The 72089-nt window shown below is 35.5% G+C and overlaps 2 protein-coding genes across 2 annotated transcripts; both read right to left on the bottom strand.

The window, feature by feature from the left end:
* Positions 1–744: 744 nt before the first annotated feature.
* On the bottom strand, positions 745–14705 carry LOC128233899 (uncharacterized). The gene is made up of 5 exons (XM_052947770.1): positions 14684–14705; positions 9263–9428; positions 8816–8926; positions 4680–4763; positions 745–971 (listed from the first exon to the last, which is right to left on the bottom strand). The coding sequence occupies exons 2-4, from the start codon at positions 9421–9423 to the stop codon at positions 4694–4696; spliced, it is 342 nt and encodes a 113-aa protein (XP_052803730.1). The 5' UTR covers positions 9424–9428; positions 14684–14705; the 3' UTR covers positions 745–971; positions 4680–4693.
* Positions 14706–34746: 20041 nt separating this feature from the next.
* LOC128234509 (uncharacterized) lies at positions 34747–37594 on the bottom strand. Its single transcript, XM_052948766.1, has 5 exons — positions 37437–37594; positions 36167–36256; positions 35724–35865; positions 35284–35303; positions 34747–34931 (listed from the first exon to the last, which is right to left on the bottom strand). The coding sequence occupies exons 1-5, from the start codon at positions 37585–37587 to the stop codon at positions 34747–34749; spliced, it is 588 nt and encodes a 195-aa protein (XP_052804726.1). The 5' UTR covers positions 37588–37594.
* Between the last annotated feature and the right edge of the window lie 34495 nt (positions 37595–72089).

Genomic DNA, 72089 nt, shown 5'->3' on the forward strand with positions numbered 1-72089 from the left:
ATAGTTCAGTGAACACCATGGCCGCATAAGCATAATTTGTTAGTCATTATGCATCTTGTCTACACGGCCTTTACTTGCATTGACCTTCCTCATCATTGTGCATTGTTATTGTTCAGTGGGCATTATGGACAATTGGCGCTTCCTTGCTTTGACCTTGCTCAACTTTTAAAAGGTTATTGTTCAGTAAACACAATGGCAGCAAGGCGCTTCTTTGAATTGACCTTTCTCAACATTGCTCTGTTCAGGGGACAAATTGGCCAGAAGGCGTTCCCGTGCATTGAACTTTTTCAATACTGTTCATATGGTTATTGTCTAGTGAACAACATTGCCACAAGGCCTTTCTGTGCAATGACCTTTCTCAATATCTTTCAAAGTATTATTGTTTAGTGAACACTATGGCCACAAAGCACTTCCATGGGTTGTTTTTATATGGTTTAACGTCAACGAAACCATCACCAAAAGGCAAGAAATTTACTACAAAAAGTTTTATTTAACTAGGACGTCAAACTTGTTAGGGGTTATTGCAATATAAGACATCGGCTGTTCAAAACTAATCCCCTTGAGTAAGGATTGGACATCAAGATTAAAAATAAGATATTGTTTTCTTATTACTTTTTTTTATTGCAGTTGCATTGATTTCAGTAAGGTAAAACAACTATAGGCATGAACATAGAAATACGGTTTTTCTGTTTATTTTTATTAAAACAAAATCAAAACAAAAACATATGGTACTGTAAAGAAAAACAACATCAGTTGAACTGGGTTCAATATTGGTTTACAAACTGTTAAGAATACATCCATCATACAAAACCATAAAACAATTATTCCCCTTCATGTATGACTTCACTCTGCTTTGATGCCAGGCTTATCAAATGCACTTGTATTAGCTAATCACGCCGTATTTTTATGTTTCACTTCATATGAAAGTGGATGACGCATTTACGTTTGCTTGAAGAAGAGAAAGCGACCCCCTGAAATTGTGAAGGTAAGGAATCATACAGGAAATCTTATATAATATGGCTGACAATAACATATCATAAGTATAAAGGTACAATAAATCCATTTACAGACATTCATCTGGCCCACTCGGCTTAATAAAGGTTCAATATCGTGCAATCATATAGACTTATTAAAATGAAATCGCTACACTTAAAAAAGGGGGCAAAACTAAGTGAGAGAGAAAAAACAACGTATCATTATTGTTTGTGCTGTCAAAATGACTTTCAAAATTGAAATGAGAAATTAATATTTGACAACAATCCTATGACGAATCTAGACTGATAACCATACAGGCTGTGATTTGAAACACCGTGGCATCATTATGAACATGGTAATCTTAACCAACAAATTTCTAAGAAGCATAAGCATGCGCTAGTAAGGCTCCAACGATATCTACCATCAAGTAAATTAATCACAGTTTATCCTGTCGAACATCAATTCATTTTGTGCCATTTATGAAGATCACTGTCAGTCTCCGTAGTTTCAGCTGCATAAATTGATGAATGAAAGCGAAATAGTTTACTTTTATTTAATGTCACTTATAACCTGAGTATGTCACCATTCGATGTGTGGATGTTAAACTGTTGAATAAACAAGCTTTAAATGCATTTACTTTGTGTACATAGACTATTATCACTAGATATAAAAACTGAATAATCACATTTTGATGCTCTAACTGTACGTTTATTATAATGTGGATCGGAGATCTGGGGAGTACATAGTGATTTAGATTTATTTGATCTAAGATTTTAAAAACATGTTCTTGGTGTTAAAAAACAGACATCAAATGCTGTGTTTTGGATGAGCTCAAAAAATTCCACTTATCGGTAGGTTACACAGATAGTTAAGATATATTTGATTACAAAAAGATACGAATCCAACCTCAATAATGCACCTTATGTTAACAAGGCAATACACTTTTTACCATAATGCTAATAAAAGCCGATCAAGCTGGAGTACGGGTTTAAGTGTTTTGTCCAAATTGTTTAACAGTCTGGATTAAGGAAATTGATTTTTGTTATCTCAAAAAGTAAGTGACATATATATTCATACCTGGTAGGATAACATCTCAACCGTAAAGGGGAATACTTATGTCCGACCATCTTAAGAAATTATCCAGATAAATGCTATCATCTCGTTCATTTCTGATTAAGCTGATTGCTAATGGGTTTACCATTTGGTATTCGTGTTTTATCTGAATTATTAAAAAGGGGGATAAAAAGTTCACTAGCAAATTGACAAAAAAAATATTCATTTTCAAAACCTGTAGGCCTAACATTTATATCTATATCCGAGTATGATTAGATTTGATTGGCTCAATATATTAAGATTTTGGCTACCTTTAATATAGCAAATTGTTCTATATTTAATTAGCAAAAAGTATAAAGTTTTCTTTTTATTTGTTTATGCAATATTTACTGTACATCATACAATTAATCAGTACTAGAATCTAGAATAAATCAATGCTTCTCAATTGTCCTATCCTGAACCACGCTAATGAAGTAAGGCGTTGTTAAGAGAGGTAGGTTCTTCATCATGATATACAAATGTAATTATTATTGACGGTTCAATCAAGAGAACATCTATATTTTTCCTACATTTCATACAAAATAGAATTAGGTGCTACACGTGAGTCTCTGTTTCCTCAACTTCGGGGATCTTAAACTAATTTTATAATCATTGTACGGATACGTCGTGTACAGAGAGAGAAATCAAGTATAAAACAAAATGGTTAAGGGTTAATTTGTGGCTTGTGCTTCAACTAGTTTAAACTCTAAATGAACCCTTCTTTTGCTGATCGTTCTAAGGCAGTTACCCAAACATCAATAAAAAAAGCTGTTTTAATGTACGTGTTGATGCTTGTGTGTCTGTGTTGTACGTTTTGAAACTTTCATTCAATGTCGTTTGGACCCAAGTCCTGTACGTTCAAAAAAAGGTTTACTTAAATGTTTGACTACTGGGCATGTCCCTGTAGTTTTCAATAGTTTATAATACCTCAAAATCAAAAAGGGGCTATGAAGGGAAGGGAAAATTATTTGACAGATGTGACCACGAAAGCATGAGGATGTGTGACTGGACAGTATTTTTACTGATAATATTTATTAGTACGTCCATATTTTTCTCATTCATGGTCGGAAATTGGCAGAAGTACCCACCATAGTATGAGGATGTGTCGCCCTTAAGACAGGCGTCCCTTCTTTCGATGTCAATTTCACAACAACCTTCTGGACTAAGTATGTTTTGCTTTATAAGCTTTACTGATAGTAGTTCGTGTCCGGTCAATATTGTTGCCATACAATGTCGAATTCTTAGAATTATTTGGCAGACGTGACCACCACAGCAAGAGGACATCTTGCTATCAGCTTTACTGATGATATTATACGTCCGGTTCATATCGTTGTCATACAAGATCAGATTTTTTTTATTATTTGGCAGGTGTGACCACAAAAGCATGAGGACGTGTCGCGCAAAATGTCCATACACTCGAGTTCAAGTTCACAGCAGCCTTCTTAACTTAAAATGGTTTGCTATATAAGCCTTACTAATGATACTCTGTGACCGGTCCTTTCCTTGGTCATACATAGTTGGATTTTAAAACCAATAGGTAGAAGTGACCATCATGATGTGAGGACGTGTTGCGCTCAAGACCCGTGTCCCTAACTTCGAGGTTAATGTAACAGCAACCTCCTGAACTTAGTATGTTTTGCTTAATAAAGCTTATTGATAATGGTTTGTGTCCGGTCCATATCTTTGTCATTTGCAAATTTTCCTTTAAGTTTATGTGCTACATTCAGTAAGTAAAACATTACCGTGACAATTCTTTCTAATCTTCCTTATGTCTCGACAGTGTTGATAATTCTGTGGCACCTTTACTTTCACGTTCCACATAATTTCTTTAATTGTTCTATTCGGCACTTGGGTTTGCGGGGGTATTTATAGAATGATGTAATAGATCTACTTCAGTTACTCTGAAGATTGCAAACATGAACAATAAATCCAGCATACATAAAAAAACTAAGAACACTTTCGTCGGTTATTATATCAGTAACCCCCAATAGTTATCAATATGTCACTGTCCACATGGAGTTCATTAAGGTCAAACTGATGTTAATCTTTAAGAAATTAAATCCAAAAACAAGTGAATCAGCAAACAACTTAACAATGTATACTGTCTTTTTTTTTAAATGGAGCTAAAAACTATCATCGATGCACTTTTGTATATAGTCTAATTTAAATTGCATTGCAAACCATGGCATGCAAAACACCATTCATAGACTGTTTGGCATTTTTCCTTATCTATCTTCCTAATTTACGAGAACTACTTAAAAATAATACCATGATAATTGATCTCCTTTTAGAAAGGCAATTAGTATTGCATTTCGTGTAAACCTTAAATGGCTTGGTTTACGTTTAATTTTTTTCCTTCGGCTCATATTTCTGCCATGATATCTCATGAGCAAGTAGATAATAAGTCATAGTACCGTTAAGTTTATATCTTCGGGTTGAAGGGGAAATGGTGAGTTTCTGTAAACAATAAATGGCTATGTTTGCTTGTATAGTCTACTCCTTCGGCTCATATCTCTGCCCTGCCATCTCATGAGCAGGTAGTTAATAAGTTATACTACCGTAATGTTTGTATATTCGGGTTGAAGGGCAAATAGTGCTGTGTGTGTATGTACCTATTTTGGGCTCGTTACTTGTATACTCTCCTCCTTCGGCTCATATCTCGACCAAGCCATCTCAAGAACAAATAGTCATCAAATCTGAAATAAAAAACCCTTTTAAAACCAATTTATTTTAGCGGGATTATAAAGACAGCTTTGTGTCATATCCTCAAGCTCTTCGCCAAGTTGTTGCACAACCTTAAATCTATACTTTATTGTTGGTTCAAACTCTATTATGTACTGAGCTTTTCTCCACGCGCAGTCATAAGATTTGTTATTATCGCTTGAATCGTTTTTTTTTTATGATTTCAATTCCTTCCGGAAACATAAAATTTAATGACACAAAAACTTCAAGCTTCAGCGTTGCGGCAGTCCAAGACTTGCGCAAATGAGAGAAGACTTCATTTTTTTCAAAAATCGTTTTCGCTTTCATTCAATACCACACGTGACACTTTTCTACAAACTCCAACAGTTTAAACTACAGAATAATGTTATTTTAAAATTATAGAAGGATTTAGCTTATTGTACCAAAAAAAATTGAATTTGTTTAGTTTTTGAAGTCGCCATAGCATATTCATTGAGTATACACTTGATATAACTCTGGTTTCCGTAGACTCCATGTCCATGTCCTCACGTCACCAGATTTTCATGACGTGTCCTCAACAGATACTTTACTGGCTCATTATCAACAAGGCCATCGATCTTTATTTAAGTATCAGGCGGCATTTATGATATGAAAACTACTTTAAAGCATATCTTTTCTCCAGAAATAGCATGAGCTTAATTTGGGTTTTGACTCCCTAAATGGAACGAGTATGGAAGAACGGCTGCTATCTGTTCAACCAATGTGTTTGTCGATAGTCATCGCGCGGAGGTCGATAATAACAAGCACAATATAAACCATTTTCTTTTTTAACAATAAGATTGTCCACTGCAACAAGCCGACGGAACCAAATCACTTACGCCGACTTCCATCCTAATTAAGTCGCTTCATCGAAACTAGTCTGGTGTGTATAATAACTTGCTGCAAACATCTTTATCGATGTGAATTAACACGTGATTATTAAAATACCCTGCATATTTAAATTTAGATAGCATATTATGTTTGCCTACCACTATGTTAATAGTAGTTTGTATGAAATAGTATTGCTTTAAGAGTTATTGTAATGTTAATCTTTGTTATATCAACACAACCAGATCTAAATTAATTTTGGAAATATTCAGTTATCACTTTGTCGTATGCAAATAACCGAAAAAAAAATCTTAAGCATATTAACCAGGAAATAAACAGTAATTTCTCACGTACATATAAAAATATATTTCAAATATTTTATTTTAGCTTTGTTTTCGAATAATTTCAGAGCACGCCTTTCTGTTCCAACAAGAGAATTCCATGAACGTCGTTATTACTGATCATTAGTGGACCTATTTGAATGCATTTTCGACATATCAGTATAGAAAACGATTGTTTTATGAGGAACGAAAATTAACATATGAACGAAATAGACATTTCAATCATCTAATGTTGGCTCCTTATCTGATTGTTTCCTAATCCTTCCCTTAAATGTATTGTCTGGTATTAGAAATGTTTATTAATAATGATTTTCATCGTCCATTGGCAAATTAATCTACAACGTTTCAAATGAGTCTGTTCTGTAATTGCTGTTAGTTGGCACATCATATTGTCAATTACATGTGAACATTTGCTTCTTTCTGTCATCTAAAACGCTTTTCGCTACCTATTTGTTTGTTTGGGAACTTAAGGCCAAGATATATTTGTTTGTTTGGAAGCCTATGGCCAAGGTCTATTTGTTTTTTTGGAGCCTATGGTCAGGACCTATTGGTTTATTTGGGAACTTATGGTCAAGATATATTTCTTTGTTTGGGAACATTTGGCCAATACTTATGTTTCAACTACAGAAACAAGCTCGGTAGCAAAAAGTCTAAACATAAACCCGGTTTAATGGCACTGGGTAACGCCAAAGTCATAGAACACAAAAACAAAAAAATCATAAACAAGAAACATGGGAGACTTTTTTTGTCTGAGTTCCTATGGCATTGACATTTTCTTTAAACATATGGCTCATACTATTTGTTTGTTTGGGAAGTCCCAATGCCAAGACATATTTGTTTGCTTGAAATATATGGCTTAGAAAGGGATACAGGACATATTATTTGAGTGTTCATTCGATACGAAAATGGTTAAATCATGTTTAGCAACTTTATTCAAAGAGTAAATTGTGCATTGTTTGACCGCAAATGTGATATTCTGTTTAAATCAGAAATACTTATTGATGTAAAGCGCAAATTACTTAAAACGTCGCTAAATAGCGCGCACTTTTCCAACACTATTTATTTATTTATTTATTTATTACGTCACATCAAAAGCTAAAACAAAAGTTAAATAGCAAAGATTTTAAGTCCAAAGTAACAGTTGTATTTGTCAGTTCAATTATAGTTTACAGCATTTTGCAAGCCAAACGTTGTTTAAAACAATTTGTATCGCTGCAATAGCATTGTCATAGGACTAAAATATTTTGTCCAAATATAGCTAGTCGCTCATTGGTTAATAAATTATACAAAGATAGTAAATTTTATATGAAGTGACATAACATGACATAAAGCATGTTAACATATGTATGATATGCTTACCGGTGATGTAATTAGAGGATATCATTGTAGAACGCATTTCTGGTGAGCTGTATCACGTCGAGTACGGTTTGTAAACACGTATCCGTCGAGACCGCTCTATTTTATTTTATTTTTTAAATTCAGTTTTAATTTGATTTAAATTTACCGGTATCTGTTAAACTTCCATAAATAGAACTATTTGCGCGTATGAATATGTTATGAACTTTTGTGTATCGAAGTTAAGGGAGTTTTTTTTAATGACACAGCACAAATACATAAAAATATAAACTGTACTATTTTATACGATTATAAACAAACTGTTTCTTTTTAGGTCAGACGTAAAACGACAATTTAGTAACATAGTCGAAAGTGAATATTGGTAGGATTTTTTACGATCGTTATGGGCAGATCCGTGAGTAGTTCGTGAGTTAATCGCTATTACTACCGATGACGACAATTCGCATTATTTTTTATTTGGCGAGCTGCTCATGTTCATGATATTGTGACAATTCATTATCTTCGAATTAATAAATAGTTGACTTCATGGATCAGAAGTGGTCTCATCTGAGAAAACGTTTTTCGTGCTCATCCTCATGTTTCTTTAAATATCATGTTCATGGATATTTCCATGCTGCTGGTGGTGTGAGTAAAATTTGGTCATGTCATTTATCTAAAATTAAACAGTGGCTCCCAGTTATTTTTATTTTGGAAATTATATGATAAAGTGATTTATCAGTGCAATAAAAAAGTTCTAAGTACTGCATATTGATACGGGTGGTTGTAATCGACTCGTGTAGATATTTTGAGAGGCGCTAGAAATCCACGGGAGTCGAAAGTGATATTCCGGAAAAAAGGCAATACTAATATCTTTTTATCATTTGTATTGCTAGATTAGATCTTTTAAAAGACATATAATTTGATAATAAATGTCATTTTTATGCAGTACTAGTTAGTTTTATGACTTATGTTTAGACAGTTGCTGTTGTTGTTAAAAAGTATATGCTTTTAACGTCACAAATGATTTCTTATTATAACGTGACGTCAGGAGAGTAGAAAACGGACGACCGTATTAACCGTTATGTTTTGCTTGCTGATTTATTATGGGTAAATAAAAACAAAGAAATTAATAATCTGTTTCAAACAATGAAATAACAAGTAGATATTTACACTGTTTTGAAATTTAAGCCAGTTCTCACTTCAAAATTTAACATCAGCCTACGTACAACGCCATTTTCAGAAATTACGTTACGTTCGGAAACATTTCGTCGTGTTTTCGGAAAAACTACATTTAACTGTCTTTTTTCTATTCGTTTTAGGCATAAACTAAAAGGTATTATTGTTTGTGTCATTGTGAGATTGCAATATATTTCAACTCAAATTGAAGAGTCATTCTCATTTTTCGGAATCTATATAACTTGTTTGCTAACTCCTTAAGCGACACCTCATGACTAGTCAAAACTACGTTTACATGTTGGGTATGAAATATTAACATTTTAAGAGTAACTTCAACAGCAGCTTACGTAAGGCCGTCTATTCCCCGTGACGCTCTCTTGTCGTATGACGGGATATCATCGCTGCTAACCAGGGGTTGAAATATCGCCATTTGACATTCGTTCGGACAATTCGCTGATCTTCAGGATAAGAGAGGCATATTTAAATGTACAGACATACCACGTTGACATTACATTCTATCTTATTGTTTCTTGCACATTTCCTAATTCGATATAACCATTACTTAATCATTGAAACTTTCTTCATTATACTAATCATTTTAACCATTACTTAATAATACAACTTTCGAAAAGACTCGTTACATTGTTAACTGACATATTTTTCATGAATTGATCGCTTTCCTATATCTCCAGCTACAACTGACACATAGACGGTTAAGCTATATGATTTAATTAAACCAAACTTAGCTAAAAGGTGAGACCCCCCCCCCCCCCCTCCTTTTGCTTTCTACTTACTCTTCAAAACACAACTGCTCACACACTTTTCGTAAGGCGATCTTTGTGTTTTCTTTTAAAACAGTTGAAGATTGCCCGTTCTGGTCCGCGGCACCTAATTGAATCAGACATAATACAACAAGGTACACCAAAGTCAGGACACCAAGCTTTAGTTCTTGCATTTTTCCTGAAATAAAAAATATATCATTGCATGGAGTCATACTTATAACTGATCAATGACTATAAAAATGTTAGCTATTCGTATGTAAAACCATAATTAAATATTAAGGTTACTAGAATCCTCAGAATCTACTAGTGAAAGGTATAATGATTTGAATAAAACCAATAATACAATAGAAAACTACAGAGACGATCCCAGTAGCATAATTAAACATCGTTATTTCGCAGCATATTTAAACCCACTTCTGTGAAATAGATATTTTGGTGTGTTAAATGACGACTTCGGAGGCTTTAAAAGCAGACTATACGAGTATTTTATGTCGTTCTTTTAATCTTGCATTTCCCACATGAAAACCATTTATTGTTATTTAAAAATATGCCCTAAATCCTTTGGAAGATACATAAAGTGGCTCTTGATTAAAACAGTTCTTTCCATATATATATAAGTATATCTCAGAAGCCCTAAAGGTGATTCTTCAAGATTAACACTTAACACCAAACTATAAATGCCATATTTAATAGTCCCTTGTAGACCCATTTGATCAAGCTCATGGTAATGCATATGCGCGACATGCAGTAATTCCTTTCAACATTCGAATTGGAGAAACATGCATAGTATGACGAAACTATGTAAGCAATAATTGAATAATTGCATAAACTCATAAGTGTCACGTTGTCTGCGAAAATGAGTCATGTCGAGGTATTTATATTGTCAGCAATTACATACTTTAAACAAAAAGATATAATTACAAAACAAACGTATTACAAAATGAAAATCAAATAAGAACCTTTCAAATATATTTAAATTAGCTATGATTGCATGTACATCCAACCTGGCAAATATGAAAGAGTCACATTTACCAACGCATGACTCATTTTTCGCAGATGAAGTCACATATGTATGTTTATGTTGATAGGCAAAATCCAAATCAAAAGGAGTCTCTAAAAACAGTATTTTCCTAGGGTGTATTTATGAAGTCATTTAATTTCATTGATATACCATTTTGTATATCACTATTTTAAATCTTTATGATCAGATATAATCAGACATTGTATTAGTTTCGAAATCTATTGAACGAAATAATCAATTTGGTTGTTAAAGTCATATTTACAGCACAACATGTTCAGTTATATTTCAAGACATTAGAATGTGATGCAAATCAATTACGAATCATCCAAAACTTGTTTCTGTAGTTTTGAATATAAATATTAGTACCAGTAATAATTTGGTAATAACATGAATTTCTTTAGTTGATGAATCAATTTTATTCTTCAAATATTTTCCGCATTTTTTTTTCTTCCTTTTCTCTAGAATTATTCTGTGTTTACTACTTCATCGTCATAGGTTAATGAATACATTGATAACATTTGTTATTTAAGTTTTTACTTTGTTCGGGATTGTTGGGAAAAGATTGAGTTTGTGCACACAAACTAGTTTAAACCCCCAGTAAAACTATATTTTACCTACCGTTCAAAAGCTGTACTTAACAATCATTGATAGTTGTATATAGTATATATGTACTGTGTTCTTTGTGGAGTTTTGGAGGCTTAAGATACACATTTCATGCCGTCCTTTTAATCTAGCATTTCCTTAAATGCCTTATATGACATAACTATACTGGCAATATTTGAATAATTTCATAAACTCATAAATATCACGTTGTCTGCGAATATTGGTCACTTCGGGGTATTTACACAAATATAAATAACATACTTTAACCAAAACATAGAATTAAAAACAAACGTATTAAAAAAATGAAAAATAATAATTTAAGAACCATTATGGATGTGTGTAAAACTAGCTATGATTGCATGTTTATAAAACCTAAAATGCTAAAATGAAAGAGTCACGTTTACCAACGCATGGCTCCTTTAAGCAGATGCTGTCACCTATGTGTGTCTATGTTGATAGACAAAATCCAAATAAAAAGGAGCTTTTTAAAAACGGTCTTTTTCCATTCCAGGGCATATTCATAAAGTCATGTCATTGCTTTGGTGGACCAAAAATCACCATTTTCAAAATCTCATATTGTATCAGTTGCGAAATCTAAAAATTCCTTCAAATCATTTAGCAAACTATTGAAAGAAATAATCAATTTGATTGTTAAATTCATATTTTCATCGCGAGGAAGTTCAGTTACATTTTAAGACATCAGAATGAGTTTCAAACTAATAACCAATTTACCAAAACTTAATTTCTTTATGCCATTTCAGAGAGATACACAAAATACATCACCATTTGAAAAAAGAAATACATGAACAAGCCAAGTATCCAACCATTTAACCAAGACCCTGTTTAAACCTAACAGACACAGATTTAGAGGCACATAGTGTGGATATAATACAGACAGACTATACTGTAGGGGTCACCATCTGTATGCCAAACATTTGAGTGCATAATTGTATTCAATTACATGTTTGAACAAGCCTTATCAAGTTCAATATGAAACTATCGCATTAGTTATGTCAGCCTGAATCATATAATGAATCATAAAACATACAATATGTTTTGACAGTAGGCAAGATCACTCGGCTATGGAGGCTGCTGACATTACATGGTTATTGGTGATTATTTAATTGTAACAAATTTATTAACAGAGTTGTCTCCACTGAAAGATGCATATTCATTTAAACGAGATTTTGTCGGTCAATTGTCCCAAGGTATATATGAAGTATAACAGAGTTAATTACCATGGTTGTCGACGATGAATTATTCATGAGCAATCCAAGCATAGCTTAAACGGTATCGAAAAGTGTTCCCTTAATATGGGTTGCCCAGGAACGACTTACTAAACTATCGAGGATTTTTTATTCTAATATATGAGTTTCTTGGAAGTGTGTCTTCAGGCGTTTACAATTGTTTCAATAAATACTCAATACTTGGATTGTACATGTAAATCTGTTTGTCTCAATATAATGTTTGTATACGCTGATGCATAAAATATGTATAAATTGATTGGTGTATGCCCAGTTACAGATACATTAATACTCTCCTCCTGAATTTAAATGTAATAAATAAGTATGTACTACTTTTCATCACTATGCGGGATTATTGCATTTATCTGAATGCTTAAGTAATTATCACTGTATACGAAACATGTGATATATAAATTGCTGAACAAATTACAGAGGTATCAACAAAGTGAATGCCAATCACAAACATTGTTTTCCATTTCGAAATCAAACCAACAATGAGCTTGAACCTAATAATTTGATCAGTGAATGGCAGCCAGCCATCCTCCTACATCTTATTACAGGTATAACCGATGTAAACAACCTAACAGATCTCTTTACCTTCCGTCAACTCCCCACCCCCCTTCTTAACCCGCTCACTTTTCACTTCCGCCATCATTCAATGGTTGAATTCATTATTATGGTGGCACAAAGGTGACATCCGCAAAGCCTTATTTATAGTGTTGCCCCAATCAAGCATTGTAGACGCAATCATGTTTACAAAACCATATGTCAACGAGTTTTGTCGAATTGATTTAGCGTACGGACACAAGATTTGGCCACCATTTTTCGTATATGCAACCCGCAGCGCCGTAGCCACACTGAGGCACACCGAGGCATCTGCCTCGGTTAAAATTTGCAGAGCAAAAACATTAACTGAATAAGTTGAAAAAAAAGCAATGAAAACACAAGAAAATCGACATCTGAATTCAAGAAACGACTACAATGCTTCATTAAATTATTCAAAAATACCGTAGCAACAGACACGGAGGCAAACCGAGGCACAATCCTCTGACATAAGCATTGTCTGGAGTCCGTAGCTGCTTTGTTTGCGCCCTGACGGCACGCCCTATGTATGGAATGGATCTCCGTAGTGTTCAAATGATTGCGCACGAATGTTTCCTACTCAAGTCAATAAAGTTTGTACAGCAAATACAGAATCAATAAATGTTTTCAGCTTACTCCGATAAAATAAGCGAAAAACCAACACAGCGAGGACAGCAATTTTAACTTCTCATGACCAGATAAGCGCATATGATGAAAGTCATTTTAAACATCTGAAAAGTAGTCCAAAGAATGCGAAGTATACATCGCCGCAATATTTTAATGAAATACTTACACGTATTGATGACTTTATACATATAAGTGATGTTTCTAATTCCCCAATTGTTGTAGCATTATGACAGACGGAATGAATGATATAAGTGTTACAGAATAGATAAGTTTTTGTGTACGGTATATTGTGGATTAAAGAAATCCGTGAATAGTCCATTGGTTTTGCAGAACTGCCACGGACTTATGCAGAAAGTCTGTTAAGCTTATTGGATGCCTAAAACAATGGATCCTAGACCTAACGAAGTAGCTATATTAAGGATTTGAAGGTGCATCGCCAATGAGTGGCGAGGTAAGTTGCGTTCAGGCCAGGTTAACTGACCTTAATCAACATGCTAATTTATTTACGCATTGTAAGAGCCATTGTTTAAGCCGTAGTTCTTTTATCATGCACACAGGTTCCACCAATTAGCAATCTTATAAACACAATTCAGCAACTATCTTTTTATAGCTAATGGTAATGGTATTCTAAATAGATACATGTCAGGTCAAAACGCAATGTCCGTATTTAAGTCGATGCACCAGAGTGTAAGAAGGAAAACAAATATGTCATATTTCAGTGTGGTGCAAAACGACAACTCTCTCTATAATCTCATTTATGAGACTGTTATCAAGAAAATATTTCATTTCAGCACCCTATGAAAGTATATATATGACGCACTGAGTGATATTAATGACGAATTATCTGGTCAGTCAACTTCTGATGCGTCAAGTTATTTGACGTCAATGAAAAGCTTCAAGTTAGTTGTTGTGGCATGTTTGACACAAAAATATATTGGTATTTATAAGATCACTGTCTGTGGTTTGAGCCAAATCCAAGTACTTTGAAGAAAAAAAGGTCAGTGAAAATAGCTGTACAAATAAATATACTGCGACGGATCGTTGGTAGATAATATCAAAGGGCAAATGTGGGTGAAAGTATATCAGTCATGAACCATCATAAGCTTCATCACTTCTTTTCATTTTTAGACCATGAAATACAGCACCTTACTTATCGTTTTCCTGCGTTTGTAACCTGGAAATCATTGTCACTTTACGTGTAGCATTGAAGACGCACTCCTTCTGATAAGCCAAAAAGAAACCGAAAGTTATAAGATGGTAACAACATGCGTGTCTCAAAGAAGGATTGAAATGTTTGACGAAAACTACGAACAAGAGAAGTCATAGAAAATAATATTCCAGAAAGTGTGCCCTTACCCTTAGACTGCCTCGGTTTAAATTTGTCTCTGGCTACGGCACTGAACCCTAAAGGTAGGTAAAACTGTCAATGGTGTCGACTTTGGGTTTAATTCTAAAAATTACATATTGTGCTACACAAGGGAATATATCCTATCATTTAAAGATTTCAAAAGTGTTTACTCTTATAATAAAGTTGCAATTATACTATAAGATGGCCTCATTATTGAAATTGGTTTCGAAAATCGCGGTGATCATCCTTCGCCGTGATAAACCGTTGTTTTTTGTGTTTTGATATGGAGTGTGCTAACCTGGTTTTTAAGGTTATATTACGGTATTACGGTTACCCCCAGATATTTCCAACGGCAGTCATTGGTGTGTACCAGAAATGACACTGTGTTACGTAGGCAGAAGTTTCAAGGAGGAGCGCCTGTTGTCATGGATATCAGTAAGACACCATACTGGCATTGTTTGTCATGCAAACGATTTCTACAGCATATTTCCGGACAGCTCTTTTAATGACCCCTTTTTGTGCATTATTGACCATCTATTTTGTGACTGTGTGACTGTCTTTAATACTCTACGGGTGTTCAGCATCGGACTGCCAGACGCTTTACAAGACGGTCTTACTTCTTATCTGGACCAAATCATTTATGGCATATCGATGAATATGATAAAATCAAACCGTTTGGACGGACAGTGCATACACGGCTGTATTTATGGTTTCAGCAGGAAGATGTTGTGGTTAAAATACCAATTCCCGTGGTATTGCTAGCTTTTTCATTGAAACCGTAGAAAAAAAAACGGTAGCACTGCATATATGTTCATGGTGATTTCGGAACTGAAAATGTTATGGTTCAAGAAATGCAACGAACTTTCAGAAAGAACGACAAGGCTTACATTTCTGACACAATCGCCCTAAATCAACGAAATTCTTATGTCAAAATATTTATTATTTCTAAATATTTGTGTGTTATGTTTAGCTACAAGGCGTATTATAAATATATGAAAAGGATAATTTAAAAAAGAAATTAATAGAAAGCGTTTTCTTGTAACCAATTTGCGTTTCGGAAATTGTCTTCGTATTTCGGAAATTAATCGTATTTCAGTAAAACAAGTCTCCCTGTTATTGCCATAAAGCTGCAAAGATAAAACGGCCGTTTTGATTGGCTAGACTAAGTCGTGGCCTCAATTTTCACTTTTTTATTTTGTGGCCAAAACTATGTATCTTGAGGCCACAATTAACGAGCCGCAACTTACTTTGTTGTGGCCACAACATAAATAGAGTGTTGCTGATGTTTTAATGTATTTGAACATACATAAAAATTATATAGAAAAAATACACGAAATCCACCATTAACTGAGACACCTCTCGTATCCACATATCCACTTTCAATATAGTTTGAACAGTTTTCTAAACTTATATGACCTTTCATTTTAAATACATTCATAAAATATTATGTGTAGAAATAAAATGATAATAATTGTTTCATGGAAACGTTATGTTTAAAATGGATTTGTTTCAAACACAATGCTATATAACTCGCAAAGAAGATAAACAACGCCTTTTTCCGTTTTATCGGAACATTTTTAAGTGGTCATTGTTCAGCAACGATTTCTCTGATTGTGACTGTAATCTTCCGACCGATATGTTCTTAAGCCTTTCAAACAATAAAAGACACAAGCAATGTCATTAATCAATAACGGAATTTTCCACTTGTACAAAATAAATTATCAGTCAAAGTAAAAGTGTTACCATACTTGTTCTGCACTTTGCATTGTTTGAAAATGATAAGGAACTATGATGAGTTAGAAGATCAATTTGAGAAATGAAGGAAAGAAAGAAAGAAAGGAAATAGGAAAATAAAATAGCAGATAAATCAATCCAATAAATTGTATGATTAATCGACAAATTCGTAAAGCTTATTTAAAAACAAAATGATAAGGCAGCTGGCTGTATGAATACCCAAACAAAATATACTCACCTAACTCCTTATCCTAGGCTGTATTCACGTCTTTAGTACAATACGCTCTGAGTTAAGCGTGCGCTTGCAAGTGTTCAAATACCACGCGCTCGTTGGAGGAAAAACCGATACAGTCTAACTACAACTGGCTTGAAATTATCCAGAGCCAGATTAATCTCCCTCTCGTTAAAGGACTTTATTAATTGGCACACCTCTTCGCTAGTACTTGTTCTATATAAAGGTATTGAAGGGCGTTATTAATTGGCACATTTGCGCTCGTACGTCTTCTCTATAAAGGTATTACAATACTCGTGTTGAAGTACTAACACTGTTGTTGTGTGTAAGATTATCAAATAGCAAACACATTTAAGAATATGACAGAACAAATATTTACTTCGTGTTCGTCATCACTATAATTACATTATAATATATAAAAACGCATTGGTGATAACACAGTATTACAAAAATATATAATAGAATACAAATACTAATCAGATGGACATAATCAAATTAGGTGAGGATGAACGAAACGCTTTTATATTTCAACATTGAAAATTGTTCGTCTAACTCACAAAGATTCTTTTGATATATAAAGGTACTTTTGTGTAAGTTCTTGTTTATTTTGAAGTTATATCTCGAAATTTAATCACAGGCAGACGAATATAATAAAAATCGTTTATATTATTTTTAGAATAATGTCACAAAATGGACAAAACATATAAAATGGAATTCGTCTTCTATATCTCTTGCGTTGAAACATTTACATAATCTTCTCCACTATGGATACACAGTAGTTTAATAGGAATAAACTCATGGTTACATATGACCTGTAAACATAGTGGCATTTAACCAAAATATTAAAAAAAATCTTATTAGATTAATTAAAAGGCGTCTCTCTTACCAAAGATCTTGCATAACATAACTATGAACTACTGCAGTTTAACAATGTCAGAACATATCGGAATGCTTAAATATTTGAAAGTAAGTCAACTTTAATTTTGTCGAAAAGTGTTGGGTACAGCAAATATTTCAATAAAACAGAATTCTCACCTGAACATTCGTCTAGTTGAGGAAATGTGTTCAAATTTCCGAAAGTATCCAAACAAAATCCAAGCACAGCGATCCGGTTCACTAATCAACACTACGATCATTTGAAAGGAATGTACTCCCAATCAGGAGTACAGTCCCTTTTAAATGTTCATAGTTTTGATCAGTTAATGAGTAACATGTGGTTCACTTTCACTTAGTTTTAATATATATTTAAATAAAATGCAATGGAAATACCAAAAAATGCACAATGTGCATATATATAAGTAATGTATCAAATTTATCTGAATGAACCGGAAGACAAGCATTTTTAATGCTTATATAAGTGTTTCCATGTTAGAGTTTGCCTGTTTTAGTTTGCAAAAAAAGTTCGGTAATATAGCTTTTAAGGGTAAGGACTTGATTTCGTTGAGAACATACTTATTAAGACTAAGTAGATAAAACGTATTTAATTGATAAACTAATGTCAAGGCTATGCGTTTTTGTGGGTGCATCTATTATGCTAAACTGAGAGAATACAATAGACGTCGAAAAAAGAGGAAGTAGTGTCACAAATATTGGCCGCAAGCCTGTTAACAAGGCTAATTCTGTACAACACTACAAGTCAAAGAGTTTAGTTGCAGCAAGTTCTGGACACGTGTGAAGAGAAGATTGTTTTCTTGAGAAGAAAGATGCTCCTTGCCGTACATCAGATTGTTTTTTTTGTTTTTTTTTTGCATAGTGCAGGTCAGAAAAGTGAAGTTGTCGTTTAAAAACATCGCGTATGGGAGCAGTTCGTACGCTAAGAAGTTTTTTTTTTCCAATTCCGAATGGTAAGCGGTAAGAAGGAGGAACAAAAGAAATGAGTACGAGTATGAATTGTTGGAACATTGTTAGAAGAACGCAACAGGTAAGCTTGTTTCTTATGAGCTGGAACAAGATCGGAGAGCTATGATGGGGTAAGTCCATTTTTCATCTTGCAGAATAGTAGAAGCCAATGTTTGCGCCTTCTGTTAGTCATAGAAACCCAGTTTTTTTAGAATCGAAAACAAAATTTAGTGGGTCCTGTGACTATTCCTGCAGCTTCGTTTTGGATGGATTCTATGTCATTATTGAGGTCATTGGGGGAAATCCCATGTCACATCACTGTATTCAAGAAGTGTTTGTTGAATGTTATGCATATGCGGTCAATACTTATATGCAAGCTCAGTAGCCAAAAGTTTAAACATAAACCCCGTTTAATGGCGCAGGGTAAACGCAAAAGACGTAGAAACACGGACAAAACAGCACAAAACTTCGCAAACAACACACTGCATATATACAAACTAGGTGTGTTTATCACGAATTGTTAGGTACCACCTTGGATTGGTCAGTAAAATAAATTTACTGGGGGTTTAAACCAGTTTGCGTGCACATCCTGAATAAAATAAAAACGTAAAAGGTAAAACTTATCGAAGTATGCATTCACTTGAAGAGACTTTGGCGAGATAAAGTTAATGTCTAAGAACTTAGTATTCCGATTTGCTGCCAAGCTTTTGTTTCTGTATATGATAAATGTGATGCCCATTTTACGCCGTCCGATAGGGTGAGACCAAGGTGTTTGTGTGTTTTGACTTGATTCACTGGTACTTGATCCATAACGATTCCCTTCTATTGGATCATCCACTATTATTTATAAACTTGTGCCATCAGCAAAGAGGTGAACATTTCACTTGGATATCGTCGAAAATATCGTTAATGTAGATTAGAAAAAGGAGGGGGCCAAGAATGGAGCCCTGTGGTACGCCAGCGTTGATAGATTTCCAGCTCGATGAAGAGTTTAAAATAACAACTCGTTGCTTTCGATCAAAGTAGTTGTACATATATCTGCGTTCCAGCTCTCATTTGAGAGGTCGTGTGTTCAAGTCTGTTGAAACATGAACACTTTTTCCTAGCCTCGTTTGTATAAACAAACATTAGTATAACCTTAACTAAACTATGATGTTCCTTTACCTGTTCTTGGGTGTCTACAGTTAAATAAAACTTGACCAGAAATATGGTTAATACACCACAGAGAAATCTTGTCTAGTTTTATTGAACGTAGCGGTAACCCTAACAGTTACCAATTATTGTTTTTATTAATGTTGTCTTGTACGTAGCGTTGTTAATGTGTTATGATGTTTGTTTGTTCTCAATTCACGAGCCGTTAAGCAGAATCTTGATTACATTTGAGGCTTCTGGGCTTGTTACTGTAGTTTCCGTTCTTTCATTATTCTTGATATTTGTCTAATTTAGGTTTGAACAGTTACGTATTTATAGCCCAAAAAATAGAGAATAATTAACAAAATTTGTTTTCGTTCTTTCACGAACATTTATCACACCATGTTGTTAACGAGTAAAAGTAATTCCATAGAACAACGTACTAGGGGCAATGTTTGGAGATGTATTTTCTATTAGCTTTAATGATCACCAGACGGAACATTTTCTCGTTTAATCATTCTGTTTACCCCGTAGGCATGATTAGAAGAACAATAAGAAATTATGTATTTTTCGTGAATTTTTGATATTGCTAGAAGGTTTAAATATAAATCAACCGAAAACAACCGACGTCACAAAATTCCCTAATTGAATATTAGCCAGAATACTGACACGCAGTATCTATCCAAACTCCAATACGTTCGTTGCGTACACACACATAAAGAAGACTATGGAGTGAATATTCATGAAATAAACCTTAATAAACCAACATAACATAAATCGAATCGAAGTTTGTGTTCTTTTTACCGCAAGTTGGCGTTTTGGTTCGTTAATGTCTATATTCCCCTATAAATGTAGATAGATAGTAGATACCCCTCCTGCTATAGTTCTCAATCCGAGCGTACTGAGATTTAACTAAGGATAGATTTTCAAACATCGATAGCTCGTATATTTTAGTGCATTTTGTTGTTTATTAAAAAAAAGTGGGATCAACGCCAAATATGTTTTAAGAAAGATTTTGTTTATTAACAATGTTACCACAAAAGGGATGGGAGAGAACAACTAGGAAATAGGGACAAACGGGGTTAAAATAGTTATTATAAATGCAGACAAGCATAATAAAACCTCTGAGTTCGACACATGATGCACTCTTCATATATAACGAAAATTAAAAATATATCCATTTGATTATGCTAATTTAAAGTTTTAACTGAGCTGATCATGATACCAGTGCATACTCATAGATAACCATAACAACGTAATGGAAAATACTACTAGCAACCTTGTACGGTAACATACTTCCCATATTGTGTAAATAAGCAAATTCATGTTTTGTTTGCAACCTTTACCGTTGTCGAGAACAATTCAACAGTGTGTCAAATTCGTGCACAATTCAACTTGTAGGCTACTGACTCAGTCATCATTTGTAATTGAATTAAGCGGAAAAGGGAAAAGTTTGGCTTACACTCATAACACTTTTTGTTCCGTTTAAATATAACAAAATAATAATTCATTTCAAAAATAACATTTTCATGATTTTAATATCTAATGATGACGAAAAGAAAATAATAGACTGTCGCTTCGATTTTAAAGAAATAGGTTGAAGTTTCAAAGGTTCCTTGCTGTCAGGATTACCGAAGCTAAGCACCAAATGTAAGTGTTCAAACCAATATGTTACCCTATTTAAAATTTATTATTCAATCGTTGAAAGTTATAGCGTCTAGGTAAATTTGAATGTTCGTTGAGGAAAAGATATAATACGGCGAAACGGATAAGCACTAAAATCACGTGTATAGATTCTGCATATATATGAATATAATTATATAAGTTAGAATATCTTGCCGATGTATTGGGATGTGGAATAATTCGGATAAATTATATAATTTCATTTAGAAACTCAGGAATAAGGTCGTAGCTAAACGATCATTTGATGGCCAGAGCATTTAGCCAGAATGGTCATGATACATACGCCCCAGACATAATTGTATTTAAGAGTCCGTAGATGCGTATTCAAGCATACACCAGAACATAATACATGTCTCACCCTATGTCTGGAAGTTGGCGGAAACATAAATGACTTCATTGGACTAACAATAGGTCATGTAAAGGCCAACAATGGCAGAGCACGGTGATCACTTTAAGGTTTCTATTTATTTTTCTTTTATTGATCATCTTAATATAGTTTTATTCAGAAATACATGTAGACATACTGTCCATGTATATATATATAAAAGTTGTCAAGAGATCAATGCAATATTTATGATATACAGAATATATAAAACATCGCACAGAATTCTTAACTAATAACTATTGTATACATGTAGAGTAAAATCAACACATGACAATATATGACGGCGAGAGATCAGTGTGAAATAACGTTTATATAGGCTATCACTAATAATGATACTTGTTTCTTAATCTAAATACATCATTTACATGCATGGCTAAATTTCTATTCACTTGAACATTTTCGAATTGCATTAATTCAACCAATTTAGGTACGCTTGGTCTATTTCGAATATTATTAGGTACATGTGACTTTCGTAATAAAACAATGGCTTTTGAAAACTTCTAATATTATGATTTAGAATTTGCTACATTTCCCGTATCATTTTTCATAAGCCTTTGAATATTTTAGCCTTTTTGGTTAATTGATATAGGGATGGGCATGGTCATAGGCAACACGCCCTGCCCCTTTGATCAGGTATTTCTACAATTATTTCACGTACAAAGTTTGAGTTTAAATCTTTAAATTCTTTCTGGAGTAATGCCTGTATAAAAGAGTTCAATACTTATTTGGTAAGTGAATTGATTGCGATTGCCAAGTGGTTTGCTTATCAGGCTCTTAATCAGGGGTTCCTGGTTTCGATCCCCACTCGGAGCTTTGTCGATTACAGTACTGGTTATAAACAGGAATGCTAAATGGTTCTTAATGACATGGTAAATTCAAATTTTAAAACTGCACATACGTTCATCGCTAAAAATCACAGTTACCAGGCATTTGGACTGCAGTTTTAGTTATTTTAGATATCTCAAATATCCTATTCGAGCAATATACATGAAAGGGATTGTGCATCATAGAATACAAGAACACATTTTGATGTTTCTCAGACCAAGAGATCAACCAAGGGAGCGAATCACTAGAATCGGGTAGTAATAATTGGGATACATTTAGCTCGTCTGGCCAAAACAACAGTCCAAATACCAGGTAACTGTACTAAAAACTCTCAACATAGCTTATGTTACGCGCTTTTTGACAGTGTCTGATCTTTGCTACATAAAATAAATATGTATAACTGAAGACGGTAAACTTAGTGCAGTTCATCTACATACGAGAGGAATCATATGGAACCATATAGAAATGTCTAGAGTTGTTATGCACCATTTACTGAGTTCTTATCACAACTGAGGACAAAATACCACAGGAAGGTTTAATGTGCTGTTTCTTGCATTTCAGGATTTTGGAAAATATTCTGCTGCATTTACTGAAGTCAACTCTCTTTTCAAAACAGATCTTTTCTGAACTGCAAGCCTTACTGAAAAAACAACACATAACAATACTGATTTTTTGTGTGTGTATGTTTCTCAATTCAACAGGATTGTTCAATTTGAGATTATTTTTGCACTAGTTATTTGCACTAGTTCTGCACATAAAATAAACAAGAAACGCCGCAATGCGACGAAACAAGGTTTTTAATGATTGACAGAAGACTTTCAGCCTGTGTCTGTTTTACTATTTTAGTAACAGTGACCTTGACCCTAGGGACCCCAAATGCAATCCATTGAAAGGTATCCATAAACTCTTCCTTTATACTAAGGTGGGTCAGGATATGTCAACCCTAACTTAAGTTATTCAGTTTCAAACATTTTTCTATTTTAAGTAACACAGTGACCTTGACCTTGAATCTAGGGAGTCCAAACGCAATCCCATAAAAGGTATCCATAAACTCTTCCTTTATACCTTGTTTGGTCAAGATATATGGACCCTGACTAAAGTTATTCAGTTTCAACTATTATTCTATTTTTAGTAACAGTGACCTTGACCTTGACCCTAGGCACCCCAAACACAATCCCATGAAAGTACCCATAAACTCTTCCTATAGACCAAGTTTGGTCAAGATATGTCAACCCTAACTAAAGTTATTCAGTTTCAACCGTTTTTCTATTTTTAGTAACAGTGACCTTAACCCTATGGACCCCAAACGCAATCCCATGAAAGGTATCCATAAACTCTACCTATAGACCAAGTTTGGTCTAGATATGTCAACCCTAACTAAAGTTATTCAGTTTCAACCGTTTTTCTATTTTTAGTAACAGTGACCATGACCTTGACCCTAAGGACCCCAAACACAATCCAATGAAAGGTATCCATAAACTCTTCCTATATACCGAGTTTAGTCAAGATATGTCAACCCGAACTAAAGTAATTCATTTTCAACTGTTTTTATATTTTTAGAAACAGTGACCTTGACCTTGAACCCAGGGACACCAAACGTAATTCCATTAAAGGTCTCCATAAACTCTTCCTATAGACCAAGATTAGTCAAGATATGTCATCCCTAACTAAAGTTATTCTGTTTCAACCGTTTTTATATTTTTAGAAACAGTGACCTTGACCTTGACTCTTGGGACCCCAAACGCAATCCCATAAAAGGTACCCATAAACTCTTCCTATAGATCAAGTTTGGTCAAGATATGTCAACCCTAACTAAAATTGTTCCGTTTCAACCGTTTTTCTATTTTTAGTAACAGTGACCTTGACCTTGACCCTAGGGACCCCAAACGCAATCCCATGAAAGGTCTCCATAAACTCTTCCTATAGACCAAGTTTAGTCAAGTTATGTTATCACTAACTAAAGTTATTCAGTTTCAACCGTTTTTCTATTTTTAGTAACAGTAACCTTGACCTTGACCCTAGGGACCCCAAACACAATCCCATAAAAGGTACCCATAAACTCTTCCTATAGATCAAGTTTGTCAAGATATGTCAACCCTAACTAAAGTTGTTCCGTTTCAACCGTTTTTATATTTTAAGTAATATTGACCTTGACCTTGACCCTAGGGACCCCAAACTCAATCCTATGAAAGGTCTCCATAAACTCTTCCTATATACCAAGTTTAGTCAAGATATGTCAACCCTAACTAAATACATTATGTTTCAACAGTTTTTCTATTTTTAGTAACAGTAACCTTGACGCTAGGGACCCCAAACACAATCCTTTGAAAGGTCTCCATAAAATCTTCCTTTAGATCAAGTTTGGTCAAGATATGTCAACCCTTACTAAATTTATTAAGTTTCAACTGTTTTTCTATTTTTAGTAACAGTGACCTTGACCTTGACTCTAGGGACCCCAAACGCAATCCAATGAAAGGTCTCCATAAAGTCTTCCTATAGACCAAGTTAAGTCAAGATATGTCATCCCTAACTAAAGTTATTCAGTTTCAACCGTTTTTTCTATTTTTAGTATCAGTGACCTTGACCCTAGAGACCCCAAACGCAATCCAATGAAAGGTCTCCATAAACTCTTCCTATAGACCAAGTTTAGTCAAGATTTGTCTTCCCTAACTAAAGTTATCCAGTTTCAACTATTTTTCTAATTTTAGTAACAGTGATCTTGACCTTGACCTTGACCCTAGGCACCCCAAACACAATCCCATGAAAGTATCCATAAACTCTTCCTTTAGACCAAGTTTGGTCAAGATATGTCAACCCTAACTAAAGATATTAAGTTTCAACAGTTTTTCTATTTTTAGTAACAGTGGCCTTGACCCTAGGGACCCCAAACGCAATCCCATAAAAGGTATCCATAATCTCTTCCTATAGACCAAGTTTGGTCAAGATATGTCAACCCCAACTAAAGTTGTTCCGTTTCAACTGTTTTTTTTCTATTTTAAGTAACATTGACCTTGACCTTGACCCTATGGACCCCAAACACAATCCCATGAAAGGTATCCATAAACTCTTCCTATATACCAAGTTTAGTCAAGATATGTCAACCCTAACTAAAGACATTAAGTTTCAACAGTTTTTCTATTTTTAGTAACAGTGACCTTGACGCTAGGGACCCCAAACACAATCCCATGAAAGGTCTCCATAAAATCTTCCTATAGATCAAGTTTGGTCAAGATATGTCAACCCTTACTAAAGTTATTAAGTTTCAACTGTTTTTCTTTTTTTAGTAACAGTGACCTTGACCTTGACTCTAGGGACCCCAAACGTAATCCCATGAAAGGTATCCATAAACTCTTCCTATATACCAAGTTTAGTCAAGATATGTCAACCCTAACTAAAGACATTAAGTTTCAACAGTTTTTCTATTTTTAGTAACAGTGACCTTGACGCTAGGGACCCCAAACACAATCCCATGAAAGGTATCCATAATCTCTTCCTATAGACCAAGTTTGGTCAAGATATGTCAACCCCAACTAAAGTTGTTCCGTTTCAACCGTTTTTCAATTTTAAGTAACATTGACCTTGACCTTGACCCTAGGGACCCCAAACAAAATCCCATGAAAGGTCTCCATAAACTCTTCCTATATACCAAGTTAAGTCAAGATATGTCAACCCTAACTAAAGACATTAAGTTTCAACAGTTTTTCTATTTTTAGTAACAGTGACCTTGACGCTAGGGACCCCAAACACAATCCTATGAAAGGTCTCCATAAAATCTTCCTATATATCAAGCTTGGTCAAGATATGTCAACCCTTACTAAAGGTATTAAGTTTCAACTGTTTTTCTATTTTTAGTAACAGTGACCTTGACCTTGACTCTAGGGACCCCAAACGCAATCCCATGAAAGGTATCCATAAATTCTTCCTATATACCAAGTTTAGTCAAGATATGTCAACCCTAACTAAAGACATTAAGTTTCAACCGTTTTTCTATTTTTAGTAACAGTGGTCTTGACGCTAGGGACGCCAAACACAATCCTATGAAAGGTCTCCATAAAGTCTTCCTATAGACCAAGTTAAGTCAAGATATGTCATCCCTAACTAAAGTTGTCCAATTTCAACAGTTTTTCTATTTTAAGTAACAGTGACCTTGACCCTAGGGACCCCAAACGCAATCCCATGAAAGGTATCCATAAACTCTGCCTATAGACCAAGTTTGGTCAAGATATGTCAACCCCAACTAAAGTTGTTCCGTTTCAACCGTTTTTTTCTATTTTAAGTAACATTGACCTTGACCTTGACCCTATGGACCCCAAACACAAACCCATGAAAGATCTCAATAAACTCTTCCTACAGACCAAGTTAAGTCAAGATATGTCATCCCTAACTAAAGGTATTCAGTTTCAACAGTTTTTTTTTATTTTTGTAACAAAGACCGTGATCTGACCCTTGGGACCCCAAACGTAATCCCATGAAAGGTCTCCATAAACTCTCCCTATATACCAAGTTTAGTCAAGATATGTTATCCCTAACTAAGGTTATTCAGTTTCAACCGTTTCTATTTTTAGTAACAGTGACCTCGACCCTAGGGACCCCAAACGCAATCCCATGAAAGGTCTCCATAAACTCATTGTATAGACCTAGTTTAGTCAAGATATGTAATCCCTTACTAAAGTTATCCAGTTTAAACCGTTTTTCAATTTTTAGTAACAGTGACCTTGACCTTGACCCTAGGGACCCCAAACGCAATTCCATGAAAGGTCTCCATAAACTCTTCCTATAAACCAAATTTAGTCAAGATATGTCCTCCCTAACTTAAGTTATTCAGTTTCAACCGTTTTTTTCTATTTTTAGTAACAGTGACCTAGGGACCCCAAACGCAATCCCATGAAAGGTACCCATAAACTCTTTCTATAGACCAAGTTTGGACAAGATATGTATACCCTTACTAAAGTTATTTAGTTTCATAGATGAGTTTGACGCCGCCCGGCCGCTATGTGAAAACCTGGTTAATAAATATGGAGAAATTGGATCTCCCTGTCTACATTCTCTGCCTATCTTAAAAAAATCTGACAAGTATCCATTTAATTGAACAGCCACCTCAGTAGTATATAAAAACATTCTAATCCACCCTTTAAACGTATCACCAAACTTAAATAATGCTAATGTTTTCTCAATAAAATTAAAATATATAGAATCAAACGCCTTTTCAAAATCAATCAGCATAATGAGACTAGGAATTTTCTTATAATCACACAATTTCATTACATCATACAATAAGTGTTTTCACTAATATTCCGACCTTTGACAAATCCAGTTTGATCTTTAGAATATAACATCTTTGGTATACACACAATCGTACCCAATTTTATATTTCTAGAAAACAAATTACACTTAAAGGCATGGTTTATTGCTCTAACAACAAAATTGCCAATATTTTTTCAAAAACATTTTGTAAATATTTACTGTGAATCCATCACATCCTGGACTTTTATCAGTGTTCATATGTTTTAAAGTACATGATACTTCATCATATGTCAGAAGGCCTTCTAAGGAGCTTATTTGATGTTTGTTTAATAATTATAAGTACAATTATCTAGTTCTTCTTGTATATCAAGATCAACAGATCTGATTTGTAACAAATATCTGTTTCACATTTCCTCACAATATTTATCATATTATTTGATATAAAAAAAGTCAAGTCTACCCTGCTGAAAAGGGTTCCGCCTTCTCCAAGTGTAGGTTCTTTTCTCTCCGTGTAATTCTCTATATGGATCTAGTATTTGTTCTACAGAAATAATATTTAACAATCTTTTCCTGGCTTTTACATTATTGTTTATTGTTTAATAGTTTTTATAGTCTAAATCTGGATTTGGCACTAAGTTATAGTCTCCACAAAAAATGAATCTATCAATATTTCTCAATGTATCTATTTTATTGAAAATCATTCCGGAGCCCTCTTTATAAATGTTCCATATTTAAATTGCGGGAATAGGAGAACCAGACTGCCACACTCAGTTCTGATTTCTGAAATCAAGATATTTAAAAGTTTACTATTTCAAGACTTAGATTTGGAGTTTATTGAATAAAAACAAAGGGCTAACGATACATTCAAAACGTTCTAGTATGCACAGCAATTAACCATTCACCCGCATAAACATGACCGATAAAGTAGCATATGTATGCATAACATGTAGGTGTAACTTTACTGTGTTTGATCTTGTGATCTTCATAACATTTGTACATTCAATGTGATATCTCGAATTATTGTAAGAGCAAAGAGCACCATAGTATCATGGTATCATAGTATGGCCCATAATGAACAGTTGGTAAAACATGCCCCTCCAGGACATTTAACGTTCTAGCCTTACATCCCTCTCCAGAGCATAATTCCAGACAATGTTTGAGATCCATCCATGACGAGGGAGAAATTTCAAGGTCACGTTTCTGTTCACTAACGTTGGCTTAATAATGGAAAGTGTTCCACAGGAAGTGGGAAGAAAATGAGCATTTCCGGCAATACATAGAATGATACCAATACAGCATTAGACATATGGTACAACAATAGTTTGCAGATAATTTGAAGAACGATAGTGCGATATGAAGATGGCGTTTCTGTTGGATGTCCCACACTAAATCGAGTGACGTCATTGAGGAATATGAAGAGACAGAAAAACGAAATATTTTTAAAGACAACCATCAATTGGAAAACCATATTAACACATATCTGTATAAACCCAAAGCACTTACCAAAGAAACATAACATACACGTGATCAATTATATATGTACAGTTGCAATGCACTCATAAACGTTTTCGATTAACGGAAATTTAATACTTTCACAGTTTGCGATTGTTCGGTGAAAGCAGTTGCATGCTCTGAATCACAAAGGCTTGGCGTTTGATTGTTTGCCTTTTATAGAGATTATATTTTGAATTCTGAATAATTGCTCAGTCTAAGTTGATAAGGACAATACAAAGAACACAGCCATTTATATAACGTTTTACCGTCTTTATACTTAATAACAATTTAATCATATTTAATCATGTTACAATGACGGGTGGCTAAAATAGCAAACTTGTAAACAAGCCGTTATATGTAAATAAATGTACAGAAAGCATTAACAAAGTGATACAATATATGGGTATAAAATGTTTATCCCAAACATTGCTTGCAAATTGGATTCCGACGGAAGATTGAATGTTTTAAATAAATAATTTGAACAGATACGGTAGAAAATAATCTAGCTTATGCAACATACCAAGTATACAAAACGTATGTTATTTTCCTTATGAATGTCATATTATAATATATACATTCTCACACACTAAGTCTACAAAACAAGGAATGGACTCCGTGGCGGAACACAATTTGAACGGATTTGGTTTTTGTATCACAATACACTCTTTTCTAAAATAAGTAAATGTCTAGTTTCCTCCTTTAAGGTATTCTATGTAAGTTATTCTTATAAAATGAAGGCATATAATTAAATATGTACCCTATATATCCGAAATGCTCTGATAGTGGCTTTCGTCCTTAGTCAGTCTAAAACGATACACGCAAGTCCATCTTAAATCATTTATCGAGTGTATGTCAATTATTGAAAGAATGGTAAAAATAGTCAATTTTCGATACTAAGCAATTTTAAAAAAATTAACGTTGGCATGTATGATGTAATAAACTGAAATTCAATGGAAACGCACCACCAGTACAATATAAAACATAATGCTAATGGTAAGGTGTTTGAAGTTCATCCATATTCTAAGTGAAGTTGAAATTGATTTCTCTTCCAAAACATCTGATATTGTTTTTAATGCACCGCGTTGGTTTGTAAGAGTCCTAGGATCAAACACTACACGTAACAAACGTCTGTCAATGTAATACATGACCCCTGCTTCTGCGACGTCACTGATTTGCTTTTCAAAATTAAATACAGGAAATGTTTGAGCCATTGTTTTGTCTTATGATCATATTGTCAAAATCAGTTTAAGTCGCTATACGATGACGTTTTCTGTGTCTTGATAGCGTTCATCGCACGCGAGTTAAAATACTGTCATAACGATTGGAATTATATATGTTTTCGTTTATACAAACAATAATTATGTCTCCCGACGGCATAAATCATAAGTGATGTTCCCGTTTTTTATAATTTGCAACCCTCGTTAAGTCTTTGACTGCGTGTATGTGTGGAATATATATTGCGGGTGCAAATTCTTCAAATATGATAAAAATATCACTCAAAAATGAAGAAACAAAACAACGGTTCAATTTGTAGTGCGTTTTCATTAAATTAAGTAAATTCAAAAATAGTGTATACAAATCACTTCACATATCAAATTGATAAAAAAACGCGAACAAAAAAGAAACATTTCGAACTTTTCTGCTCTCGAATTTGCTTCTGAAGTATAACCAATTAATGCCCCAGTAATAGTTTTAACCACAGGTGCTCGTCACAGTCAGCCTGGATACAGTAAAAAAAAATAATATTTTTAATATTTTATTTATTTATTTATTTATTTATTTTGGTCAAGATTGAATACATGTCATTTTAAAAAATATTCAACAATTTTTCCTGAAAAAAGATAGTATGAACATTTGCAAAAATTCATGAATTCCAAATGGACCTAATCAATAGAACATAGTTCCTAAAATAATGGAGATAACCTAATAATGTTTACACTTCTGATAAGGTAAGATTCCCATCTACAAGAAAAATGTGCCTTGTATGCTAGTTGGATTGACCTTTACGGCATATTCAAACAAAATGTACCGACCAGAAAGAACCGTTAAATACAGACTGACATGCAAACATTGCGCATTCATTACAAAGAGAAGCTTGAAATATCATTCCTACCGTTTAAAACTCGTTTTTTTGTTGCGGTATATCGACTGTTTATGATCAATATTTTTACTAATATTGAGGACCGTAGATTTAAGTATCTTCGATATTATCAAAAGCAATTAAAAACCTCAACCTTTACCAACTTATCTCAAATAAAAAAGGCATGTATTAGCCACAGTCTTAAGTCAACCCCGTCTCGATAACATTGCTGACAGTTTCCGTTAAAAAGTTATCTGTTACACTGACTTTCAGCATCATAACAACAATGAGAGCCACAAAATGGTCAAGGGCATTGTCATAAGTCAGCCCGTTCTCGAGTCTTTATTCAAACATTATATTTGTTCTGCAATGATAAGAAATATGATAATTGGTGAATGCTTGTGTATATAGTGACTGTTGCGTGTCTACATTGATTGAAATTTATCTGTTGAAACGGTATTTTACATTTTGGATGTACTTATGTGCAAAAGCGGTCGCACACATACAAAACCACACAAAAAAGACACACTATTACGTTCCCAGTCCTCCCAGTATTCATGGCACTATTTAAAGTGTTTCAAAGTGCGGCATGCATAACAATACTCGGAAGTTTAGATGATTTTAATGATGCTTTTGTTATTAAAGGATCATTTATTTTCCTTGACAGTATTCTACTGTGTTCTGGATGCTTCGTATATGGTTAATGTGGTGGTTTCAATAGTACATATTGTGTGGTTTCTTGTCTACGGCATGTCAACTTCTGCAAACAAGCCTAACTTAAAAAGCATCGATAAGTTACTGAGAGCTCAAGCCAAAGTAACTAAATGATTTAATCATTCAAACTGCAATATTTGAAATATAAATCAATCCAACAGATCAAAAGTATTGATCTACTCAAAAAATTTCTATAATTGGATATACTTAAATCAGATGTTCAGATAATAAATTTTAAACCGCTGCATTTATCCCAGCGCCGCAAGCATTGGGACATTCACCGCGTTGTATGACCAGTATTTCATGTACACGCTTTTGTTTCATTAATCCGCATATGAAATACACATCTTCATTTCAAAAAACGAAAACCGTATTCCATGTGTCCGCAAAGAAATAAAGACAATTGTATCTCTAGTAAGAAATGTCATCCGATTTTATCTCAAGAACAGAACCGTTTTTCAATATCGTACATTATAGAGTTTTGTGACATACACATACTAAACAAATCAAACTATGATTATTAAATTGTATTGAAATTGTGGAAACAAATGCGCCCTTTCAAAGACGCAATCGTTTCCATAATTTCAGTTATTAATGTCTGATTTTTAATATACAATTGACTCAACTGGAATCATATAGAACGGACATTCAAATAGTTAAATAAAGTATAAAACAATACATTCCCATGCTTTGCTCTAGGATAATGTTTCTATATGTTTTAAAACCGACACCACCTGGCTATTTTAAGGATCTGGAAAAATCATGCATTGCTCGGCTACCGAGCTGTTACATCAACAATTAAAATCAAGTAGACGTGAAAGTGTAAAAAATAGTTGAGCGAAGTTTTTTTTGTTAAAGTTAAGTGCGACGTGACGTACCTAATACATAATAGGACGTTGTAGCGTGGTGGTGGTGTTAGTAGTTTATACTCCGGGTCCCGGCGTGAGCACATTGAAGGGTCCCAGAGTGACAGTTCAACCACCGCACACATATCCTGGGCAGAACCAGTACTGGGTGCCTTCACCTCTGCAAGGAACTGACAACTTCTGTACATGCCAGGGGCAGTGGTACAGTGCGAATGGCCGTAGAAAGGATTTCATAACCAATCACAACAGAAGTGACCTGGTCCGCCCGGGAATCGAACCCGGGTTGTCCAATTCAGAGTCCAATGCTCTACCGATTGAGCTAACCGGGCGGACAAGGGTTAGGGTAGCGTTATTAAGAATTGAAATATTAAACCGACTGTTTGCTCGCAAGCTCGTCTAATGCCTTTCTATGTTTTGCTATAAAAAGCTCTTCTTTGCAATATTTCTGCCGCGTTGTAAATATGTTGGAGAAACAGAGAATTATTATTTTAATGTTATTCCGTATAAGTCAAGATTAGGTTAGCATTTTATAACGTTTAATTAAAAACAAAAGTATTTCCTAAAATCTAGTTTCACGATTACTAAGTGTACTACAATGTTAAGTTGTGTGTTATCATTAATGAAGGACGTTTGGCTTTATAACGTACCAAAGTATACGTACTTATTGATGATTTAAGCCAATTGTAAACTTGAAGATCGATTTACTGATGTTGTGTATTTTCTTTCATGGGTTTAACCTTAAAGCCTTTTTTTCAAGACTGACTCTTTCAATGTGTTAATGTCACTGACATCATTGCGTGATTAGTTTTAAACATCTTTTTATAATACTTTTTTGTTTGAGAATGCCTTGATGCCAACCCGTTAATTGCATAAATTCACCCATAAAAAATGTGTCTACATGAATTAATCAAGAACAAAAACATGGAAAAATAACATGGAAATAATATATCAGTAACCATGTGATATAGTTAATGAGAATAACAATTTTACTGATACTGCGTACTGATTGAACCATGTAATATGTACATATTCGTTAAATGTCTAATCCATTCGATAATTTTCTTACAAACGAGTTAACTCATATACAAGCTAATTTAAATTGCTAATTTTAAGTTAATTATAAAGAATGTAGTCATTCTGTTTTGCAACATTTATTACACAGTCTACGCGTTTCACGTATAATGAGTGTTGTCATATTGTTGCACAACAGGCATTAGACAGTCTATGCTATATACAAAAAAGCAATGAAGTGATCCTGTTTTGCAACAATCATTACACAGTCTACGTGTTCACGTATAAGCAAAGTTGTCAACCTTCTCGAAAAAGCCATTAAACATCACATAGAAGCAATGTTCGAGTATAACAATACAAACTTGCAATCACATTACATAACCTGATCTCATTTTCAGGCGTAACTTGTTTAAGAATGATATTTCATAGGGCCAAATTATAAGCGTTATCTTTATTGAAGACTAAACATAGCAATTTTTGATTACTTAATACTTGAAATACCTGAAAAGTCTTTGAAAAGAGAAATTTTCTCAATTTCAAAGTATTTAGGAAAATAGTAAGCTTATCTGGATCATGTTTAAAGGGACCTAAGATTCTTAGGTGTTTAACGTACATCGTGTTTTTGGACGATCGTTCTGGATGAAGACTAAACCGTTTTTTATGCAGATTGTACAGTTTTAATGCAAGAAAATGCTTAAGATAGCGATTACCTTATTCTAAAACTGAAATAGAGTTTGATTTCTTGATTGCCTCTAGTAAAATTGTGCATACATGTACCTTTTTAACAACATAATGATTCACATTAATTACAACAGAAAAATAATTACGAATATTCATTTGCTATGGAATACCTCAATAGGTGTGATTGGCTTCCGGGCAATGGAGTCAGCCCGTGTCTTCATTTCAACATGATCGTCCTCCAAATCGTGAGAGGCATTCATATGCATTGATGTCTCAGACATGTCCACATACACATTTGTATCAAGAGAGGGAGAATAATCGATCACTGGTGATGTGACTGTTGTGAAATGTAATGGGTTTAATTTGTTATTCTGGCTACCTGGTGTTTATTACATTGATTTAGTTACTTAGAGAGATTATTTTACATTTTATTTCCTTTTTTCAAATTTCCTATCCTTAAGAAAAATATTGAAATGCGTTCAATATACTGAGAAATCGTTTAGAATGAAAAAAAAATCAAAATATTGGTTTAATGGGAGTAAAATTTGTTTTCTAAATGCGAAATAAGTAAAATAAGACACACATATATCCTCGGTTGAAATAAATAGAAACATATCACGCCAAATTAATACATTCCGTATAAATTCAGAATTTTATACTGAAGAGTCGTTCAAACAAGAATAACTTACCTTCTGCTTTGCCCGCATCTCTATATAATAAAGATTCACACAAAGTTACATTCGTACATGAAAGTGTCAAGTTTATGAAATGCATATCAACAAATGAATAAAAAGGAAAGTTCATAGTTCGTTTGGGACAGTTGTAATCGTAGTTCTAACCTGGTACTGCTTCTACCTTTAAGCCACCGTACCAGTGTTCCTGAAATGTGGTATGGATATGTGATCTTCTGTTAGGATAATCGATATTCCAAAATAGATTTATTCACTTATACATGCTTTGATGGTGTAGAATGGTCGTAAGCATCGACATGTAGCTTTCCCTCTCATTGAACTAATGCACTGGTTACTGTTCTTCTCATTTGGAATTATTGGAAATTGAAAATAGAATACCACCAAAAATTGTATTTGTGTTGACTCCGTTCAGTGATATGTGAAACAGACGAACAAACGTCCTCAATAAAATTCTTAAATAATAAAAGACGCCATAATACTTACTTGCTGACGCAACGAAAATACAGAGAACAACAAATGCTCCTATTCCTATCAAAATTGGCTCCAATGAAAACTTCAACGACCGTGTACTGTAGTCGCCTGTAATAGCGATCAGGAAACAAGACATGAACAGGCTTCAGTGTCGAAAATATCTTTAAATCAAACTTAATCAACACCGAAAATAAACAATGTCAAGTTTTATGGATTATGGTAATATGAACAGGTTTGAAATACTCAATGCTTGAAACAGACGGATATTCTTGGCGGAAGTTAGTTCCATTTTCCCTAGCATTTGTTGGGTTTTCTTTCTTTATCCCGCCTTTTGTCGCTATATTTGTACTAGACGCGCATTTCGTCTCGTTAAATAGACCATTTGCACGTATTTCATGCAATGAACTACCTTTTAGATCCGTTTCGCCTGTCAGGGAATCAAAATACGGTGAACTATTCTGTACTTTATCGAGGGAAAAGTTCAAGGGTTGAGTGTGCACTGAAATGATGAATATAGACCATTAAAGAGAAACGTTTAATAACAAATGTGTTTTTTTATTAGTTACATTTGTATGTGTTTATGTGACACATCTTGTCTAAGAATGAACTTTTCAAGTGTCCAAATGCTGTCAAGAAGTGAAATTACCTTGGAATATTAATGTAATGGTTACCACACGTGGACGATTGGATATCATCGTAAAACAAGTTACATCAATTGACTTTTTGGTAATTTGAAGCGCAAACACTTTATTATCAAATTCATTTGAGATTGTTACAAAATCTAAATGTCTACTCTTTTACATGTGGCTTCTATATATCCGTAAATTGTAGACTTTTTACGCTAACATATTTCCTTTCCATTCCACTCTTTGTTTATCTTCAATATCGAAGCGAATGTTTTTGACATTTCGTCCAATATATCATTTTGAACAGCACCCATGATGACTGGGTTGCATACTTATATTTCAATAATCGCTGGTGGTCGTGTATTTAACACCTCGCAACTGATTGTCGTATTTTCATGGACGTTTTCCGGAATGTTCAAAATAATGTTCGAATCTTTCTCTAAGTAAATGCAAAAACAATTGATCCATTCATACCACAACGCACTAAGACGACTATTAGTCACAAACGACTAAATACATTTCCTATATATTCTATAAACAATTTTCACGCAAGATGACACTGATTTCTAGTGCTGAACCCCGACACCATATATGGGGAAATATTTCAAATGTGTACTAGACATTAAACGTTAGAAAAAAGTTCGGTTTCTAAAAAGCAAATTAAAATGGGTTAAAAGTAACCAATTTGCTTTCGATAAAGTGACCAAATCCGGTGTATGAGTACAAACAATGCGGGGAAAATTTAAACCAAAAATGCATATCAGGTAGATTTTGCATATTCAGCCTTTTCAATTATAAACCATCAAAACCTATAAAGATGGAAAGTAGAAAATGATCTGAGATACTATAACCATGCTTTGTTTTACCACCATATGACTAAATACCATAACTCATTCTCCTTATACATTACTTTATACAGATTATGATTCAACAACGTATATGATTTAAATTATACACACTTTGTCATTTAGATATTACAAATATGAATTTACGCTCTAAGCACGAATGTTCTAATGCACAACTATATTTCGCTTTGAGAAAAAAAGCAATTACCCATGTAAACCAATTTTGCTGAACTGTTTAGGTCGTGTACATAATCATCGTTAGAGACCTTGCAAGTTACAATAAGACCGTCATTGTCCCTCCAAGTGTTTGCGTCTAGAACAACTGTATACACCCCTGACTGGGTTTCGCTCTCTTGCATCGTAACAACTTGGCTCCCAATCCAAAGGGTTACACGGGTTCTTCCTGTCGTACGACTTGTGTTGCAATAAATGATAGTGTCTGCATTACCGTAAACGCAATCATCCATTATTGGTCCAATAAGCTGCTTATCTTAAACATAAGTAGAGTGCTTGTTAACAACGTACTCATAATGTGATCGCTCAGTCTTATACAACAAAGATAATCGAGACTTACCTGTCACATGTATGTCTAATCGGTTTGTAGTGTCTGTAAATGTATGTCCGCATTGCAAAGCGTAACGTCCAGCTTCCTTTTCCATAAAATTGTGTATGTTTAGAGTGTACAAATAATCAGACATTTTCTTCTCTTCAAAAGTGTTGTTTTGAAGATACACGGGCTGTCTTAACTATTTTAACCATGTACGTGCATTATGCAAATCATTTTGTTCGACCAATGCATCAGAAGGGTAATAAGCGATTTCAACATTTGTTCCATATTTTATTTCCGAGGAAAGTAGCACCAGATTGCCACACTTTTGTCTGATTTCTAAAATTAAAGATATTTAAATGTATAACTTGTTACTAAGTATTGAATGACGTAGATTAAGAGTTTTATAAATAGTTTCATAGGACTTATTCAAAATGCAATGAAATATATACCGCTATAACAATTACCGATACAGTAACAAAACATGAGTATACATACCATGTAAGCGTATCTTTACGGTGTTTGATCTTGTGACATCATTTAGATTGCTACATTGAACATGAAATTTTGAATTATTGCGAGATTCATCCGCATAGAAATGCATAGTATGATAGTGTGACCCATCCTGAACAGTTTGTTGAAAACGCATCTTCGGCACTCCACCTGCGTATTTTCTTGCTTCATCTAACCCCGGAGAATACTTCCAGACAATGTCTGTGATCCATTGGTTATCAGGGATGAATTTTAAAGTGACCTTTCTGTTCACAAATGTTGGCTTCATTATTGTCAATGCCCCACACCAGCCAGACGCATCTCTAACTAGCACTACAATTATAAAATATATTTAAGAGTTTATAATATATATTTATATTTATATAGTATATTAGTTTAAAAATGGATACCGGCTCACCCATCTTCAATACCAAAATCATAAAGCAACCAACGCTTATCTATATTAATCTTATAAGATGTTTTGCTTGGAAGTATATTTTATCCTGCGTTATGTTTATACATCTTATAATGAATATTAAGGGAATGAAAAACGAGATGTCAATCATCAAAAATCATCAATTGTAATACAGTGTCAAAGGTAACACAATTCTATATAAATTTAAAGCACTTACCAAGGCAACATAAAATAATGTATACACTGATATCCATTTTGTTATCACTTTGATTGCTTGAATACAATTCATTTTATTATTACTATATTGATCAATTATATATGTACAGATGCAATGATGTCTTAAACAAAACCTTCTAATTACGGAGGTTTATCACTTTCACATCGCGATATTGCTCTTTGAAAAACAATTGCTTAGTATGAATCACAAGCATTTGGTGTTTGATTGTTTAGGATAAATTCCGGTTAGACTTAAATTTCCTCACCAAAAAGCTCCATACATTTTAAAACGAAAAATACGCCACATTTACCAATCGTCATAAGCCCATCATAATTAAATAATTTCGTCATTAAAATTAAAAGAAGTAAATAAGAAATTTATTATTTATTCACATTAAAACATATGAATCTATTAACTATTCATTAAGTATACAAGACGGAAACAATGGATTGTGGAAACAGTATACTAACAAGCCGTAAAAAGAGTTTCCCTTTAGCTCCAGGCCTAATTCAAGTATTGTTCGACAATAATGTGTAACAATAAACTGGAAAGGGGACCATGTGGAAGCACAACTATAATAAGCAGTGTCGGATTGACTGAGACTGTTCATTTACAGCTGTAATTTTAGTGTCGGATTGATTGAAAATGTCTATTGTCAGCTTTAATGGCAGTGACGGATTGATTAAAACTGATCATTGACAGCTATAATATTAGTATCGGATTGATTAAAACTGTTCATTGACAGCTATAATATTAGTGTCGGATTGATTAAAACTGTTCATTGAAAGCCTAAAGAGCAGTGACGTATTGATTGGAGCCGTTCAATGACAGATATAAGAGCAATGTCGGATTCATTAACATTTTCCACTGCATCTTTATATTGTTGGATTGATGGAAACCGTTCACTGACATCTATAGTAGCAGTGTGTCGGAGAGACTAAAACTGTTCATTAACAGCTATAATAGCAATGATGACAGCAATTATAGCGGTATTGATTTGACTGAAACTGATAATAGCTTTAATAACGGATTCATTTAAACTGTTCATTGACAGCTTTAGCAGCAACGCCGGGTTGATTGAAACTGTTCATTGATAGCTGTATTAGCAGAATTGGATTGATTGAAACTGTTCATTTGCAGCTTTAATAGCAGTGTGTCGGATTGATTGAAACTGTTCATTGACAGCTATAATAGCAGTGTCGGATTGACTGAAACTGTTCATTGAGAGCTTTAATAGCAGTGTCGGATTGACTGAAACTGTTCAATGACAGTTATAATAGCAGTGTCGGATTGATTGAAACTGTTCATTGAGAGCTTTAATAGCAGTGTCGGATTAACTGAAACTGTTCATTGACAGTTATAAAAGTAGTGTCGGATTGATTGAAACTGTTCATTGACAGATTTAATAGCAGTGTCGGATTGATTGAAACTGTTCATTGACAGATTTAATAGCAGTGTCGGATTAACTGAAACTGTTCATTGACAGATTTAATAGCAGTGTCGGATTAACTGAAACTGTCCATTGAGAGCTTTAATAGCAGTGTCGGATTAACTGAAACTGTTCATTGAAAGATTTAATAGCAGTGTCGGATTAACTGAAACTGTTCATTGACAGATTTAATAGCAGTGTCGGATTAACTGAAACTGTTCATTGACAGATTTAATAGCAGTGTCGGATTAACTGAAAGTGTTCATTGACAGATTTAATAGCAGTGTCGGATTAACTGAAACTGTTCATTGACAGATTTAATAGCAGTGTCGGATTAACTGAAACTGTTCATTGACAGATTTAATAGCGGTGTCGGATTAACTGAAACTGTTCATTGAGAGCTTTAATAGCAGTGTCGGATTGACTGAAACTGTTCATTGACAGATTTAATAGCAGTGTCGGATTAACTGAAATTGTTTATGTTTACTCACCGAAAGAGACGTGATGCAGGTCATCAGAAAATGGTTTTATCGTAATATTCCATTATATTATTTTTCGGTTTTAATTTGATTTCAATTTACCGCCATCTGTCAAATTCGCGTATTAATTCGAATGTGTTACGTAGTTTTGTGTAATGAAGTCAAGGAAAGCTACTACAGCGAAACGAAGTCAGAAGTTACAGAATTTACTTTATTGAGCAAAATAAGAACAAAATAATTTGTGTTTTAGCAAAATTAACAAATTGCTAATATGAAAACAAGTATCAAATGTCACAGCACAAAAAAACGGTACTTATTTTACGAGTATACACTAATCGCCATTTCCTGTAGACGTAACGCGGCCATTTTAAACAAAGTAAATATTCGTGAATTTGATTTGACGATCATAATATGCAGAATTGAGGGAAGTTAGTGAGTCAATCGCTATTTCTATCGATGTTGCGAACTCGCCTTTTTTGTATTGGCGAGCTGCTCAAATTCATGATAATAAACATGGATAACGCAACAATTTAGGAACTTCAATTACAACATATTCACTGAAGTAGCTGTCTAGATGGATTGAAAGTGTTCTCTGCTTCGTGCTTATCCTCATGGTTCTTTGAAGAACATAAGAACCATTTTCCTGAAAATTTACACGTATTGAGCGTGAGTAAAGTTGGATAATTAATGTCTTAAAATGTTGACTGGTTTTACCAGTTTTTTTTGGTCCCGCTATTTCTAGCAACACGAAAGTAGTTCCGATATTACACACGGTACTCGCATGATACTGAATGATCAGGAAACGACAGTAACATGATACGGATTTTTCTGGCCATCACCAAACACACCAAAATAGTTCTACAGTTGCCTAGCATTTGCGTGGTATTCCGTAGGTAGATTCATAAAAGATTTTTCACGGTTTACCCGCCCCTAAGCTGAGTTGATACCACACCCACCTTAAAGAAAGGCACAAAGAAAAAAAGCAGAACAGAAAAAAATGGAAATGGTCATAGAATGAAAAGAAGACATTTTAAGATTTGAAAGAGATATTGACGAGCCGACCAGTATTAAACTTTCCGGATTTTACTAAGCCCTTTGAATTGCACACTGATGCATGCACCACTTGATTTGTAGCAGTACTATTTTAACAGCAAGAGGGAATGAAAAGAGTTACCACTTATACAAGCAGTGAAGTCAGTAAATTTGTGAATAATAATTCAACTAACAGAGAAGAACTTTAGTGTTGAAGTTGGCAATAATTTAAAAAATGGGATTATTTGACAACAATGGTGCATTGTGACAATAATCCACTGACTCAGTCTCACTCTCCTCTCAACCTTGATGCTACAAGGTAGAGATGGGCAGCTGCATTGGCAGATTATGATTTTGAAATCGGACACTGACCTGGAACCAACAACAGAGACGCAGATGCCCTCAGTTGGTACATATGTGAGAAGATAGAGGTCAGGACACAAGATGATAATGTAACTGAAGAAATAGTTCAGTTAGATAGAGATGCAGTAAAAGAAATTTGAAGTGCACTTTCTAAACCATACATTGACACTCTACCCACTATGAGCATGCACCTATTAGAGGTTAATGAAGACAATAGTTTTCCAATGACCCAAGTAGAGTTAAAGGAGATCAGAAGGAAACAGAAAGGTGACCCCTGATAGGAAAATGGAGGATTGCGTAAGAGTGAGTGGTTACAAGGTAAGAGTGCAATAGAAAATGACTACAATAAAGAAGGTTCAGTAATAAAGAAAAGTTGGAAACACTTCAAGATCAAAAGAGGTGTTTTGTACAGAGAAGTAGAGCGAGATGGTGAAAGGATTAAACAATGCACCTGAGTGTAATCGACAAGATGACAGGTTTGCACACTAATGTAGGCCATCCAGGCATAGAAAGGATAAATCGCATATGACCAAGATATTTCTGGTCTTGTGGTAGAACACATAAAAGACTTATATGAAGAATACTTGCAATTCGCGGAAGAAGTCTGTCACGTACACACGTGCACCATCAGTATGTGTGAATACGACTTTCACCTTACAGCTTGTTTGCTTTGAGTTTGTGACAGTGGTAACCACCAAGGGAAGATACTCAAACATATAAGTTATCACCGACGACTTTACAAATTACTCACTTGCAATATCAACACGCAATTGGACTGCTAAAACTACTGCCGAGGCGTTTTACAATTTGTTCATTGTAAAGAATGGAATTCTACATAGATCAAGGTGCCAATTTTGAAAGTCATCTAATCAAGTAGCTATGTGAGCTTACCAAAATGAAGAAGAGTCACACTTTATTGTACCATCAACAAGGAAACGCAGGTACAGAGAGGTTTAACTGGACTCTTATCAGTATGATTGAGCAAGATCAGAAGAATGATTGCAAAAGTATTTAAGCTCCATAGTGTTTGCCTACCATAGCACGACGTATAAATCAACCATAGTTTTACCGCTCGAGCTCATGTTCGGTGGGAAGCCACGTTAAGGCCATGTTTGATATTGAGGAAGAGAATGAAGAAAAGGTTAAGATTCAAGAAAAGTATATATCATAATCAAGAGAGACTATGAGAAAGGCAAGATATAATGTCCATGAACATGTAGCAAAACAAAGACAAAAGAAAAATAAAAGTATGATATGGAGGTTAGAGGTGTCAACATTGAACTAGGAGATCAGGTGTTAGTGATGATTTTGGCTAGAGGAGAAGGAAACACACACTAAGTGAAAACTTTGAAGAGCAGGTTTACACGGTAAGAGGAAAAAGGTAGAAGTACCCGTGTACACATTGGAAGGTAACAGTACCGGAAGAGTTATGACCTTTTACCGGAACCATCTCATTCTCAGTGAATCATCGAGTAAAAGATGATGGAGTCCAAGACAAGAAGATCGAGGAAAAATAAGAAGAGAATAAGGATGCATCCAGACATGAAAAAGAGTCAGGGGGTACCACCAACGACAGCCTTGATAATGATGGGGAAAGCCGGGTGCCAGTGCATTAGTCAGAGGCAGAAATAGCAATAGGGGTGATAAATATAGATAATGAAGATGAAGATGAAGTTATTCATTTATAGACTGAACAGCAGATAAAACATGATATAATTAAAGAACTTCAGGAGGTCCTAAGATAGATGAGAACACAAATGAAATGGAAGAGGGTGAGACCGTTGTTGAAAATTCTTTTCACAACAAGACGGATACAACACTTTCTGTGACGTTGGATACGACCCTTGAGGAGGTTCCGTTAGCTACAATAAAGAAAATGAAAAGACCGCACCAAACAATCCGAAGATCTTAAAAAGGGCTAAAAGAGCTTCTTAGAATCACAAGGGTAACGTAATGTATGGAATGGTCAGTAGACCATAGATCATGATGCCGGATTCCATGCATTGCAGACTATCATGAGTTTTGGTGCATTGGGAAGTATGGATGGTGAGATTGCGAGGAGATAAGTCACGGAAGTTATGAAATACCATTGATATAGATAACCGTGTATGTTATTTTAACTGCAATTGTAATTGTGTATATGCTTAGTAACAGTTGTTCATATACATACTATCAAGTAATTGGTTGTTTCGTGTGGACATTGATTATAAAAGGGGAAATAATATGGAATGTGTTTTATGTTTTGATTATTTTACTAACTAAATTACTGTGTATGTTTAGGGTTTTGTATATAATATGCATTTACTCATAGTTAAACCGACAAGTTTGTAGTTGAAACTTAATTGCCTGGAAATATGGGTTATTACTTGATTTGATTGTTGTTTTTTGTGTGAGATTATTGTTCCTCTTAATGCTATAAATAATCAGCAAATACAAAAACTTAAGGAAACTATAAATTTTTCTAAAGTCAATGGTCTAGACTAAAAGTGGTAAAGTTATTTTCGACTTCAATTATCCTGAAGATGTATCACAAAGCAGGGAATGAAATGAATACTTTACTTCAGGGAGCATAAGTAAAATTTACTAAATTAATGATGAAGCTCGTTGAATTTTCGGTCCATGTAATCTCTAGTTATCAATCCCATCAGCTTCCCACACGTTCCATCATTCTGTGATAGGGGTCGTCTGCTGTGCATGTCCAACATCCCCTCCAAGTATTAGGTCCATGGGTCAAAGTATTCTGTAATTATCAGTTAGTCAACCCTTTTGCGTTCAATGACACCTTACTCTACCATTGACATGATGATCTCAAATAAGGGGTCATCAAATGTTCATGAATATTCTCTCTAGTCTAGTTAAGGAAATGTAGACTTGAGCATACCTTGTTTTCAGTCTTACAAGCGTTGGTCTACTGACAGAATGACCAACATGTGCAAAGCAATACCAACCCACTTGTTTAAACTGGTGCAGAAATATAGAAATAACTAAAGAGCCAATTTTCATAAAGTACACCCGTCCTAATTTTCTAGAAGACATCAAACTAAAGGATTAGTAGGAGTACGTTAAGCCAAATTCAGGTAGCGGACACTGTTTTTTGCTTATTCAAGGGTCATAACTATTGAGTTACAGCGGCGACATGGCTTATACACGTAATCGAACAAGGATATTCTGCCCATACAAATTCTGACTAAATTTGAAAATGATTGGAAATAGTATTCTAAAGCAATTGATCGGACAAGACCGATTTTAGGTAATTTATATAATTAAAGGATGATTACTCTTGAGTGACTTAAGCGATATGGCTGGTTAACGAACTTGCCCAAGATATTATTTCCATATTATTCTGACCAAATTTAGTAATGATAGGACAAAGGCTTCTGAAGTTATTGTTCGCACAAGAACTGAATAAAACGATATCACTGGTTATCTTACTTGTCCAAGATATGATGCCGATACATTCTGATCAAATTTGGTGATGATTGGACAAAGGCTTCTAAATTATATAAGTCCAGTCCAGCTGCCGGTCTTAATTGGAAGGCGATAATTTCTAGTTCGAAACTTAACCATAAACAATTTGTACGGAGAAGCTATTAAATAACAAGTCCAAAATCGAACATAGAAAACACAAAAACATACACCAAAGACATGCTTTCACAAAAAGCAACCGCAGATATCCAAGTGGTAGTATGTCAAAAAAATCAACGCCAAACTGGTTTGATCCTCGTAACTGTGGGCGTTTTTTTGCTTCCAAACCAGTTTCAGTTTTGGTTTCAGATTCCAGATTTGCATACCACAGCAGTGAACCGTCTGTCTTTATCAGAACGTGTGTGGCCATAAACATGCAGTCAGCTTTACATTAATGTCGTAGTTCATCTAGTAAATCCAATCCCAGTAGCAGATTTTACATTTGTCTTGAATTATCCGTATCATGAAAAATTCTGTCAACCGAGATATATTATTTATAAATTCGTAAAGTCGTCTGCGAAGGTGACTCCTGTAAACTAAGACTAATTTAATCAACGTTGTAAAATAAATCTTCCCAACAATGTCTTCGGTCGAGAACAGTACAAAAGGGAAAATCCCAGACTGTATTGCGCATTTTTTAGGATTTAAACTATTATAGACAATTGTATTACTTGTTATAATATATTTTGATGGCGTGTCCTATTTCTACCTCATATGTGTGAGACAGTGCACATCTTTTTTTAGTTATTTTCAATCTTCAATAAGCATTGTGCTGAAATCTTGCGAACGTGGCATTATTTTTATCTTAATTGCGTTTCGCACACAATTAAAGCTTGATTTATTTCTCAATTATCGAAATAACCAAACCATTTTTTTGCGTCAGACTCGAATGAATGTGCTGTTTGGAGGGTTATGTGTTGTTCTTCTATGTTTCTTGTTTGTGATTTTGTGTTCTATGTCTTTGGCGTTTGGCCAGTGCCACTAAACCGGGTCTTTGTTTAAACTTTTTGCTACTGAGCTTGTTTCTGTAGCTTTTTGCATAAATATTAAGAGTATGTAGTTCTTCTTTCAGTTGTACAATATCATCCTTCATGTACACAACGTTTGGAAAAATAAAATGTCTAATGTGAAATAGATTAACACATGTATATAGAAAAATGGAGAAGAGCAATGCAAGTCAATGTCTACAAATCCTGCGTGAAGTAATAAATAACCAGAACCTCAGGTAGTCAACTTATTCCTTTAAATGGTATTGGTCTCTTCTGTAGATACCACAAAAATCTGGAGTAAAAATCCGTACCTAATGAATAACTAAAAGGAAATGTACGTGGCTGATTCGTGACTTCAGGATGAAACGCAATAAAAGCCAGATTTCCAACTTTTCACGTTTAAGCCCACACAGTTAAAGATTTTTGTCGACGTTGGCTGGAATACACTTGTCGACTTTTCGAGTTTGCTATATAACAATAGGTCGACTTCTCGCGTTGACTGGAATACAATTTGTCGACCTTTCAAGTTGGCTGGAATACAATTATTGACTTTTCGCGTTGGCTGGGAGCCAAGTGTCGATTATCGAGCCGGCTGGAATACAATTTGACGACTGTTCGAAGTGGCTGGGAGAAAACAAATTTCCGTTTTTCGGGTTCGCTGGAATACAATTGTCGACTTTTCGCGAAGACTGGAAAACAATTGTCGACTATTTTAGTTGGTCAGAATACAATTGTCGACTTTTCGAGTTGGCTGGAATTCAATTGTTGTCTTTTCGAGCCGGCTGGGAGACCCTTGTCGACTTTTGGAGTCGATTAGTTAACAATATTCGACTTATTGAGTTGGCATTGAGCAAGTGTTGTCTTTTCAAGCTGACGTTAAATGTTGGCTGGGAGACATTTGTCGACTTTTCGAGTTGGTTGGAATACAACTGTCATCCTTTTGACTTGGCTTACATACAGTTGTCGACTTGTGAGATGGCAGGAATGCTTTTGTCGACGTTCAAATAGTCGACTTTTGCCTTTGGCAGGGAGACAGCCGTCGTCTGTTCGAGATTGCTAGAATAAATTGTCGACTTTTCGATTAAGCTTAAATGCACTTACAGACTTTTCAAGTAGGTTTGAATACAATTGTCGATTGTTTTGGCTGGAATATAGTTGGCAACGCTATTGTGTTATGACGGTTATTGTACATGGAATGGTCTCAGAAACCTCAATTCTTGACGAAAGCAATCGCCAAACGTTTTTGAACACTGTCAACCAACAACAACCACTCCGAAAGTGACTGGCAATAGTTCGGCGATCGTACTCCTACTGTTGTCAACAGTAGTTCTAGCAGATAGAGTTCATTAGGTGGAAACATAATGTTTAAAAGATTGCCGATCGCCGTTCCAAAATTGGATACTAATTAGTAACCGGTTTAAGCAATAGGCCATAAATTGTCAAAGACTTCTCGACTAAAAAGAGAAAATTCTTCGACGGCGCGTTTACGCAACACTAGATTCATTGTTTGAAACCAATTTTTGACCATCTAAAGGCCATATATTCAAAAGAATGCCACCGAAATCGCCCAACATGTTTTTTCTCATGGTATCTATTCTAGATCATGTTCTTTAAACATGGAATAAATATTTAGGGCAATGACACCCAGTGGCTGATCCATTCCGTACACCTCGGCCATTTTCCATCGAAAACAATCTTGGCTGTATGCCGGTTCATCAGTAGAAGTAGTTCGTAAAACTTTAAATAATAGTATTATTTAAGTGTAGTGTTTTATCGTGTATTTTGTAATACGTTTGTTTAAATTTGATTGCCAGTGAAGTGTTTTATTGCATAAAGATCTAAGATTCTCAAGAGTAAGATCATTACATTTATCTGCTAAATTAAAGTTACTACGCGGTCTACTTGCTGCGTAGTCAAATGTTAAGATTTCTTACATTGTAAACCGTCCATATACATCCGAGGTCATTTTAAATGGAAAATGGCAAAGGTGTTCCGAATGTTCCGAATGTGGCTGATCGAATGGAGAAAAGGGAGTGAATTGCTGCTTAAGGATGACAGGGTTTTTCACTCATGTTCTCAGTTTTTACAATGATGCTATTCAAAAGTTTCCACTCGCCTTACAATACCGTTATACACCCACGTTAACAACCAGCAGTCTCTTACCCTGGAATGTATTATCAGTTCTGCGTATTTAATATTCGCCGTGGAAATTGCCTTGAAGCCTGTAAAAGGAGATTGAAGCCTTTGGAAGTATTCATTACCATGGTAATTAAAGAACCAAGAAAGCAGTAAAGAAAGATTTCACTTTGCAAATGAAAGAAACCGCAATGACGTTCCTACACTAAGGTTACTTTAAGAATTCAATACATTCAATAAAAATATGTCAACACTTTATTTCAGTTAACTACCTTATACCTGAAATTATACAGATGAACGTAGCAAGTTCATACATATATAACCATTAAAGTATTATGGTGTTTGTGGAATCTGTTTAAAGCAATGGTTGAAAAAGAAAACCTACGCAATTGAATGGCTGAGTTTATACTTCTTTTCCATGTTTGGCAAAAAAACAAACTAGATTGCAGTCAAAGAACTGGATCGCAATACAAGACACAACAAAGGTTCTTAAAAAAGAAGTGTGAAAATTAAATCCGTCTGAACATTTTTTTCTGATTTATTTTTCTATTTTGGGTCCCCTTTTATAAGACTGAAATCTCTAATTACGCCCAGATTCATGTCATTGTAATGAAACTCAATTACCGCAAGTATAAAATGATTTATCTAAAACTTTATCTTTTGAAAATAATGCAAATCTTGTAAAGCTATTCCCACAAATGTCTTTAGTTGGTCTAAATTGGGCAATATATACTATGCTTCTGTAAATAGTACTTGCACACACTTTCAGTTTGTCTTTTAACATTTCAGTACAAAATTATAGTTATAAAAGATGAAATTGTCTTCACAGTTTGTGATTTAAAGTATATTTATTGCAATTTTGATGGACAGTAAATAAATGAAATATAACAAAATTCCAGACAGTAAAAATAACATACTGCTTCTTGCAAATTCTACCTTCTTGCAATTTAATGTTAAACGTTTGCAAGCTAATTCCTTTTCCGAAAAAGTACGAAGATTTACATATTTTCAAGGAACTGTTTATTAATTGAACCGACGTAAAAGTAATTAAGCAAAAATGGTTTGGTTAGGGTTACGTCTTTTTTTAAAAAAAAAGGAAGGGTTGGTAGTCTTATGTCTTATTGAAAAACGAAAAAAGTAACGTTACAAGTTTGAACAACCCTTGAACTAAAAGTAGCCGCTTGTCCGTCAATGTATGAAAATAGAATGCATCGCATACTTTATTGCTCGGAAATGTTTGGACCTTTGTTTGTTTGACGCAGAAAGTTACTTGTAACTGCATAGAAATGAACAGAAAAATGTTATTTAAGAAAAGATAAAAAATATTTAAAGTTGAAGCAATGCATGACAAAATAAACATATTTTCACAGACCGTTTTAAAACGATTTTTTTTTAATCTAGCAGTCGAACAGTAACAACATTTTGAGAACCATGGTGCAATCTGGGCGTTCTGAGATGCTTTATTTAGTACTGGAAAATGGACAATTTTAGTATCATGTAGTTAAGTACTCATACTGCAATTTGGCTGATTTTTTGTCAGAATCATGTTATATTATTGTTGATTCAGCCGCGTACTCGCGTATAGGCAGCTATGCGCCTGATATATGTAATACAGCGTGAAAGATGAATACAAATTATTAAGACATATATACTTAAAACTATAATTATATTTGCAACTTGTTCCGATTAAGAGCGCTACATTGGCGCCATAATCGAGCACCTTCAATGATAATCCTAAAACACATTTATTTTATCTTAGAAAACAACAACAGAAATACAACATCATGAATAGGCCCATTGCAATTTAATTTATTTCCTGAGCTGCCAAAGTCTGTCTCAACCTCCATTTCATCCTGGACTTGCTGGTCACTATTTGAATCGGACAGGTTATCTGGCCTACTACGACTACTAAATACTTTTTTATCACACTACGAAATTTACCTGCTCTTCTATGTCAACGTCTTCCGGACACAAATTTCCTCAAAGTCGTCGGCACTTTCCTTGTCGGACGCCATCTAAAACATCTGGCCCTCTGTGCCATCTAGGGCCACTACTATGACACATTTCTTGAACGACTTTCGCACAAATTGGTAGGTGATACATGTCCATGCCTCCTTGATTAAGCGCTGCAATACGGATTTGGGTGGAGCCTTTCTATGCTCATGCTTTGTCGTTTTCTACCGTTCCGCTAATTAGCAGTCATCATAGTGCTTACCACTTTTGCTTTACTAGGCATGTTCTACGAACCTTAGGCGGACTGAAGTCAGTGGCATATGTGTGTCATGGTGTAAGTTCATTATTACTCACATTCGAACAAAACTGATTCCGAGAGTGCTCCAATAATATTTTAAGTAATATTAGGTGCGGCGGGCGGCGGGGAATCGAGCTTGTGACCCCTGGATTGACACCCAAGTGTGTTACCACTTGATCACGGATCCGTCATTTCATATAAACGGGGAATGCATACAGTATGTGTATTTGCCAAGGCAAAGGAGATAAAGCAATGTTATTGTAATTAAAACAAACACGAAAGCTGTAAACAAAGATAATGGTGTTTCCACAGTAAAGATAATTTTAAGAGTTTGATTAAGATAAACCTGTTGTTAACATGTTCTTCGCCTTGGATAATTCCTTAAGCAACACTGCATTTGCAATTACGTGCACAAATTTTACGGCCCTGAAATAAAACTCGCGAGATATATAAACTTACGGAAGGCCTTAGCCTTATGTTGAAATATTTGCATTGCGAAAAAAAAAAACAAGTCTAGCCTTTTAAATATAGGTTTGTTTTGATGCATAAAATAAATAATGGGCTGATCATGAGAAACAGGCGTACCAAACCCTCAAACAGACAACCCACGCACAGTATATTATACTTGCATTCATAAAATAGTTCGTACAATCACTCAGTCTGCCTCTAAGTACAAAATTTCAGATCTAATAGATGTAATTTTATTCGAAGGGTGTGAGTTTGGCGTAGATATTGAACATTTGATGGATATTAAATAAATGAAATATAAAATAAATTCTGTGAGACAAAGCATACTGTTTGCAAACTGAAAACGATGGCAATTCTACGAAACGGTTTTGAGCTTTCGGAAAATGTACTCACGATTACCTTTTGGATGAATCTGTTAAAAAATGGTTCACCTGTCAATTTAAAGGATAGGATGAAGGTACTGTTTCATGTACTTTTCGCTTTACACAAGGGCTATTGCATGCGAATACGTTTAGACTATGAGGTCATGGTCACTGCACAAATAAATGAAATGGTTTTAAATTTGATGTGCGGTCTGAATGTCTATAATGCTCAGAGTAGTTTCGACTTTAAAATATTTTGTAAAACGGTGCCATTAAAACAAAGCGCATCATATGAATTTAATAACTAGTAGAATAGGACAATGCTAGTAAAGGTCATGGTCACTATTGTCTTAATAATCAAGTTAGTCAATAAATTTTCAAAATAGCTAGAAAAGGAACACAAATATGTTCAATAATGCAAATACAGCTCTTGTTTGAGCATCATCGCTTATCAATGTAGTCGCATGCACTCGCGTTTACAAATGATTAAAGTACATTTTTGCTGGCCATTTGTTACAGTCGGCGTGCATCAAACTACCCGGTTCCAAATCCTTTCCGACTGCGTGCATGCATGAAACCACAATGTCCCAAATCCAGTCCTGAAATCTGGGTACGTGATACCAAAAGGTTCCAAACCTGATCCTACTTTTTGAATGCATTAAACTACACAGTTCTTAAAGCTGTCACACAGTCTGGGTGTATGATACTTCACAGTTCCTAACCCTTTCCTACTGCTTGAGTGCATGATACTACACAGTTCCGAACCATTTCCTACTGCTTGAGTGCATGATACTACATAGTTCCTAACCCTTTCCTACTGCTTGAGTGCATGATATTACTTAGTTCCTGACCCTGTCACACAGTCTGGGTGTATGATACTAAGCAGCTCCTAACCCTTTCCTACTGTTTGAGTGCATGATACTACAAAGTTCCTGACCCTGTCAAACAGTCTGTGTGTATGATACTACACAGTTCCTAACCCTTTCCTATTTCTTGAGTGCATGAAACTAAACAGTTTCTAGCCCTGTCACACAGTCTGGGTGTATGATACTTCACAGTTCCTAACCCTTTCCTACTGCTTGAGTGCATGATACTACATAGTTCCGAACCCTTTCCTACTGCTTGAGTGCATGATACTACATAGTTCCTGACCCTGTCACACAGTCTGGGTGTATGATACTACACAGTTCCTAACCCTTTCCGACTGCTTGAGTGCATGATACTACATAGTTCCTGACCCTGTCACACAGTCTGGGTGTATGATACTACACAGTTCCTAACCCTTTCCTACTGCTTGAGTGCATGATACAACATAGTTCCTGACCTTGTCACACAGTCTGGGTGTACGATACTACACAGTTCCGTACCCTTTCCTACTGCTTGCGTGCATTATACTACATAGTTCCTGACCCTGTCACACAGTCAAAGTGTATGATACTATACAGTTCCGAACCCTTTCCTACTGCTTGAGTGCATTATACTACATAGTTCCTGACCCTGTCACACAGTCTGGGTGCATGATACTATACAGTTCCTAACCCTTTCCGACTGCTTGAGTGTATGATACTACATAGTTCCTGACCCTGTCACACGGTCTAGGTGTATGATACTACACAGTTCCGAACCCTTTCCTATTGCTTGAGTGCCTGATACTACACAGTTCCGAACCCTTTCCTATTGCTTGAGTGCATGATACTACATAGTTCCTGACCCTGTCACATAGTCTGGGTGCATGATACTATGCAGTTCCGAACCCTTTCCAACTGCTTGAGTGCATGATAATACACAATTCCGAACCCTTTCCTACTGCTTGAGTGCATTATACTACATAGTTCCTGACCCTGTCACACAGTCTGGGTGTATGATACTACACAGTTCCGAACCCTTTCCGACTGTTTGAGTGCATGATACTACATAGTTCCGAACCCTTTCCTACTGCTTGAGTGCATGATACTACATAGTTCCGAACCCTTTCCTACTGCTTGAGTGCATGATACAACATAGTTCCTGACCTTGTCACACCGTCTGGGTGTTTGATACTACACAGTTCCGAACCCTTTCCTACTGCTTGAGTGCATGATACAACATAGTTCCTGACCCTGTCACACAGTCTGGGTGTTTGATACTACACAGTTCCGAACCCTTTCCTACTGCTTGAGTGCATGATACAACATAGTTCCTGACCCTGTCACACAGTCTGGGTGTTTGATACTACACAGTTCCGAACCCTTTCCTACTGCTTGAGTGCATGATACAACATAGTTCCTGACCTTGTCACACCGTCTGGGTGTTTGATACTACACAGTTCCGAACCCTTTCCTACTGCTTGAGTGCATGATACAACATAGTTCCTGACCCTGTCACACAGTCTGGGTGTATGATACTACACAGTTCCGAACCCTTTCCGACTGTTTGAGTGCATGATACTACATAGTTCCGAACCCTTTCCTACTGCTTGAGTGCATGATACAACATAGTTCCTGACCTTGTCACACCGTCTGGGTGTTTGATACTACACAGTTCCGAACCCTTTCCTACTGCTTGAGTGCATGATACAACATAGTTCCTGACCCTGTCACACAGTCTGGGTGTATGATACTACACAGTTCCGAACCCTTTCCGACTGTTTGAGTGCATGATACTACATAGTTCCGAACCCTTTCCTACTGCTTGAGTGCATGATACAACATAGTTCCTGACCTTGTCACACCGTCTGGGTGTTTGATACTACACAGTTCCGAACCCTTTCCTACTGCTTGAGTGCATTATACTACATAGTTCCTGACCCTGTCACACAGTCTGGGTGCATGATACTACACAGTTCCTAACCCTTTCCGACTGCTTGAGTGCATGATACTACATAGTTCCTGACCCTGTCACACAGTCTAGAAGTATGATACTACACAGTTCCGAACCCTTTCCTATTGCTTCAGTGCCTGATACTACACAATTCCGAACCCTTTCCTTTGATTGAGTGCATGATACTACATAGTTCCTAACCCTGTCACACAGTCTGGGTGCATGATACTACACAGTTCCTAACCCTTTCCTACTGTTTGAGTGCATTATACTACATAGTTCCTTACCCTGTCACACAGTCTAGATGTATGATACTACACAGTTCCGAACCCTTTCCTATTGCTTGAGTGCCTGATACTACACAATTCCGAACCCTTTCCTTTGATTGAGTGCATGATACTACATAGTTCCTGACCCTGTCACACAGTCTGGGTGCATGATACTACACAGTTCCTAACCCTTTCCTACTGCTTGAGTGCATGATACTACATAGTTCCTGACCCTGTCACACAGTCTAGATGTATGATACTACACAGTTCCGAACCCTTTCCTATTGCTTGAGTGCCTGATACTACACAATTCCGAACCCTTTCCTTTGATTGAGTGCATGATACTACATAGTTCCTGACCCTGTCACACAGTCTGGGTGCATGATACTACATAGTTCCTAACCCTTTCCTACTGCTTGAGTGCATGATACTTCACAGTTCCGAACCCTTTCCTACTGCTTGAGTGCATGATACTACACAGTTCCGAACCCTTTCCTACTGTTTGAGTGCATTATACTACACAGTTCCGAACCCTTTCCTACTGCTTGAGTGCATTATACTACATAGTTCCTGACCCTGTCACACAGTCTGGGTGTATGATACTACACAGTTCCGAACCCTTTCCTACTGCTTGAGTGCATGATACTACACAGTTCCGAACCCTTTCCTACTGTTTGAGTGCATGATACTACATAGTTCCTGACCCTGTCACATAGTCTGGGTGTATGATACTATGCAGTTCCTAACCCTTTCCTACTGCTTGAGTGCATGCTACTACACAGTTCCGAACCCTTTCCTATTGCTTGAGTGCATGATAGTACATAGTTCCTGACCCTGTCACACAGTCTGGGTGCATGATACTACACAGTTCCGAACCCTTTCCTACTGCTTGAGTGCATGATACTACACAGTTCCGAACCCTTTCCTACTGCTTGAGTGCATGATACTACACAGTATCTAACCCTTTCCTACTGCTTGAGTGCATGAAACTACACAGTTCCTAGCCCTGTCACACAGTCTGGGTGTATGATACTACACAGTTCCTAACCCTTTCCTACTGCTTGAGTGCATGGAACTACACAGTTCCTAACCATGTCACACAGTCTGGGCGTATGAGACTACACAGTTGCAAATCCTGTCCTACAATCTGAGTGCATTATACTACACAGTTGTACACACTTTCCTACAATCTGAGTGCATGATACTACAAAGTAGCAAACCCTAACCAACGGTATGAGTGCATGATACTGCACTTTTTCAAACTATATCCTATACTCTGAGTGCATGATATTATTCAATTCAAAACCCAAATGTTCCAAACCCTATCATACAGTCTGAGTGCATGATTCTTATGAAATTGTTCAAATATTTAAATGAAAAACTACAAAAACAAGCCAAGTAGTCGAAAGTTTCAACACAAGCCCGCTCAATGACACAGGGTTAACGCTAATGACATAGATACTACACATGATACTACATAGTTATAAGCCCTTAAGCTGCTCTTCCCACATCATACATTTATGGTGAATTGAACCAGGCTGCAAGAGGGTAGGGTGTACACATATCAATCATCCATTGTGCCTCTTAGTGGGCTGTTTTACACACACCAGGCATTCAAGATGCACCAAACCAGGCTGCTGTACAAACATAAATAATCATGGTGCACCTAACCTGGCTGCTCTTCACACACTAAACATTCTTGGTGCACCACACTAGGCTTGTCTGCACACATAACTCATTCAAGTAGCACCAAATCAGGCTACTCTGCAAACATAAATCATTCATGGTGCAAGGATGCTCTACACACATCGGACAGTTCTTGGTGCGCTAAACGAGGCTAATCTTCACACATCAAGCATTCATGATGCACCTAACGAGGCTTATTTACACAAAGCAATAATTCATGGTGCACCAAACCAGGTCGCTCTACACACATATACGCCAAACAAGGTCGCTCTACATACATTAAACATTCATGGTGTACCAAACACGGTTGATCTACACACATCAAGTATTCATGGTTCGCCAAACCAGGCTGACTTCAGCAAGTAAAAATGCTGCACCAAACCAGGATGATCTACACACATGAAACATCCATGGTTCACCAAACCGGGTTGTTTCTTCACAAATAAAGCATTCATGTTGCACCAGACAAGGCTGATCTTCAAACATCAAAGAGTCATGGTGCACCTAACCAGGCTGTTCTTCACACATCAAACATTCATAGTGCACCAAGCCAGATTGTTTTAAACACATAAAGCATTCATGGTACACCAAAATAAGTGCTCTACACACATCAAGCATTTATGGTGCATCAGTCCAGACTGCTTTACACGCATTAAGCATTCATGGTTCACCAAATCAGTCTACTATACACACAAATCATTCATATTGTACAAAAACAGGCTGAACTACACACATCCAAGATTCATGGTGCACCTAAACAGGCTGTTCTTCACACATCAAACATTCATATTGCACCTAACCAGGCTGGTCTAAACACATCAAGCATTCATGGTGCACCAAACTAGGCTGATCTACACACATCATGCATATATGGTGCATCAGTCCAGTCTGCATTACACACACCAAGCATCCATGGTGCTAAAAGCACGGCTGTTCTACAAACATCACCCATTCATGTTGCATCTAACCAGGCTGCTTTACATACATCAAGCAGACGCCGGATTGTATCAAAATCTGATCTGATTGAAAAAAAACGCTTATGATCATTCAAATAAGTATCATTATCCATCATTTCCAGCGACGTTGAAATTGCTCCTGAAATATAGTTTATAACTGTGTATTAAGAAACACTAGTGAAGGGTTGTTGCCCCAGGTTTTTATAAAGAGTGTAAAAAAGAATTTTTTATATTGCAATTGGTTATTTCACATATATATGTATAACAACGAGTTCACCAAACATGTGTTTGTGTTTTTATGATCATTAAAATGTCAAAGTTTGTATTGCATTATACAAAGCACATTTCTGACGCAAATAGTGCTATTATTTAGCATCTTGTGGATTGCGTTTTAATTGTATAGAGCAGTTAATTCCAAGATAAAACAGTCTTCATTCAGTAGCAGGTGAGTTTCCGTTTCCTGAAAGATGGTGTTCGTTTAAATGAAGAGCAAAATTTAGTTCGAAATGATTGTCAAGAACTATCAATTATAACCAGAATGCAATTGAGACAACATGAACAAGGCAAACAGCCGATTTGATGTTGATGATGTATATGATGATCCTGATATGAGACACATGGGTCGAGCCTTTACAGACAAATACCGTCACACTACTACACAGATTGGCAACATATTTATTAAAATATCTTTATTTTGTAAATGTTGGGAAACGGTAAAAAAGGGAGTTTACTCGCACAAAACTATGGAATGGGTTATCATTCATTGTCGACAAGTGTTTGTTGCATTGTGCCTATTTTAAATTGACCACCGCATGTCTATGTGTGTAAATCTTTAGCTGTTTTCAATTTATTGCTTGGTGCCTACGTCTATAAATGAGAAGTGCCATATGTAAAGGGTTTACTTTTAATTCACTACTGCTCCTATAAAACTTCACAACTACAACTACAACTACATCCTTACTACTAATAATATTTACATTATTCAATAAGACCAATGAGAGTTAATTGTAAATAATCAACAGCACTATAAGCAGTATGCATTTGCCAATAAAGATATAGACGAATGCATCTAGAACACAACTAAACTGATGAATTACAATCATAACAAGGGAACCACCTGCGATAAAAATACTTAATAGGAATGGAACCCAAATGTATATACCCTTCTTACCCACTGGAAAGCACTCTCGCAACATTTCTTATGGTAGCAGTCAAACGGTTTGAAAAGACAACACCAACATAAACATCAATCTGAATAGATGTGATGTCGATAAAAGTTTGGGGACTAGCCTCAAATGGTCAACGAAACCTACTTACTATTGTTACTATTTTTGTTGTTCATTTTGTATTAAAACCGTGCTTTATGCAGTCAAGTTCCCCCCCCCCCCAACCCCCAAAAAAAAATATTTACGATCTCTATCGTAAAATCATCAGATAACTTTCTTCAGGCTCAATAAAACATATTCCTCAATATTTTTCTTAATTCAATTTCTAAGGTATCTTCACCAATGGCAAGTGCGCATTACCTCAATAAAAGCCCAATTAAAAGCATGGTTTACAGCTAACGTGGTAGTTAAATTGCCATCGTCATGAATGTTATATTTGCTTCTTCTATTTCAATGGCTTCTAATCAGCCTTCATTGGGGTCTCAATCTTAAATTACTCGTACTTATATCATTGCTGACTTCGATAACTACTTTCAATGAACATTAGAAGGCTAGATATTAGGGATATGAAATCAAGAATAAACTCTTTGTCAAGCTGCGATGTATTCAGTTCAAAAACCGATTCACATTACAGCCACGACCGATTGTTGACTCGGCTTGTCCCTCAAGTGTCCATTATATTGTTGAGACATGCGACCTACGACAACCACAATCGACCTAATAATAATTGTCAAATAGCTATCGATTGTGTGTACGAGTGTCAGAGTGTCATTCGAACAATGTCTGGTCATTCAGGGTTTTTGAAGACCTGTTCCCCTCCGAGCGTGCGAATTTTGAAAACTGGTCGACAAATCTTGGACAATGTATTGACTAAATTCATCATCCGGTCACTGATAATAAAATGGCGTTCAATAATTTTTAACGAGAGCTTAACAATTGCCAGTCACTTTCGGAGAGGTTACTGTTGGCTGACTGTGTTCAGCAAAGGTTCGTCAAGAATGAGGTTTCTGAAACCAGTCTATGTACAGTCACCGTCCCAAAGCAATAGCAATTAACGTTGCAAACTTACTTTGATGTAGCAGTTGACAATAATAGTCCAGCCAGCCAACGCGAAAAGTCGACAATTGTATTCCAGCCAATTCGAAAAGCCGAAAATTGCATTCTAGAATATTCGAAAAGACGAAAATTGTATCCTTGCCAACGGCACAAGTCGATAATTCAAAATTCGTCAATTGTATTCCAGGCAATTCAAAAAGACGACAATTATATTCCAGCCAACTCGTAAAGTCGACATTCGCCTCCCAGCCAACACTATAAGTCGTCAATTTGTATTACAGCCAAAACGAAAACTCGACAACTGTATGCAGCCACGGGTAAAGTCGGCAAATGTCTCCAAGAACAATCAAAAGGTTGACAATTGTATTTCAGCCAACTCGAAAAGTATACAATTTTTTCCCGGCCAACCAGAAAAATCGATATTTGTATTCCGGTCAACTCGAATAGACGACAATTGCTCCAAAAGTCGACAACTTGTATTCCAGCAATCGCGAAAAATGTTGAAAAATGTATTCTAGCCAACGCGAAAAGTCTACCAGTCGACTAAAAATATCGGCAATGGTCTCCCAGTCCGCTCCAAATGTCAAAATTTGTATTTTAGCCAAATCGAAATGTCCACAATTGCATTCTGGCCAATGTAAAGTCGAGCATTGCTTTTCAGTCTTCTTGAAGAAAAGTCGACAATTGTATTCGAGTGTCTTCTAGTCAGCTTGAAAAGATGACAATTTTCTCGTGACTAACTCGAAAAGTCCAGTCAACCCGAAAAGTTAACAATTGTATTCCTCCAAACGCAAAAGTTGACGATTGTCTCCCAGCCGATTTGAGAATTCGACAATGTTATTATACCTTGCTTGAAAAGTCTGCTATCGTTTCCCATTCAACGCGTAAAATCCACATTTATCTCATAGCAGATTTGAAAATGCGACATTTTGTATCACAGCCAACTCCTAAAGTCGTCAAGTTGTATTTCAGCCAACTCGAAAAGTCATCATATTGTTTTCCAGCTAACTCAAAAGTCCAAAAAATATTCCAGCAAACTCGAAAATTCCACATTTGCATTACAGCAAACTCAAACAGTCGACGACTGAAGCCCAGCAAACTCGAAAAAGGCGTCAAATTGAGTTCCAGCCAAGTCAAAAAGTCGACTATGGTCTCCTAGCCAACTCGAAAAGTCAATAATTGTATTCCTGCGATCGTGACAAATCTACAATTGTCTTCAAGCCAACTAGAAAAGTCGACAATTGTATTTCAGCTAGCGTGAAAAATCGACTAGATTCTCAAAGCCAACTCAAAGAGTCGACAATCTGTATTTCAGCTAACTCGAAAAGTCGACAATTGTGTTCCTGTAAAATCGAAAAGTCGACATTTGTATTGCTGCAAACTCGAATAGTCGACAAATTTCTTTAATTGATTGGACTTTTACTCGAAAAGTTGCAAATCTGGCTTGGTTACGTTTTATCATGTAGTCATAAATCAGCCATGTTCATTTCTATTCTGGTATTCATTAAATGCGTATTTTTTTTAATTACAGAAATTTACAGAAGAGAAAAATACAATTTAAAGAAATAAGTTGACTACGAGGTTCTGTTTTATGAATACTTCATGCAGAATTGGTAGACCTTGACCTGTATTTTTCTTAACCGTTTTTTACATTAAAAAAATCACATTAAAGACCCTTAATGGTTATGTTTCCAAACGAAAGTATCGTAAAGGATGTTATTTGCTACTGAACTTCATACATTCTACATACATTTAATTCCCACAAAATAATGATGTTATTTCTATTTGTTAGAAATAAATGAAGGTTTAATTGTGTACGAAACGCAATTAAGATGGAAGAAAGCCACGTTCGCAAGACTTCAGCGCAATGCTTTTCTACCATTGGAGAGATCTGAATAAAAATGTTCACTGTCTCACACATATGCAGTAGACGTAGGACACACCATCAATACATATAATTACAAGTAATAAAATTGTCTATTATAGTGTTAATCATAAAAAGTGTGCAATACAGTCTGGGATTTCCCCTATTTTATTGTTCTCGACCGAAGACATTGGTATGAAGATTTATTTCACAACGTTGATAATATTAGTCTTAGTTTACAGGAGTTTTTCGCAGACTACTTTATATATTTATAATAATATATCACCGCTGACAGAATTGTTCATGATAAGAAGAGTGCAAGACAAATGTAATATCTTATACATGGACTGGAATTAGTAGATAAATTACGTCATTTATTTAATGCTGACTGCATGTCAGTGGCCACTCCCGTTTTGATAAAGGCATTCGCAAACTGTTCATTCCTGTGGTATGGAGATTTAAAGTCGTTCGACATAATGTTTGGTCATAAAAAGCTATCTTTATTCAACATCAAGACGAATGCATCTAGTCGAATGTAATGGAACTATTAGGGATCCAGTAAATATTGATATCCTGCGAGTACAACACTTAATGAGAAAGAAACGAAAATGTTTGTACCCTTCTTATCCACGGGAAAGAACTCTTACGATATTGCTATGGAAGCAGATTGCATATCAAGAAAAGTTGTTGGACCACATTGGAATGTCCAACCTGCATGCCTTTTTAACTCTGTTTATTTTCCTTTGGGAATTGTATTATTCGATTTGCCAACCGATTTACAGCTCCATCGTTAAGTCATAGATGGCAGGCTACATGCAAGCAAAAGAACAATATTTATGCAAAAAGCTACAGAAACAAGATCAGTAGCAAAAAGTTTAAACATTAACCCAATTTAATGGCCATGGGTAAACGCCAAAGACATATAAAATCACAAACAAGAAACATGGAAGAACAGCACAAAACTCCACAAGCAGCACAGTGCATACATACTTTATATAAAAAACTAGGTATATTTATCAAGGATGGTTAGGTATCACCTTAATATTAAACATAATTCTCAATAGTTTCCTTAATTCAATTCGTTAAAGTAACACCCTTTATTAAAATCAATACATACACATGTATAAAACATATATTTTGACTGATAAACCTTACGCTACTTACTAAATAATACATTTATTGTAAATATTAGCTACTGATAACAAGATGGTAACCGTGAATTTAATAATAGCATGCGCAAAAATATTATATACTTGGTGAATGCTAAAAGATTTACTGTGAACTACTATAGTCTCATAAGGTAGAAATACCGTCTTTTATGCTCATTTCGAATTAAACTCGGTATCCTTCATAAGAACCATTGTTTTGACATTTATTCATCCTTTTTGGAATATTATAACAATACTATTAATTGTGGTAAATCGTTTTTGGGAGTAAGAGTGCATCTTTAAAGGTACCTTCACCAATGGTAAATCCGTGATACCTCAATAAATTGCAATTAAAAGCTTGGTTTACAGCTGCCTTGGTTGTTAATTTGCCATGTCAATGAATGCTTATATTGGCTTCTCCTATTGCAATGGCTTCTTATCAACCTACATATAGGTTTCAATACCACACTACTCGTTATTATGTCATTTCACTTTGGGGAGTATCAAAATGTTTCAAAATATATCGTTTTCTTAGATACTTTGTATGATTTGCTCCTCTTCATATAAATTTTGTTCGATTAACCTACTTAATGCAAACCAAAAAATAGTGATTTAAAATCAAACAAATATATGGTTAGAAATCTTTTTAATTTATGTTAATATAATAATGATAGTTTAAAACACGATTATTCTTCCGGCAAGTATTGCAAAAGATTTTTTTCAAGAATCATCAGAAGGCTATATAGTTGTAATATAGAATTAAAAATAACCTCTATCAGCGTGTGTATACCACGTGATAAATAACATCATATATGCTACGTTGGGAGGCAACATTTTGATAAAATGAAGACTTAAATCTAAGATAATTTTTCTTTTACTACACCATTTTAAATAAAGGACAGTCTATGCCGCTCAAAAAGCCCCGCCTCCGTTTTATTACCGGAGTTTGATAAGGTGATAAGTTTCATCAAACAATTCGACAAACCTGTTTCCAAAACAATATTTTGCATTGCTCCGTCAGACGGCCGTATTGTGAAAAGGTTTGTCGAAGTGTTTAAAAAACCAATCTCTCAATCAAACTCTGGTTAAAGACTGAAGGCTTGGCTCCGTCTTCATTCGAAGCAAAATAATGCTATCCGACAGAGCATTTACGACGCAATTTATCGCTTGCTATACATACAATGTCTATATGAAGTTAGAATATATTTAGTTTAAAGTTCGTATTAGAGTAACGACCGATTGCTGACTCGGCTTGACCTTGTAGTTTCTATTGTATTGTTGAGACACAATCTCCTACGCAGTGGTCTCCCCTGTCAAGCAAAATATATCTTAGTCTGGTGTCCCTTCCCTCTTCACTATCGGTATGGAATATAAGAACGCAGGGAACCAGACAAAATGAAAGCAAAATATATCTTAGTCTGGTGTTCCTTCCCTCTTCACTATCGGTATGGAATATAAGAACGCAGGGAACCAGACAAAATGAATCTTGACTTAATTTTTCTTAACCTTTTATAAATAAATATATTTTCACATAAAAGACCCTTAATTGTTATCTTTCCAAACGACGTGATCATAAATGATGATTTACAACTGAACGAAATACTACATACATTCTACATCGATTCATGTCCGACACAAATAATGTGATTATTTCTATTTGTTAGAAATAAATATAGCTCTAATCTTGTGCGAAACGTAATTAAGATGAACAATGCCGCTTCACAAGACTTCATCAAAATGCTTCTTTAAACATTGGGGAGAACTGAAAAAATGTGCACCGTCTCAAACAAATGAAAACGAAAAAGGAAATGCCATTAATATTTCTTATAACAAGTAATGAAATCGTTTATTATAGTGTGAATCATAAAAAAATATGCAATATACCATCTAGGTTTTTCACTTTCTTTATTTTCTCTACCGAAGACATTGTTGGGAATAATTTTAACTTAAACCTGGCGATAATAGTCCTGGATCACAATAAAGTCACACATCAAGTCATTTTTTTAAAGATGCACTCTTACTCCCAAATAAAATTTACTGCAATTAATACAAATATTTTGATATGCTAAAAAAGATGAATAAATGTCGAAAACAATGATTCTTATGAAGGATACCGAGTTTATTTGAAAGAAATGTGCAGAAAACATAGTATATCTACCTTATGAGACGATAGTAGATCACAGTAAATCTTTTAGCATTCACCAATCATTTAATATTTTTGCGTTTTCAGCTATTAAATACACGGTTACAATATTGTAATAAGTAATTAATATTTTCCATAAATGCATAATTTAGTTAGTAGTCCATGGTTTATCACTCGAAATATATGTTTGTTATGCATGTGTATGTATTGATTTTGAATAAGAGTGTCACTTTAATTAAAACACACACATATATACATATTAATATATGATATAACAAATTATCCTTGCCATTAATCGAGTGCTACCTGCGAGACGGTCGAAACACTCAGTGTGAAGATTGTAAGTTTACCACTTTATACCACGGCATACGGCATTCAACATTTGATTTGAAAAGTCAAGTTTAAACTAATCTATTTTTCACTTGCGGACTTTATGATTTACGGCCGAACAGGTTCAGGGAGGTTGGTGAACCATGACTGTTTGATGTATGTAGGCAGCATGGTGTAACAGACTGCACAAATTCTATGTGCACCTGTCGGGGTTCAAACTCACGACCCCTTGCTTTGCAAGCGTGCACTCTACCACGTCGCTATTAAAGCTAGCTCTATAGCGAGACAGTATAAGTGCCGCTATATATATTTCGAATACCCGTTTACACATCCCCCTCCATTTTGAAATTCGTCCTCGAATTTCGGAGACAAAGGTCAATTCACAATGACCTTGAGGCTTATCGTGTAACAAGAGTCATTTGTTAGACGCCAAATGTAACAGACTGCACAAATTGCTATGTGCACCTATCGAGGTTCGAACTCACGACCTCTGACTGCGTTTTTTCGATTTTTTCCATCACAAAAGATTACTAGGTAAAAGCTTAAATATTCCTACTGTTTAGGGTTAGCCATCGTAGACCAGTGGATACAACACTGAACTGCTATTTTGGCGACACCGGTTCGAACCCGGTCTCCAACTCGATTTTTTTTTACATTTAGATATTTATTTTACAATCATGATATCAAAGAATAAACATTTTATTAAATAATTGTCATGAGATTCGTCACAGAAAAAATCTGGTGTACAGTCCCTTTTAAGCTAGCTGAATGTTTGGAACGTGTTGACCAGCCTAGTTTGGTGCACCATTAATATTTGATGTGTGTATAGCAGCCTGGTTTCATACACCACGAATGTTTGATGTGTGTAGAGCATCCTGATGTGTCGCAATATTAATACTGATGTGTATAGAACAGCCTAGTTTGGTGCAACATAAATGTTTGATGTGTAGAGCAGCCTGGTTTCATACACTACGAATGTTTGATGTGTGAAGAGCATTCTGATTTGGTGCACCATGAATGCTTGATATGTGTATGTTATCCATGTTTGGTGCACCATAATTACATGCGTGGAAAACAGCCTTGTTTGGTGGACCATGAATGTTTTAAGCGTGTATATCAGCTTTTTTTGGCGCACCATGAGTGATTTGTGTGAAGAAGAAACTAATTAAGTGCAACATGTTTGCGTTATGTGTAAAACAGCATGTATAGGTGCACCATGAACGTTTGATATGTGTAGAGCAGACTGGTTTTGTGCACCATAGGTGCTTAATGTATGTAGATCGGTCTGGTTTAGTGCACCATTTATGTTTTGTGTGTAGAGGAGACTAGAGTGGTGCAACATGAATGCTTTATGTGTAGAACAGCGTGGATTAGTGCACCATGAACGTTTGATGTGTGTAGAGCAGCCTGGATTGGTGCACCATGAATGTTTCATGTGTGCAGAGCAGCCTGATTTGGTGAACCACGAATGCTTGATGTGTGGACTGATGCACCATAAATTCCTGATTTATGTAGATCAGCCGGGTTTGATTCACCATGTATGCTAGATGTGTGTAGATCAGTCCGGTTTTGTGAACTTTAAATGCTTGATGTGTGTAAAGCAGCATGGTCTGATGAGTCGTAAATGCATAATGTGTGTAGATCAGCCTGGTTAAGTACACCATGAATGTTTGCCTTGTGTAGAATATCCATATTTCGTGCACCATAAATACTTGAAGTCTGTTAAACAGCCTAGTTGTGTGCACCATGAATGTTCGATGTTTGTAAAGCAGCCTGGTTTGGTGCACAATGCATGCTTGATATGTGTAGATCAGCCTGGTTTGGTGCACCATGAAAGCTTTGTGTGTAGAACAGGCTGTTCTGTAAAGAAGCCTGTTGAGGTGCACTATGAATGTTTGATGTTTGTAAAACAGCCTGATCTGGGGCACCATGAATGTTTGATGTTTGTAAAACAGCCTGATCTGGGGCACCATGAATGTTTTATGTGTGTAAAACAGCTTTGATTTATGCACCATTAAGGATTGTTGTATGTAGACCAGCCTGGTTTGGTGCATTATAAATACTTGATGTGTTTAAAACAGCCTGGTTTGGTAGACCATTAATGTCTGATGTGTGTATATCAGCCTGGTTTGGTTAACCATGAATGCTTGATGTGTGTAGATCAGCAGGGTTAGGTGATCAATAAATGGTTGATGTGTGTAGATCAGCCTTGTTAGGTGCAGATGTATGTAGAGCGACCTGGATTGTTGCACCTGAACTATTGATATTTGTAAATTAGCCTCTTTTGAATGGTGCGTTTTGAATGCTTGGACTGTGTAAAACAGTCTGCTAAGAGGCGATAGGAATGTTTCATGCGTGAAGACTAGACTCGTTTTGTGCACCAAGAATGTTTGATGTGTGGAGAGCAGCCTTTTTGGTGCATAATGAATGCTTTATGTGTGTATAGCAGCCGTGTTTGGTGCACCATGAAAGCTTGTTGTGTTTAGATCAGCCTCGTTTGGTCCACCAAGAGTGTTTGATGTGTGTAGAGCAGCCTGATTCGATGCACCAGGAATGCTTCTTATGTGTAGACCAACCTAGTTTGATGCAACAAGATATTTGAAGTGCGAAGAGCAGCTGGGTTAGTTGCACCGTAAATATTTAAGTGTGTAGAGCAGCCTGGGTTGGTGCATCATGAATGTCTGGTGTGTATTAAACAGTCTACTTAGAGGCATCATGGATGATTGATATATGTAGAACCTATCCTCTTGCAGCCTGGTTCAGTGCACCATAAAACCTTGATGTATATAGAGCAGCAAAAGGGTTTGAAACTGTGTTTTATCATGTGTAGTGTCTTTGTCATTGGCGTTGACCCCTTGCCATTGAACGGGGTTTTTGTTTAATCTTTCGACTACTGGACTTGTTTCTGAAGTTTTTCATATAAATATTGGAACGATGTCATTTGAATCATGCACTTAGACTGTCGATATGGTTTGAAACATTTGGGTTTTGAACTCAGATTAAAGGACATAGTTATAGGAAAAAGTGTAGTAACATGCACTCAGGCAGAAGAAAACGGCTAGGAATTGTGCAGTATTATACGCACTGTGTGATAGGGTTAGGCATTGTAGTTACATGCATTCAAAAATGTAGGGTCAGGTTTGGAACCTTTTGGTTTCACTTACTCAGATTGTAGGATCGGATTTGGTATATTGTTGTTTCATGCATGCAGGCTATCAGAAAGGTTTTGGAACCGGGTCGTATCATGCACGCCGACTGTTACATATGACCAGCAAAACTATTTTACGTTCATCATTTACAACCGCGAACTTGACTACAATGACAAGCGAATATGTTCAAAACTAGGGCCGTGTTTGCATTTTTGATCATATGTGTGCTCCTTTTCTAGCTATTTTGGCAATTTATTGACTAACATGACTAATACAACAACAGTGACCATGACCTTTACTAGCTAGACTACTAGTTAAATTTACGTACGTGCTTTGTTTTAATGGCACTGTTATAAGTTTCAAAAGTTTCAAAGTCAAAACTAGTCTGAGCATAATATCTGTGATTCTTTTAAAGACATGAATAGAAGAACATTCCAGAGGGTATCATATTATCGAGGTATGAACGCAATTGGGTTGGTCAAAGTACGCGTGGAGTCCTTCGAACTCCACACACATTGACCAATCCTATTGCGTTCATACCTCGATAATGACATCAACCCCGCAATTAATTCCTTAAACGAAGGCAATAAAAGTATGTATTGCCGAATTTAGACCATTTTTCGCAAGGTTTGCAATATTTTCAAAATATAAAGTTTCAGATGTATATAATACTTGCGGTAATTTAGTTTCATTACAGTGACATGGAATTTGGACGTAAAAGAAGACTTCAGTCTTATTGAAGGAGACCCAAGATGGCAAAAATCAGAAGAAAAAAAATGTCAAGACGGATATACTTTTCACACAACATTTTTGTTTTTTGTGTCTGGTATTGTAAATAAGTTGTTGGGCTTCGATTTTGTTCTTGTTGTTTTGCCTAACATGAAAGAACTATTACCTCAGACATTTTTCTTTAACCATTGCTTAAAACAGATCAAACAAACACCATGACACTTCAACGGTTCTAGCTGTATCGACTTGCTACGTTCATTTGGATTTTTTCAGGCATGAGGTATTAAACTGAAGGAAAACGTTGATATGTTTTTCCTTAGTTTATTGAATTTCTTAAAGCAACCTTAATGTAGGAACGTCATCGCGCTTTCTTTCATTTGCAAAGTAAAATCTTTGTATACAACTTTCTTGGTTCTTTAATTACCATGGTCATGAATACTTCCAAAGGTTTCACTCACCTTTTATTGGCTTCGAGGTAATTCCACAGCGAATTTTAAATACGCAGAACTGATGAAACATTCCAGGGTAACAGACTACTGGTTGTAAATGGGGTGTAAAATAGTGTTGTATGGCGATTTAAAACTTTTGCATATCATTGTGCAAAATGAGAACATAAGTGTCAAACTCTATCATCCTGAAGCAGCACTTCACTCCCTTTTCTCCATTCGATCAGCCACATTCGAAACACCTTGGCCATTTTCCATGAAAACGACCTCGGATGTATATAGACGGTTTACAAAAAAAGAAATCTTTACATTTAACTAAACGCGCCATCGCAGAATTTCCTCTTTTTGGACAATCTATGGCCTAAATGCATACACCGGTTACGTATGATTAGTATCTGATTTTTCAATTTTGAACGGCGATCGGCAATCTTATTAGCATTATGGTTTCACTTAATGAACTCTATCTGCTAGAATTACTGTTAACAACAGTAGAAGTACGATCGCCGAACAATTGCCAGTCTCTTCGGAGTGATTGGTGTTGGTTGACAGTGTTCAGCAAACGTTTGGCGATTGTTTTCGTCAATAAATGAGGTTTCTGAGACCATACCAAAACAATAGCATTTTGCGTCGCAAAATTATTTCGATGCAGCAGTGGTCAACTGTACTCCAGCCAACACAAAAAGTCGACAATTGTATTCCTACCTACTCGAAAAGTCAACAAGTGCATTTATGCCTACTCGAAAAGTCGACTTTTTTATTCAAGCCATTCCAAAATGACAACAACTGTCTCCCTGTCAAAGGCAAATATCGACGATTCGAAAGTCGACATTTTTATTCCTGCCATCTCAAAAGTAGACAACTGTATATAAGCCACCTCAAAAAAGACGACAATTGTATTCCAACCAACTCGAAAAGTCGACAAATGTCTCCCAGCCAAAGACGACTCGAAAGAAATCACTTGCTACAGGCCACTTTTGAATATTGTCATCTAGTCTACTCGTAAAGTCGACAATGGTCTCTCAGCCGGCCCGAAAAGTCAACAATTGAATTCCAACCAACTCGAAAAGTCGACAATTTTATTTCGGCTAAATAAAAAAAGTCACTAATTGTATTCCAGCGAACGCGAAAATGGAAAGTTGTTTTCTCCAAAGCCAACTCGAAGAGTCGTCAAATGGTATTCTAGCCTGCTCAATAAGTGGAAAATTGTCCCCCAGCCAACGCGATAAATGGACAATGATATTCAACTCGAAAAGTTGACATTTGTATCCAGTTCAACGCGAAAAGCCGACAATTGTCTCCTAGTCAACTCGAAAATTCGACAATTTCTAATCAAGCCAACTCGAAAAGTCGACAATTGTATTCCGGTCAACCTGAAAGTCGACAATTTATTTCTCAGCAGCTCCAAAAGTCGACAAATTGTATTCCAGTCTACCTGAAAAGTCGAAATTCTATTCCAGTCGATAATGACAATTGTTTTTCAGTCAACGTCGACATTGTCAGCGACGATAATTATTTTCAGCAAACTTGAAAAGTCTACAATTTGTATTTTAGCCAACTCGAAAAGTCGACAAGTGTATTCTTTCCTTCGCGAAAAGTCGACAATTGTTTTCCTGCAAACTCTCAACAAATGTATTCCAGCTAACGTCGACAAATTCCTTTGATTGTGTGGGCTAAAACGTGAAAAGTCTGGCTTTGTTGCGTTTCATCCTGCAGTCATAAATCAGCCAAATATTTCTATTTAAGTATTCATTTAAAAAAATCACTACAGAAGAAAACAATACCATTTAAAGGAATATATTTACTACATGAGGTTCTGGTTTATTAATACTTATGCAGGATTTGTAGACACTTAAATGCATGTCTCTTCTCCGTTTTTTACTTTTTTTATATAAATTTATTTCACATTAGACATTTGTTTATGCTTTTCAAACATTGTGAACATAAAAGATGATATTGTACAACTGAACGAAGTACTACATACACTTAACGTACATTTAACATATATTCGATTCTGGCACAAAAAAAAATGTTTGGTTATTTCGATAATTGAGAAATAAATCAAGTTTTAATTATGTGCGCAAAGTAATTAAGCTGAAAGAATGCCACGTTCGCAAGGCTTCAGCACAATGCTTATTGAGAATTTGAAAGATGTGCACTGTCTCACACATATGAATAAGTAGGACACGCCATCAATATATATAATTACAAGTAATAAAATTGTCTATTATAGTGTTAATCATAAAAAATGTGCAATACAGTCTGGGATTTTCCCTTTATATTGCTCTCGACCGAAGATATTGTTGGGAAGATTTATTTTACGACGTTGATCATATAAGTCTGGGTTTACAATGGTCTTTTCGCAGACGACTTTACATATTTATAAATAATATATCTAGGCTGAGAGAATTTTTCATGATATGGATTGGATTTACTAGATGAACTACGACATTAATGTAATGCTGACTGCATGTGTAT

This window comes from Mya arenaria, chromosome 5, assembly GCF_026914265.1.
Source record: "Mya arenaria isolate MELC-2E11 chromosome 5, ASM2691426v1".
Classification (NCBI taxonomy): domain Eukaryota; kingdom Metazoa; phylum Mollusca; class Bivalvia; order Myida; family Myidae; genus Mya; species Mya arenaria.

What these genes read in the sequence shown, in the direction of transcription:
- LOC128234509 (XM_052948766.1), bottom strand. Translation starts at nt 37,587, where the DNA reads ATGCAAGAGAGCGAAACCCAGTCAGGGGTGTATACAGTTGTTCTAGAC. An exon ending in AGGCGAAACGGATCTAAAAG is followed by an intron (nt 35,866 to 36,166) that starts GTAGTTCATTGC and finishes TCGCTATTACAG; the next exon opens with GCGACTACAGTACACGGTCG. An exon ending in AGATGCGGGCAAAGCAGAAG is followed by an intron (nt 34,932 to 35,283) that starts GTAAGTTATTCT and finishes ATTTCACAACAG; the next exon opens with TCACATCACCAGTGATCGAT.
- LOC128233899 (XM_052947770.1), bottom strand. Translation starts at nt 9,423, where the DNA reads ATGCAAGAACTAAAGCTTGGTGTCCTGACTTTGGTGTACCTTGTTGTA. An exon ending in GAGCAGTTGTGTTTTGAAGA is followed by an intron (nt 8,927 to 9,262) that starts GTAAGTAGAAAG and finishes CTTATCCTGAAG; the next exon opens with ATCAGCGAATTGTCCGAACG. An exon ending in CGGGGAATAGACGGCCTTAC is followed by an intron (nt 4,764 to 8,815) that starts GTAAGCTGCTGT and finishes TTTTTATTTCAG; the next exon opens with ATTTGATGACTATTTGTTCT.